Source organism: Ricinus communis, chromosome 8 (genome assembly GCF_019578655.1).
Source record: "Ricinus communis isolate WT05 ecotype wild-type chromosome 8, ASM1957865v1, whole genome shotgun sequence".
NCBI classification, from domain to species: domain Eukaryota; kingdom Viridiplantae; phylum Streptophyta; class Magnoliopsida; order Malpighiales; family Euphorbiaceae; genus Ricinus; species Ricinus communis.
The window spans coordinates 13,071,246-13,126,420 of record NC_063263.1 but is presented as its reverse complement, the minus strand read 5'-3'; the positions used below and the strand labels follow the sequence as shown (position 1 = coordinate 13,126,420).

The following is a 55,175-nucleotide window of genomic DNA, read 5'->3' as shown; positions in this document are numbered from 1 at the left end:
CAAAAACCAAATTCTTTTTCAGAAATGATATAATCATGGAATAATGGTCAATTTGGCCTTTAAACTTTTCAAGAAGGGAGCCTAAATTTATTCGTCTTTCTTTAAAAAAGAAACTTTTTTAGGCTAATAATTAAGTATTAAACTCTCTAATTTATATTGTATATTATATTATAATGCTGAATTTGTAAAACAGAAATCTATATTTTGTACTTATTATCAAATCTAGCATTTATGGTTCAAATTCTCAATTTTAAAATTAAATTTTAATATTGATTTCAATTTTAAATTACAGTGAAGTTATTAACAAAATTTGTTGACGTTGCGTGAACTGCAGTAACAACAATAAAAAGGAGGAATTAAGTCAGCATCATCACTATTAAAATATTATTATTTAAGCACATAAGATTAATGAAACTCCAAAATTAAAAAAATAAATAATTTATTTATTTAAATGATAGTATTTTAATTATAGAACGAATCAATAACTCTAATGTTGACTCAGTTCTTTTTATTGTTATCAGAATTTACGTCAAATTAGCAGATTTGACAGATAATTTTATTAAATGTTAAAATTGAAATTAAAATTTAAAAATCTAAAAATTAAGTGTTAGATTTAATAAGAAGTATAAAATTCAAAATTCTTTTAGCAATTAAATCAAAATTTTAAAGTCTTAATATATATATATATATATATATATATATATATATATATGGACTTATGCTTATTCAATATTTAGATGCTCCTTTCATCTCTTATTAGAGTCTTGGAAGCCTCTTTAGAGATATATAAACTTTATTCAATACCCCATATTTGGATCTCCTTGGGGAAGACCCTATTAATTTCAACCTAATAACTCAGATTATTCACATATAAAAAACAAACCATATACACGAGTCATGACCCAAATAAAAATTGGATTGTATAATTGGGTTGGGTGATATAACTGAGCAATAGCCAAACTTAATATGTGACTAAGATTTTGGATTTTTATCAATTTTAGGACAAGCCCAATTCTCAACTGGGCATACCCTCTCCAACTTCTAAGTACCCAACCAACACAAGAAATCCAATGTCACATACAAAATTATATATGAAAATAGAGAGAGAGAGAGAGGATAATAGTGTTTTGGTACTTTATGTTTATCTGGAAGGCATTGTTGAGCCCTAGAAGAAGTGAGAAATATGCAATGGCCTTAAGGGGAAAAGAGAAAAATTAGAGAGGGCAGGCCAAAGGGGAAGATATGAAATTTGTGGTTGAGAATAGGTTGCAAGTAGCTTTTAACTTGCACCATCTTTTAATCTTGTGGCTCTCCGTTAACCAAATTCAAACAACAAATGTTCTATGATTTGTGAGTTATGACCAAACATCTTCACTTTACTCTTCACTCTTGCTAATTCCTTTTCTTTTTTCTTCTTATTATTTGTGACAGTACTGACTAAATTTTATTAATTTTTTTTAATTGGCATCATTATTTTGATAATATTTAGTAATAGTTTGGACCCAATCACATCAAATATCTATTAAAAATTTAAATAACCTGAATGTTATCTTATATGATCTCATTCAATTGATTGATTGATTGAAAAGAAAGTGGCTTTAATTATAACTTGAAACAATGACAACATGAACTAAAAATTGTTTTAAATTATAAAGTAAATCCATTTTCTTATTTTCAAAAAAAAAAAATCATATGAATTTCTTATCTAATAATAATAATAAAAAATCATACTGGCTCCACACATTTCTCGAATCTATAGTGGGACCCTTTACAATATTTCCTACCGTACTATTTTCCAACAGTAATTATGTCTTGTGCAAATTGCACGTTCTGTTTCTTTTTAGTTTCGAGCCTTATCCTGTTTGCTTTTCCTTTTTTCTTTTTTTTTTTTTAATTAAGAAATCTATCTAACACTTATTAACACCTAAAAATTATAATATTTTATTATAATTGGCTGTTTTTTTCGAAGAAAACGATTCTGAAATGATTTGCCTTTTATCAAACAGAACTTAAAAGAGTGTATTAATTAGAATTAAAAAAACTAATGTCACTATATTATTAACATTAAAAAGTTTCATTAAATTTCAAGAATAATATAAAGTCTCAAATTTTACAAAAGTTATATGAATTAGTTTAATTGATAATATTAAAGGATAATCTATTCAATTTTAATTTTTTTTTCAATTAAAAAGTTAATTTCTCTTTTTCTTTTTTTCTTTTTCATTCAGCTGTTCCATGAAAAGTATTTTATTTAATCTATTATTATTTATAAAATTCAAATAAATATATATTTATAAATTTTGAATATATAATTACTATATTTAATTTAAATGAATAATTATATTATCAATTTCAAAAAATATTTATATCATTTTTCTATAATCTAATGAATACTTAATATTCTAATTCAGTAATAATATATAATATTATTTTTAAAAGTAAATGTAAGATTCAATTTTTTTTTTAAAAGCGATAATATATAGTATAAAAAGAATATTAAAGAGTAGAAATAGGATAAAAATATTTATCTAATAAAATATAGAAAGATCACATTAGTAAAATCTATAGACATACGATAGATGTGATGATGATTAAATAATAATAATGGTGCTATCGACTGTAACTTGTCCTCACTAAACAAAATCATCTTAAGCTCTCTTCTTTTCCAATTTTATTCATATTATTTTTTATTTTGCTATAAAGGTATATAGAAGCTGACCACTAATTGTTTTCACTTAATATTTTAATATACATTAACCTATGTTCATGTATAAATAATATTTATTTTATTCTCTAATAGTAATCATAGAATTTGAGAATATTAAAATTCTTTATTAGGTTAGAAATTTCTTTTATCAAATTATTTAAATTATTACTATTCTTTATAACACATCAGAAAATCTTAACATTTAAAAATCATATCAGATTAAAATTAATTTATTAATCAATTTACATTGTTATTATTTTCTAAAATAGATTTATAGCTATAATCATGTGTGTAGAAAACCCATCTAGATTATGAAGTGAAAGAAACTTAAAATTATAGTAAGAACTTAAATTTAAAAATTACTTACCATAAAAGTGAGAGTAACATGTATATACATATATGTATAATATAGGTCTAATTACTAATTAAATTCTAAATCTTATACATTTAATAATTTTATTTACTTATTCTAAAATTTTGAAATAAATATCTATCTTTTTAATTTATTTTTATAAATTTTTTTTGGTAACAATTTTTAAAATATTATAATGAGAAAAATAACATGGCAAGTCAACTTTGTTTACTACATAAAAATTCATGAGTTAATACATAAATAGTTATATTTATATGTAAAATATGTAAAAGAATAGATATATATGAGAATTTTAATAGTCATATTTTTATGTCCAGCATAAACTATTTTTGCTGATTCATAATTATTAAAAGAATGAATATTTGTTTTAAAATTTTGAAAGAGTTGGATAAAATTATTAAAAAATATAACATTTAAAATTTTAATTTGTAATTAAACTTATAATATATATATTAATTTTAGTAAAAATCAATAATTTAAATCATCATATTGAGGTGGTGTTAATATTTATTTAAACCTCCTTATTAGTGGATTTTTTTATTATTAAAAAAGTCCTTATTTGTGGAGTTTGCCACTGAATTATGGGCAACTTTTATCAATCATATACCTTTTTTTTATATCAGAGAGGAAAATATTCTAAAAAATGATGGTCAATAATTATATTTTTAAATCACTATAAGGTAAAGATTTGTATAATAAAAAATAAAATTTCTTATTTAAGAGAATAACCGTTTATTATATGAACACCTTTATCCCATTCTCTTTTATCTAACCCTCGTCTAAGAATGGTGGCTGTGTCTCCTCTCCAATGTTCATGTTAGTGATTTCTTCTTTCCAAATATTGAAGAAGACAGTAGCGACCAGGACGATATTGCTTTTTGTTGTTTAGATTTATTATTACAACATTAAATAAAAAACATTTGAGAAAAAATGGGGCAAAGCATATGCACCACCGGCACCAGGAATTGTTTATATTTGTCTGCTTCAAGTCCGTTCTAGGATCGAAGACTCCTCCAACGTTAGGTCACAGATTGACCCCACCTCCGAAGACAAAATTAGATTAAGAAGAAATAACAGAGCTCCTGACGCCCAATTCGACGTGTGGAAGCCACTCCCCGCGAGGTCGTGGCATCAACACCGAACGTGCTCGTCACAGATTTAGGGAGAGCGTGGGAGTCACTATTATTCTCCATTCAACCACTAGTAACAACGGAACAGATTACCCCAACATCAACAACTCATCTCTAACAAACTCCCCCGCTCTACCCTACACTCGTCAACATCATACTCGCCACTCACGAACTGTCTCCCAATTTCTTCTTCTTCTTATTTTTATTTAATTAATTAAATTTTATTTTTATTCAGTATTTAATCCAAATGAATACCTTATTCAAAACAAGTAACAGGAAAAAATATATTTTACTTTAGAATTTGATAAACATATGCAATTATTTGTCAAAAAAGCAGGGAAGCGAGTAGAAAAAGAAGAGATACAGCAGAGACTCTGGTTGTTTGGACGAAAACTATTCCTTTTTCCTTTCTCCGACCAAAACCACCTCACATTTTCTTTCCCTCTTCTTTCCTTTTACATTTTCGGCTTCTAATAATAGTAATTTAAAACCCCACTGCTTTTTCCTCTATTTCTCTTCTTTCCGACTGTATCTTTCTCTTCTACACTCTCAATCTAACTTTTTTATTTTTATTTATTTTTCCTTTTACACTCTGTAAAACAAGGAATCAAGTTTACCTCTAGTACATAATATATAAATTAAAAAAAAAAAATATGGCGTTGAAGAGAAGAAAATAGAGCATTTATTGAGTAATTAAAATTAATTAAACGAATTTTACTAAAATTCGTGAAATGAGAACGCTTTGCGACGTATGTGAAAGTGCAGCTGCGATCCTTTTCTGTGCTGCTGATGAAGCTGCTCTTTGTCGCTCTTGTGACGAGAAGGTATTATTTATTTTATCTTCTTTTTAAGTCTGAGCTTAATCTGAAAGATGTTTAATGATAATAATTAAAGTAAAACAATTAATTAGACCTTACTTTTTAGTTGATCGAATTGAAACTACTCGTTCAGTTACTGATTGCGTTTAATCATATCCGTTTATATTTTGCTTCTTGAACTGAAATCTTTTTTAAGTATAATCTGATAATCATCATTACGTTTTTGAACTTTGAATTTTTTAGATGATGTCGATGTTATCTTTGATTGAATATTCACTGTATTTTATATCAATTAAAGCAAATTGGACGTTTATTATCGTTGTTATTGTCTTCTTTCTTAGGCTATTTTGGTTCAGAATCTGACTCTAGTTTTTTTTGCTTGGAGAGATGAGTGAGTTATGGTAAATGGGGCGGAATAGCTACTTGCATGCTGTATAGCTTGTTCATGAAGCAAAAACTCGCCTATATAACAGTCTAAGTGTGTACTTGTCCAAGCCTTTTATTGTAGAGGAGACTCTATATTTACTTCACCAACTCTCTACAGATGTATGGCTCGTGTGGTTTTCTTGCCAACAGAATCTTGAGGATCCTAATTTGCCTGAACTTGATTACGTCTACCTTTGCGCTTCCATTATTAGACAGTGAATTCACTCGTCTTAATTATAGACACGTTCAAGACTGCGACCTTGATTAACAATTATCATGTATTGCCTTAGTGTGCATCTTCTTGAAACATGATAGAATCAGGCATTTGAGGGATTTATTTAATAGCTATAACTTGTGGATTTTATTTAATAGTTTGAGTTTCCCAACTTTAGTCAAGTTATTATTTTGCTCTATCATGTAATCTTTTTTATGTTGTGCTGGAGTTGCAGGTCCATTTGTGTAACAAGCTAGCTAGTCGGCATGTACGAGTTGGCCTTGCTGATCCTAGTGAAGTTCCCCGTTGCGATATATGCGAAAATGAACCTGGTATTTTTCAACATTTAGTAGTTTTGCTCTTTTTTCTTGTCTTTTCCTGTACTAGACTTTGAGGTTCTTTTTTGCTCCACGTGCTATAGCTTTCTTTTACTGCGAGATAGATGGTAGTTCCCTTTGTCTGCAATGTGACATGATCGTACATGTTGGCGGTAAAAGAACCCATGGGAGATATCTCCTATTACGGCAGAGAGTCGAGGTTTGTGTCTCTGGATTGTAGAACTTGCTTTTTATCCTTTTGGAAAAAGGTTACTAATATTGATCTGATTCCCTTTGGTTGTCTTATTTAGTTTCCAGGAGATAAACCTGGCCGTTTGGATGAACTAGGACAGCAAGCTCTTGACCAAAATGAAGTAAGAAGGGACCAAATTCAGCCACATAAACTTACAATGGGCGAAAATAAGCAAAATCACAGAACATCTCCTGTTCCAATGATGGAGAATAACTCTAATATTGATGGCAAGATTGACAATAAATTGATTGATCTAAATGCCAGACCTCAGCGGATACATGGGCAAAATTCAACTAACCAGGTATTTGCTTTTCCATTAACTCTTCTGATATTTTTATTTATATTTCTAAATCCATGGTTGCATACTCATGTGCATGCGAAGAACTTCAGTTTCAATGGTTTACTCTACAACATGACTAAATTAAATCCCTATTTTTGTTTTAAGGAACAGGGTATGGATGTTATGAGTGGCAGTAATCATGAATGTGCGAGCATTGTTCCTGTTGGATCCTTTAATAGAGAGCCTGAAAAGTAAGCAAGGTATAATATACTTTATTCACAGTCCATTTAACCTGTTTTAGATATTATTGCTTTCTCCAGTTGTTATTCAGTTGACATATAGGTTGGCACAATTGGAAAGTCTGCATTTATGATGGAAGAGAGAATAAAATATGAAACCTTTATATCTACTAGCATCATAAATAAGTGAAAAGCAATATTTCCTTTTGGCCAATTGATTTAAATAGATTTTGTTTTTACATTTTTGTTTCCCCTTACTAATTGGTTCAAATTGTTAGTAATGTCTAAGGTTAGTTTAAAATTATTGAAATGAAAAGGATTGGATAAAATTAAAAAAGCAGCAAAGGTTTGTATTCTTTGTTTGGCCTATTTATTGCGAATTTTCTATTTACTACATCTGAATTGCTGGACATCTTTTCGACTGCATTTTATCCTATAACGTCAGCAAATTGCAGTACATATGAACCGAGGGTGATTTTGTGTCATCTTACATAATGAATCAATTTAATTAGCAGGTTAAAGCAATGGAAGAAGGGTTTACTCCAGGAATTGGTCATGTTTCCTTGACTGGGTTCTTTGGCTGTGATGTGATTTTTCTATTTGGCAAGCATAGCATACAAAGTTTGAATCCTTAGTAAACAGCGAATCATATTTTATGAACAAGTTTTTCATGGTGCTGATCAGTGGAGTTGCCATGCTTAAGTTTGACTTTAGAAGGATGCTTGACCGAAAAAGAAAATTGTTAATGTTACACTTGCATGTCTATCATGTGTTAGTGGTCCAAATCGCGAAGTTAGAATTCCTTATATGTCGTGCTACATAATGACAGATTTGGTACCATCTTTTCTGGAAACCTATTTTGGATGTTCCACAGTTTTTGGATGCCAATAGAAAATATGCGTGTTTAAGTTCTAAATCATCGACCATGATCATGTTACTTGATTTTACATGACTTGAAGAGTTGTCTATGTGTATGGCTGATAACAAGTTGCTGCATAGGACTGTGGGTAGTTGTTTTGCCGATGGACGGGTTTAAAACAGAAATCTTCTATAATTGATAATTGTTTTCTGATAGGACAGGGGAGGACCATTTTCTGGCTTGCAACCTGAGACATAGTTAATATTTTTTTTCAGGTTTTCTTTTATCCGTTTTCATTCTCTTTTCATTCAGGATAGATTTGGAGTTGGTTCTATGTGAATATGCTCTTGTTTACAGGAGCATATACTGGAGATGGCCTCCAGTTTTCAACTTTTTTCAAGTGGTTCTAAGCAGAGCAGTATTCTATTTTATTCTATGAACATTTGCATAGATACCCTGCAATGGTATTGTGATGAAAGGTGCTCTGCCATTGCTTTGCTAGATCCTCTGCATAAAGTGGTCTCTTTTAGGTAAATTTTTTTCAATTGTGGTAGCATATGAAATTCAGGAAAGTGGGGATTGGCCAATAATTCTTTGAATCTCCTTCCAATTATTACATTCCATTGAATTAATCTGAAGTTGGAAATGAGATGTCCTCTTTACTTTCTCGTCTTGATTCTTGATTGTCTTCTTATTGTCCATGAAGTTAGGCAATAAAATGAGATTAGATGAGAGTTGAAAACAGTCACTTATTTTTTTATTTGTTGCATTATATCTCCCCCTTGAGCTGGTGTCAAATAGGACTAATTTCTGTTAAAATGCATCAACATAGTATTGCGATACTTGCTGCCTCATTGTTAAGACTTTATTGGTTACAGATGCAATCACTAGCTCTTTGTACGTTTGTTCACATTTTTAGGTCTTCATATGCATACATATATAATAGTTGATATTTGTTAGGTGCTTTGCAGGAGAGCCTTCAGCTATCTGAGAATATGAGGACCCTTTTTCTTCCGTTCAACTCTTGTGGCTGCAGATATTCTTGGAGGCCTGGGGACAAATTGAGTAGCACATCCTGCTTTAAGCCTTCTTCCATTTTTGTGGGTAATACTTTCCATTCTTGTGCAAAAGTTAATTAGCTGAGGAGAATGCCTGCTTGTATATTTAAAGCAATCTAGCTTGTGTTTGAGAAATAACAGAACTGTTAGCATTTGGTCCATATACTCGCTGAACACACCACTGCATGGTGCTCACATTTATAGTAAAGAAATAAAGTGGTTGTGGTTCATTTGGGTAGACAAAATTCTATTCTTTTATTTATTGAACAAGAAATAAAATATCTTTGCTATGGACCAAACATAGATAGATCGAAATTCAGAAGATTAAATCTTGCTTTTCAGCCACACTGAAAGGAAGCGATCTGTCTCCTTTAATAATGGGCTTATACTGAAATTTCCCGGGAGGGGAGTCCTCTGTGTTAGCCCCTTAAAGCTAAAGAAAACACTGGAGTATATTTCCGATACCATACATGTAAAGTACCAGTTTGCCATTCCTTGCTGCATAAGCCTCAGTAACTTGCAAGGAACTGCGTCTTTGCCTGAGAGTTGCTTTCCATCCAAGTGAGCCATTCTGATCTCTGTAAATGCAGGCCAGTTTCTTGGTTTCTTCCTTGAAATGGGCAGTCGCTGATTCATCATAATGAAGCCTTGATAATAAAGTGGATGGGGGAAGGATAATTCCTCTTGCCCCTCCACCTGATAAGTCTCTTTTCATTGTCAACAAAGGAGAAGAATGATGCCTTTCTCTGTTGTTAATGAATTGGTTTCTTGTATATAATAAATCAAAAGAGTTGAGACAAAAATAGAAAGGGTTAAGTAGATAATTTAAACACAGCCACGTATATAATAGATCAAGAGAAGTAAAAGAATTTATCTTTTAATATAAAGAGAGAAACCAAAATGTTATGATGCAAGTAGAGAAAACTAACAAAATGAAGAGATAAATGGAAAACGATTGTGTAACTCTAAGTTAGTCGTTTGAGCGGTCATTAATTGTGACTAGTCGCTTGCCTGTGCAATGCATGACTGATATTATTATTTTAATTATAAAATTAAGTTGATAGATATAATTTAATAATTTTTTTAATATTTAATATTAATTTATAATATTTTAAAAAATTAATAGCAAAGTATCTATTCTTAAATGTTTTTCTTAATTTTTTAAAATTTTAAAATCTTATTAGTGCAATAATATAAAATTATTTATTAATTAATTTTAATATTATATAAATTAATACTATCGGAATAATTGATATTATTTGTTTGAGTAAAAATTTGTTGTATAATTAAAAAATTAATTTATTAGTTAATATAATATTAAAATATAATAGATATGTTATTTTTAAGATAGGATTAATATTATTATCTGATTAAAAACTATTTATTAGTTAATATAATATTAAAATATAATTGATATGTTATTTTTTATAATTAGAGTCAGTATTTAATTAGGAATGTAACTTATTAGTCAATAAATTAATAAAAAACTATAAAATTGCACATAAGCTGAAATCCCATGTGTGAAAAATGAATAATCGTGTTAAAATAAATAAGTACACATGTCAAAACAAAAATCGTATGTGTCGAAAATTAGGCATACATAAAAAAATTAGCTTTCAGAAATTAATATATACTAGTCGTTTACTCATCTATTGCATGATCATTATTATTATTTTAATTATAAAATTAAATTGATAGATACAATTTAATAAAATATTTAATATTTAATATTAATTTATAATATTTTAAAAATAATAGCAAACAAACTATATTTACATATTCTTATTTTTTAAAGATTTTATTAGTGTGATAATATAAAAATTATTTTAAAAATATTAATTAATTAATTTTAGTATTATATAACTTAATAATATAATTGATATTACTACTTTTAGGATTAAAAATTTATTATATAGTTAGAAAATCAATTTATTATTAAAAATAATATTAAAAATATAATTTAAGATACTATTTTCTAGAATTAGAATTATTATCTAATTAAAAAACTAATTTATTAGTTAATATAATATTAAAATATAATTAATATCTATTTTTTAGGATATAATTAGTATTATTATTTGATTGGGAAACTATTTATTAGTTAACATAATATTTAAATATAATAAATATGTTATTTTTTAAGATTAGAGTCGGTGTTTAATTAAGAATATAACTTATTAATTAATAAATTAATAGAAAAAATTATAAAATTATACATAAGCTTGAATTTTATGTGTTAAAAATAGTATACATATCAAATAAAAATTAAACACACGCGTTAAAAAATTTAAAATCTCAAAAAAATACACACACATATATATATATATATATATATATATATATATATATATATATATATATATATATATATTACAAATGTTTTCGGCTTATAACCCATCATTTAAATTTTATTTAACTAATAAATTAAATGGTAACAAGTCTAAAATTAAGAAAAAATAATTAAAAAAAATTCAAAATCTTTTCTCATTTTTACTGTGTTAAAATATTAAAAATTTAATCTTTATAATTTTATTTTTTAAATTATGGTTTTGGTTTCTTTGCAAAATAATAATAAAAAAACTGAAAAAACAACCACACTGTATATTGTTTTATTAATTTTAGGATACTTGCGAAAAACTCTCTAAAATTAAAGACCAAGTGGTGGGTAATTAAAAATGAAGTAAAAAATGAGCTTTAAGAAAGATAACAGGGAAAACCGGAAACATGAAGACAGTTATCTCCTCAAGTTCCTATCATCTTGGCACTCTAGTGTCAGTTCTTCGGTTTTTATGGCTGCAGTGCGGGAAGGTAATTGTGGTATGCATGATATTATATATCAATGAGTCGGATTTGTTCTTTGTGTTGTTAAGGATGTGAAAGATGACAACTCTGTTTTGATGAAAATGGTTTTGTTATAGCTGACAGTGACACTCACTCGCAAGTATGGCACAGGTCCGTCAGTTTCTTCATAGCAGTACGTAGTAGGAAGTGCAATGCGGTTGCTCATGGACTTGCCAAGGTTGCTCTACATGCTGATGGTGTCCAAGTTTGGATTGAGGATGATGGCCCCTCGTGGCTACATTACCTTATTTTTGCTGAATTAGCTTTGATTGCCAGATTTGTTAGGTGCTTAGCAACACTTTGATGCACTCTTCTCCTCGGTCTACGATGTCTCTCAATGGTATATTAAATTCTAGCTGGAGACTTTATCAATTAGTTGAGGTGTCCCTTGGGTGTTTGTGTCGATAATTGGTCTTTAAAGCATCTGTAATGAAGTAATGGAGGCCAATGCTTTGATGAGATCAACAATGGCCTCTATTCATCCATATTGTTATTCATAATTGATAAAACTTTTTTTTCCCACTTGACCATGGCCTTATCCAAAACTTGTTATATGTCCATTGCTCTTTGCCATTGTTCTGTTGGTTTACTATGTCAGCAGTCGTTACACCTTTAGCAGAATGGGGTATCTGATAAGAGGGGCATTTAACTTAATATCTTCACATGTAACGACATGAATTCGTCTATCCTCGTAATCCTGAAATGGAGTGGTTTTGTTGAATTTGATGTGACATAGCTATATATTGCTAGTCTGTGAAGTTGTATCTATTGCCATTTAACTTGCGACATGAGTTTATCTAAGAAATTTTTTAACCGTCGTGCAACGCCACTATTGAAGTATGGTTTTATGATTAAAGAAGATAATACAGATTGAAGAAGCATTTAGTATAGAATGCATCAAATTAAGTACACACTAACTAATCTCATCAGCAACAGGTTTATTAAGTGGCTAAAAGTACATGTAACAAAGAACAAAAATAGTCTCCATGGCTATAAAGCATTTTTAACGCAGAAATTAATTCTTGCATTTTGATTGCTCTCTTTCATTCTATAGCATTTGCTTCAAACATAACTTAGTAGACGTAGCCCTTGACGAACATTCCTTGCTTGGCCTCTTCTGATTCTCCCTCGCCAGTGTACTTGCCGAGCTGAGCAAGTGAGTTAGCCTTGGCACGAATAAGCAATGCCTCCTGAGCCTCCTTAACATTCTCAAGTCTGCCACCCCACTTCTTTAAGCAAGTGTTCTGGAGGGCCCTGGCGTATGAGAAGGACACATGCCATGGGTTTGGAGACTGGTTCATGGCGTTCAGGTTAAGAGTTGCTTCAACTTCAGATTGCCCACCAGATAAAAACTGCCCGAAAACAAAATGATGCTATTAGCATATGTTTTTAAGATGATAATACAGACTCAAAATGTAAACATGAACAGCGATATTAAGGAACTTGCCATGATTCCGGGGACGGCTGGGGGGATTCTCCTCTTGAGGAGCTTGAGAGTGTAGTCAGCAACTTGCTGAGGAGTGGCCCTGTCCTTGCATTCAGCACCAGGAGTAACCATGCTGGGCTTGAGGAGGATACCCTCAAACATGACATTGTTCTCAGCCAAGTAAAAGAAAACCTCAGCCCAGACTTTCTGCGCGACTTCAAAAGTCCTGTCAATGCCATGCTCACCGTCAAGCAAGATTTCTGGCTCCACAATTGGGACCAATCCATTGTCCTACATGATTCAAGAAACAGAATTTTTTCAGAATTAGCCGATACATCTTTAGAATAGGCATCAGGGAAAAGAATCTAGCAGAATATCTTTCTAGTTTGGGACTAGTGCTTAGTTAATACCTGAGAAACAGCAGCATAGCGAGCAAGACCCCAAGCAGCTTCTTTCACTGCCAGAGCAGATGGGCCATTTGGAATGCTCACAACAGTACGCCTAATCAATGAAATTAACTGTTTTGTTAAAGAGTTACACGAGAAAGTAATTTCAATCTTGATTTAATATTTTTGTGACATATAAAGAGCTAAATTGTGTACCATTTGGCGAAACGAGCTCCCTGCTCGTAGTAAGCAGCTGTGCGGGAAGCAAGACCATCAAGACCTTGGCACCATGATTCATTGTTGGAGCCGGGAAGAGGCACCAAACCCTGTTTTCTCATTGTTCATGTTATAATGTCAGTAACTCAATTCGATCCTCTTTAATAGACAGTATGGTATGGTATAATATACTTTAGACTCTGCAATACGTAATGACATATTTTTATACGAATTAAGATAACCATAACGTAATTAATTTCAGGTATAATATACTAAATGCGCGAGAGGACACTTCATAAGAAGCTTACCTTGTCAACTTTGATACCAGGAACAATGTTTTGCTCAGTAAGAACATCAACCATCTTCTTGCCATCTACAGTGGATTGGTAGAGAGTCTCCTCAAAGAGGATAGCACCAGAAATGTATTGGCCAAGGTCAGGTGCTGAGACAAGAAGGGTACGGTATGCCTGGCGGTTAGCCTCGGTGTTCTCTAGTCCAATTGATGCAAGACGTTTTCCACAAGTAGCATTCGACTCGTCCATAGCCAAAATACCACGTCCAGGGGATGCAATGGTTTTCTATATCCAAAAAACAAAACAATAACTCAACAAATGAAATTGCTACTTTCTTCATACTTATTAGTTGGTCACAGCCCATATCTTATTTTTCAACTTACAATCATACGTTGCAAGTTACTACAGATTCAGCTAAAGTTACAGTTGCTGAATGAAAAGTGAAAAAAAAAACAAAAAAAGAATGTTTGAACATACCGCAGTCTTGACAAGCTCATCAGCATAGGAGCTAGCACGAACAGTAAGAGCAGAGGAGGCGGTGGTGTTGCACCGGACAATGGAGGCAGAAGTTTGGCGAAGGGATTGACCCTTCACAAACTCAGATTTGTCAAGGACTAGTGATGACTTGAGGAGTGATGCTGAGGCCATTTTCTTATTTTCTTTGTTTGTTTGTTTTTTTTTTTTTCTTCTTGTTTTTGGCTTGAGAGGATAACCGCTAATGAGAATGTAGAAAGCTTTACAAACAGTCTATAATCTTATCTCCTCTCTTAAGTTAGTGCCTCCTTACCACATATGCATATGTACTCGCTGTATTTATATTTAACTTGTGTGCCATCAGAAGATGTCACATTTGAGGCTGTTGTGCGCCGACCAATGGGAGTTTGCCATGTGGATGATAGCATGACAAACTTGGACATGGTGTATAAGTGGTTGATATAGATGGTTTTATTCTCGCCTCGTAAATAAATTGAAATTATAGTATCATAAAATGCTAAGATTTTTTGTCAAGAAGAACAGACAACTGCATCGTATTCACTATGTACTGAGTCCAAAACAAGTGTTTGTTTTGAGAGATTCCTCTGGAAAGTAAATATGAGGCTCTAATCTAGCTTCTTTGTTTTTTAGTTTCATTTGATTACTGGCCATGGTTCAGTTGCTACATTTTGATAGTCTTTGCATCCATGTCAACGGCAGACATCTTGCCAGATCAGCTATTCCACTTGGTTGGTTCAAGAATATCCAAGTGTATCATAGGTAGGGCCCATTTTAGGATCCCCCCAAACCGGAGATTCGCATGGCAGATGCCCAACTACAGTGATGCCTGGTTTAAGATCCCTCATTATGATCATTCTCGGTTTAATGTCCTGAGAATATGATTATGGTGAAAACATCTGGGGATTCTTCAGTTATGGAGAGGCCTTTCCTCAATCTTCTATGCAAAGAAACAGAATTACAAAATCTTGTTATAAATTTTCAAGTAACATCCATATGAGATGTGCCCTACACAAAATCTTGATGCACATACTGGCATTTTCAAGAACGTATAGCCAATTCTTAGGCAGATTTACAGTTGAGCGGCATTAAATTTTCCATTTCAGTTTTCACATTTATGGCATGCTATGAACACCTTCATTTTGCAGTAGAACATTTTACTGCCTCATTAGTAGTCAGTAAGAAGCAGAAAGTACTTAAATTTGAAGATCATAATCTGAAGAATGTTTTCTATTTTGAATGGAGATTCAAAGACAGGTATGCAATGCCAGCAATTAAATCATCAACTGAATCATCTTTCGATTCTTTCCATGCCCCTGAATCATCAGTCATTGGAGGCATCAATTCAACAGAACTTTCTGAAAGGGCTTTGTTCAACTGTTTAATAAACTCATATTCCTCAGATGGAATGCCCAAATCCCAGACCTTGAATATATCCTGAATTGATGGCTCTGTCTCATATGTTGAAGAACTGAAATTAAGTCCTGAATCAATAGATTCCTCCACATTTTGGTTGTTCTCCCTGTAATGTGGCAGAAAAGCATTTTTCAGAGAACTTTCTGAGGCATCACAATGCGACTGTTCTGATAATGAAATGCCAAACTCCTCCTTAACTGGGAAGTCATAATTGCTTTCGTCCATTTCTTTATCAGTTTGAATAGAATCATCGTCACTGGATCTTATAGGGGACTCGACAATTCCAGGTTCAGCAGATGAAAGCATCTGAATATCAATTCCTTTAGACAAGCCATCACTTTCAGGCGCCAAGGAGTTGTGAGATTCAGCTTGCAAACCAAGGATGTCCAACAAAGCATCTTTCATAGAACTCCAATCATCGTCAGAAGTATCTGGATCTTTAACAAGGCAAGAATCAACCCATGCTATTTCTTCAGGTGAAAGAGCATCATCGTTCTGGTTAGACTTCAAGGAAGCAATAAGAACAGAAGAGATAGAGCCTTCAGCCACATCATCACTGGAAGCCATAGCTATAGCTATGTACAAACAATGTCCGTAAAAAGAAAACAGCCGGCTTTATGTATAGCTGATCAAACCTGAAGAGGTGAAACGCCAATACTCAATTAACATGCAATTTATCAAAATACTTTACTGCCACAAATTTCCCAATAACGTTAAACTTTTAGACCGATGAAATGTCATTTAAAAAATCGAAACTTTCATTTAAGCATATAATTTTTTTCTTTTTTCATATCATACCAACCTTCGACCCAGAAAATAAAACAATCCCTTTTGCGAGAAAAAGAATAATTTAGTTCTCCAAACAATGATAAAGAAACACCCAGCTCTGGGAATCTAAGCTGAGAAAAACACAGCAAGAACTACATAGAAATACTACTACAAATTTAGAGCTCATATATATTGGGTTTGTACTTTATCAAACACCAAACACACCCTAATACTTTTTTTTAAATATATTTTTCGGGTACATTCTATCCCTAAGTTGCAGAGCATTGTAAAGATCAAAACTTTACAGTGTAATTACAGGCCAAAAAACAGGCAATTGCAGCAAACAACAAAAACCGGAAGGTAATTCAAAAATTTCTACTCAGTTACTTAATAAAAGATATACAGAAGACGAGAAAAGAAACGTACCGTAATCGGAACGCAGAACCCTAATTTTTGCATATGAAAATTGGGGCAGGACTAAGGAGACAAAAGAGAAGATATGGGGTATTAGGCGTGCGGCTTGCCGTTTTGAGATTTTCAAAATTCTATGGTGATATAAATAATTAATTCCTAATGTTAACTGTTTAATTAAGGTATGCTTGGCATGGAGATTGAAAAAGTTTCGATTTCAATTTTCATTTTTAAGATTTTTCAGATTTTGAAAACTGATTCTGCAAAAAATAAGTGAATTGATGTATTTTTTAAAAACAGTTTCTTAGATTTATTGCTATTATCCTGTTTCTTTAGCTTCTTAATTCTCATTAATGATTGAAGAAAAAAATAAAAAGAAAATAATTTATTAAAAATCTAGAAAATAATACATATTAAATTAAAAAATTTAAATATGTTTTTTAAACATCCAACAACAATAAATATAGTCAATTCATAAATCTTAAGTATGTAACCATAAAATCTCTCTATTAGCTTTAATGATATTCAATCTAGAATTTAATTGATAAAAAAAGCTTAATTTAATTTTTAAATTTCATATTACAACCTAGCTCAACAAAAAATGATTATTTAACCAAACTAGAGTAAATATTTTAAATTATTACACACCAATCTTATTTTTTTAAAAAGAAAAATAAATCATTAGAAAATTTTTATTGTTTTAATTTTTATAATTAGCACGATTTACTCATGTTATATAAAAATGTGAATAACATCTAATTTTATTTTAATTTAATTGTAAGGAATAGCACGATGACTTGGAATGGGATCCTAGCCAACTAAGCTAGAATCTCAGAATCTCTTATCCTATTACATCCAGAAGAACCATAGTTTTGCTCCCCTTATTAGCCAATTAGACCAATAATTCTACTATTTGGTCTAATGATACCATCACGACGTGCCAAGAACATTGGAAAAAAAGAAAAAAGAAAAAAGAGAAATTGCTTAAATCTTCATGTATAAAGTCCTTACTCCATTCCTCCCTTTCCATCAAAGCATAACTATTATCTCAACAAACAACCCAAGAATTGCAGGCTGTGTTTGTAGACAAAAATAAAATAAAAATAAAAATAAAAAATGGCATCGAGAAGTGAAGCCTCAATGGCGTTGCTTCTTTCCCTGAACCTCCTTTTCTTCAGTTTGGTTAGTTCCACTAGCTGCCCTGTTGGTGCTCCAAAGCTGAAGGTTTGTGCCGACCTGTTGGGGCTTGTTTCCATCCCACCAGATACACCTTGCTGCAATCTTCTTGGTAATCTTGCTGCTGCTGAAGCTGCTCTTTGCCTGTGCGCTGCCATAAGAGTTAATGCATTAGGCATTCACCTTAATGTTCCTCTTGATGTGAACTTGTTGCTCAACAACTGCGGGAAGGAAGTTCCTGAAGAATTCACATGTCCTTGATTAATCTATCAAGTTCTTTTCATGTTTATTTTGTAGTTATTATCTTCGTTTTATCCATTGTTTTCTTTTAATCTTCATGTTGTGTTTTTGCTTTGGGATTTATGTTTCTTGGCGTAGGCCTTGGACATTACTATCAGTAAGTACTTCTTTGTGTTACTCTTTGTTTTGAAGCATAGAGTTTAGCTTTCTTCCTCATCTTTTGTATTATTTTGGTATTATCATTACTTCATTTAATAAAATATTGGTGGTAAATGAATTAAATATAAATTGCTAATGATGAAATTTTCTTAATATTAAAATGTCATTAAAACAACTGTAATAACTTTTTTTAAGAAATTAAATTATAAAGTTAAATTTTATTTTTATTTTTCTATTGCTAAAAATAATTAAAATAATTAATGCTTATGGAAATAAAAATGAAATAAAAGTAATGAAGAGTCCTTTTTCCACTTGTAGCTACACTAGTGGCTATTTCCGCTATCTTCTTTTGTATTTGCTCATGTTTTTTTCTTTTTTGATTTTAATAAGTTGGATAGTGCCTTTAGATTGACATTTTGCTATTGTGTTTTTTTATCTTTTGTTGCAGGGATATTATCTTATGCTAGACCTGGAAGTACAGTTTGGTATGCCTTTTGAACCTATTAGAACTCTATGGAAAGTTCATTTCTTGACGAATGTGGGTGAGATAGAGAAAAAGTTGTTGGAGCTAAGATTGAAAGAAGATACAGACAATTTTATCAAGATCGGTTATAACTAATATATTTTTTTAAAGCCAAAAAACGGATGGTGATCAAGCCTTTAAAAGAGCATTAGGTTTTTTCCATCGTCACTATTCGCTTTGTACTATATTGTATTATCCTTGCTCTTTGGTTGATTTGGCTTGCAATCTGGAGGTTCTTGGTTGGTTGGGTGCTAAAGAAGGAGTTGGGTGTGGTTTATTAGTTCTCCATGTTAGTGAAGCTCTCGAGGAAGAAGAAGGATGTTGGTGGGTATATAGGTTTCTTTTAGGGACCAATTTGCTATTTCTTTCAATGACTGTAGGCGTTAGAGCCAATTTCTCTTTAGACTTTAAGCCCAGGTTATTGGGCTTTGTCCCTTTGTCTTTAAACCCTTCTATTGGATATACTTTGTGGGTCTTCGGCCTGTTTAGTTTACTTAAGGGTGACTTCTGCTTTTGTAATGACATTATCCATATACCTCTTTCAGGTCTTGGGGCCCTTTAATCCAATAATCTTTTCAATAGTTAAGAGAAAAAAAATAAAAAAATATTTTTGGAAATGTATAAATTGAGTTTATTAATTAATATTTGTTCTTACCTTAAAGAAGACCCTACACATTAAAAGAGTAGTACCAAAATATGTCGAAATAATTAAGCTATATTTTATCCATACACGTGTCATTACATTACAAAATAAATGTAAGCACCACCAGAAAGTGAAGCTAATAATGAAAATGGCAAGATTGCTGTCGCATAGGGTTGCCGGAGGGCATGAAAGCAGTAAATTAGGTTGGTACGTATATAGCTCCATTATTGAACTTTAAATTAACGGTTGGTATGATGATGATGATGATGATATCAATGTCTAACCAACTGTTGAAGCTTTCTTATGGAAACTCGTTCCCTCCAATATTATATATCCTCACGGATTAAGCTACTCTGCCTTAGCAGTGGGTCTCATCTCACTCCCACTGTTTCCTTTTTTTCTTTTTACCCCTTCAAGTGATGTTAGTTTGGGAGATATATCTATCAATTCATCGTAGCATATAATATTGTTATAAAATCAATTTTAATATTTTGAGATTTTTATGTTTATTTTTATTGTTTAGTAAAATAATTTAACAAGAATTAATACAAATTAGAGTGAAACATTCAGTGTTTTTCTTTCCAGTCTCTAAGTTGAATAATGACATAAACAAGAAAAAGAAAAGCAATCCCCTTTTAATGGCCATATATGTTCTGCTGAAGTTGGATGTCTCTATCAATTCTTTATGCACATCACATGCCTTCCAATTGTTTGAGAGAAGGTAATTCTGAAAAGAAAATGGAAATTTTCATATTTCCTTTAATCAAATTTGAAGATACACATGGGGATCTCATTTCCTTTTTTCAGAAATTAACAATGAGATTTTGTGATCCAATTCCTCAAATTCAGCACCTATAACAAGCCTCTACCCTCTTCACTTTTGCCAAGATGAGAGACATTCTTTTTCCTACTTTGAACTGCCATGTACAATAAAAGAAAAAAAAGACAAATGACCTATGCAATTAATGCCATGTTTTCAGCTGAAATTAGGGTTAGCAGCAAAATAAGCGAGCACACCCACAAATGGTGCATTAATGTACGTGGTTGGCTCGGACTTCTTATAATCAGCTCGATCATCCCCGTACGAGTCATCTTCACTGGGTCCACCCACAAGTGCCCCAACAAGCACATTAGGGTTAGGATTTGTAGAATTGAAGTAAATGGAGCCTTCTTTGCAGGCTATAAATTGAGGGTGATCCTTAATGGACGGCAGCGAAGAGCCCCGGTGATGAATACGTTGTGGGTAATTGTTACTATATCCAACCATGTAAGATAGTCCCAAAGGATTATCCCCTAATATGTAATCAACTTGCTTCTTAGCCCGTTGGCGAAGGGAATATGGACTGACATTTATGTTGCCGCAGTTGACCGATTGAGATGTTCGTTCTAAGTAATTTGCATAAACAAGTAGCAGAAACGAGATTGTTGTTGCGTGTTGCAAGTTGCTGCCTCCGGGCTTGTAAATGAGGCCACCAGGGGTGTACTCTATGTGGGAGGAGGATGATTCAGGGACAAGAGTGCACATGAAGCTATCTGCTGATGCCTTGTACGATTCCAGGGAGTACATATTTCCCTCTAGGACCTCCTGTGTATGGCAACACTCAGATTAACGTTAAAAACTACTTGCATCATCTAAAAGGGTAAGAAAATGTCAGGTTTTAACCACTAACCTTAGAGACGAGAACATTGAGGCCAGCATGCTTGTTGTCCCAGCCAAATTCGTTAATATTGTCATCAGCACCAAGGGTTTTGCCATTGTTTTGTATATAACTAAGGTAAGTATCATCATAAGATGCCCTCCTAAGCCAAGCTGCACCCCATAGCAATTCATCCTATGAGAAAAACCAACAAAAACAGAGTTAGACTAAACCAATCAGTACTACTTTCGATACCCTTATAAAATAAGATGATAATATATGGTAAAGAGAAGTGTGATTCATTACTTGATATCCGTCAAAATCACAATAAAATGGGCAGGCACCATCTCTGATGTTAGAGTTGTCACTATAAGCTCCTCTATAATTGTCAGCATATTGAAAGGCTTTAATGGCATTTCTTAACAAGGTGTCAGCATATCCTGGGTCCGATGATCGAAACGCCATGGATGAAGCTGCCAAAGCTGCTGCAGTCTCACCGGCAACATCGGATGCTGGATTAGGTGCATCCACTGCATAGACTGTCCTAGGAGTATCCATATCTTCTGGTCTCTCCCAACAATTGTGGTCTCCATTTGGATCCCCTACCTACATTCACAAGCAAAGACACCATGTACACCAGTCACACTGCAGTTACCAAAAAGATATGATTATTAATTAATTATTGATAGTCCTCGAAATGCATTAACATACTATTAAAGGGATCCACACCACCCTTAAGCATTTTTGCTACTGAATTAGATAGCATAGCGAGGGTGCACGTAGGATAGTGTATGCCATTTTAGACATCTCCTATACATTTAAAATGAAACATAACAAAGAAGGTGATGTTAACAAAAAACAAAGCAAGGTGATGGGGACAATTTTTTGTTCACGGACTTTTATGTAGAAAAAGGTGGTCCTCGGTTTTGTCATCTAATGGAAGAAAAAAGAAAAGAAAAAAGAGAAGGGGTCTTCTCCATTAACTATTAGGTATGCTTATTGAGGGAAGAATCCTCTTGCATCAAGTTCCAGCTTCATATAATTGTACGTTTAAATGTACCCTTCACTATAAGAAGAGTGGCTCACAATTCTGCTGGTCGGGTGGCAAAGTCATATTCATCATAAAGTTGATGTTAAAAGACACTAACACAACTAACTACTCAAGTCAGCTCCATGAGAAATACACAATTACATACCATAAAACCAAACTCAGTACTCTAGCAAGAGGTGCTATTGGAATTGAGCGTCTGATTTCATATTGAGCAAGACAAACATTCATATGGTAAAATAATAAGAATTATATAAGTTTACCGTATAAATAAGATAATTAGTCACCACTGCAAACCCAACACCCTTAAAAAAGGTATTGGACCAATGAGTAGTTCAGATTTCAGCTAATTAAATTAAGCTTGATGCACTGCAAATCCAAATAATGGACCTACTAGATCCAGTTAATCAACTAGAACCTTCAATAAATAAATATTTGTTGCTTGTATGATCAATACATGACCACTTATATCTACTATAATAAATTTTGCAGGACATAAGGGCATGAATAGAATCAGCTAATATTTTAATTCCTCTTTGCATCTATTAACTTTCTGAACAAGACCCATATTGAATTACTCATTTCTTGATTAGTTCGACCACCCAAATAAATAAAAGGAATTGCCAAAAATACCCTTTACGAATTAACAAATGACATAACAGTAATGAGTAGAGTAGCAGTGTTACCTGAACAAAAATCCGGTTAGGCTGAGAAACAGTCTTGAGCAAATAATCAGTGGACCAACGAATAGCAACCAAAGTGTTTCTCAATTCATTTGGGGGCATTAGCCCACCAAACTCAATGACACTCCAAGATAACATTGTAGTAGTAAATGCCATTGGGAACCCGAACTTGACATTATCACCAGCATCATAGTAGCCACCGGTTAAGTCAGTATTATAAGGCCAGCCGTCACTGAGGCCTGAATTAGCTCGCCAAGTAATGCGCTGGTCTTGTGGTAAGTAACCAGACCTTTGGCCTTCAAAGAACAGAATGGATTTAGATAATGCTTCTCGGTATTCATGGTAGCTTGATTGAATCAAGAATGGGAATTGAGAAAGCAGAGTGATTAAAAGAAGAGAAATGGGGTTCATCGTGGTGGTGGTGGTTTGTGAAGAGTGTTGGGGTAGTTTTTATATGATAAAATTGGAGGGAGGTGTCACGGGAGAGAGAGAGAGAAGCGCCGACAGATGAATGGGAAAGAGTGTCAGTTATTCACTATCTATTCACATGTGTAGTAAGCAAACGTATGTGACTGTCTAGTAACAGGCCGAAAAGAGAGGGAAGAAGAGGGGTTTTCTCTTTTTTCTTTTTATAATATAATATAATAAAACTATTGGATGAGGGGTCCATCATGTTTATGATGATGATGATGATGATAACGAAAACTGAAAAGGGTGGCTGTGAAAAACTGAAAAGTGGGGTAACTGCTCTTCTTCTTCTTCTTCTTCTTCTTCTTCTTCTACCATTTGTTTAGTTAATATCGGAAGATGCAAACAGAAGTGCTTTCATTGGTGTTGTTCCTGGAAATGCAGAGAGAAAGATATAATATTTGGATACTAAACCACTCAATCTATCCAACTAATTAACCCTTTGTTATCCTCTTTCATGTAAATGTACAGGGCAAACATATTATCTTCTGAGACAGCTTTGTTTATATATATAGTATTTAATGTCCTATATTAATTGAAAATGATCGAATTTGTAAGGAACGTATTATAATAATCAATTAAGCATTAGATTAATCACAATATTATGCCTATTATTAATCTATTATCATATGTCAATTACATGTGTCTTGCACTTTTTGTCTTCGATGACTCACTTGATTTGATCCAATGTGAACAATTAAAATTTTTTAGCTTATATAAGTAATTTCTTTTTTTTTTTTTTTTTGAATTCAATCAGACTAAGATGAGAATTAAAGTAGAACATTGGACATAGAATACATCCCTCTTTTTAGCCCTCAACTTAATTTTAGAAAAGTGATTAACATGTACAATTAATTTGAATTATGACTTGAAATTTAACATTTGGCAAAATAAGAATATTTCTTGTCAATTTTTGCAATGGATTCAATGGTGGTGTTAAAAGATATTTTATTTTTATCGAAACAAAATTTAAAAATGTTTTGTCTAGTCCTGGTATATGTTTCAACTTATACACTAAACTGATAAATGATTGACACATATTTATTAATTTTAATATATATATATATATTGTCAATATCTTATTTACTATATAGTATATACATTAGATCTAAATAAGAATTTTACCAAACTTTCTCATTGTTTAACTAATTGTAATAATGCTCATGAAGTTCTCCATTAGTTAAGAGAATTAGGCACAATTTTGGCAAGAGAATTAGGCACCCAAATAGCAATGGCCAATAGGGTTCGGTCTCCAACAGAACCACTAGCACTGTACAAAAGAAAATGCAGAGCAAAACACGGGTATGGTCCTCAACCTCAAAGCAAAGCAATTAAACATGGCATTGTGGAAATATATCGTTGGATGCACGTACGGACAAAGGAAATATAGTAAATTAAAGGGTCCATGTTCTTTGGTAGGCGAATGTATTGGATGCTAAAGAAGTAAGTGAAAACAAAAAATAAAATGAATGCAGAAGATGACAAAGGCCTTGTTTGGTATTTATCAGATTCTTATCCCATTGCTAGTGGAGATCATAGGCGGTGCTTTTGCTATCTCTTCTCCCTTTATTTCAATAATAAACTAAAATCCTCATTTGAGTATTTAATATTTCATGCATTCTTCATGAATTTATATTAATATTAATAGTATTAGGTGCTTCCAGTTAGTCGGTAAAATGATCCATATAATTTGAGATATCTTATTTAATTATCGATTCTTTCTGTCTTATTCTTACAGAGTTTAGATTAAAGAAAATTTCCAAAGTCTTTCATTATCAAAGTATCCCTTTTAAAGACAAGTTAGACTTCATATCTTTCAATCCTGTATTATCTTCAGTGTCCCCTCCAAACGCTAGCCTTAGCCAGTGTCTAATGGGTGCTTGTTGGTACTTCCTAGCTAGCCTCAAATTTAAACCATGGAAGTTGATACAAGTTGTGCCTGTGGTGGAGAAAGTCTTAGACTGTGTCTCTCTACCATATGTGGCCATTATGTAATCAAGTCTATGTTAAGGGTAAAAAGTTAATGGATCAAAAACATTCTTGATAGCAATTGGACCAACACATGGAAAAAAAGAAAAAGAAAACTATTGAAGGTGATTGATTGCTTTCATAAATATTAATTAGAAAAAGCAAGAGCTAATGAAACTTACTTATACTTAGTAACCATATGCCATTATACTCCTAATCAGGAAAAATATTCCATAATTAAATTGCACAATATTAATTTAGCTAATGTACAAAACAAAGGATGCTTTATTGATTGTGATTAACTCATTTATGTATATATCTCAATGTCCGCATTGCATGTGAGACCATGAAATAGTTAAACTACTCCAGCCTTCTGTCGAAAAAGAAGAACAAGTATATGCTTTGTCAGCAGAGCATATCAAGTTACAAGAAGTAAAAAAAAAAAAAAAGATAATCCTAAGCTAAAAAACCTTGTAATGAAATTAAAAAATGGGCTTTCATATTTAGCTTTAATTTTCAAGTTGCAACTGTCTGCCTCTGTCTTAGTGCTTTATATTGATGCAACTGTATCAGTTAACAGTTAGGTAGATACCTGCATGAGTAAGCAAGACTTTTGGTTGAAGACAGGAGATAAATTGATGGTTAAGTGGAATCTTTATGTGACTTTACCAAAGTGTCTTATGGGGCAGGTCACTTTGCCGTTGTTGCAAGAAAGAAATCCTTCTCTATATATGCAAGGGGGTGGTGGGGGCTGCAAGTTAAAAAGAGGGAGGAGCCAAAACAAATTTTGAAAGTTAAGAGGGACTAATGTAAAAGATATTTAATATATATATATATATATATATATATATATACTGGAACCTCCATGTATTTTATTATCAACTTGATGAATTAATTTCAAGATATAAGGCTTTCCTATTATAACAGGCTGCTCAAAGGGATCCCCCTGTTCTTCCATCAAATATTTTATTTTTTTCCGGATATTCGGGTTCAAATACCCACGGATTTGCTGTTTGCTTACTGGCTTCATATAATTCAGATCCGTAGGTCTTAAAGTAACTGGTTTGTCGGAAATATACGTACCTATATTTTTCCACCGCGGCGTGCATCTTGTATCATTGCCCGTCGTCCCGCTTCTATTTATCTAGATGTAATCCGAGCGGGTTCAAGTGCCTGAAGAGCATATTTGCCGAAACAAATACGATTACCTCGAAAAACTATTCCTTTCATTCTTCCTCTATGTTGTTTACGGAATCAAATTCTTTGAAATTTACATAGAATTTTTTTAAAAAAGATTAGGATTTGGAGAGACTAAAAAAATATATACAAGATCGAGTTAACTCTTAATATCTTTATTAGTAAATGAGTTTGCTGAAGATGATTCTTTTTCAAGTGAAATTATAAGGAAAGTAATTTATTAAAAAAAAAAGGAAAAATATAATATGATCTATTTTCTAATTAAAAATAAAAAAATAAAATTAGTAAAATATCACTAAGTTAGTAAAAAACTGACTTAATACTTTAATAATTATAATAATAACTCAACTCAATCTTACTTATAGAAAAATAAACTGAATGGTGTTTCAATTTATGAAAATTAAAAAAAAAAAAGCATATGCCAGTTAATATAAATACAAAATATTTTTTTATTATAACAAATAACTTATTTTTAACTTATATCCTGTCAAAGAAATGGTGATCTTTCTAGTTACTATCATTAATTTTAATCATTATAATATCAAACTATTCTTGTTAAAATTTATGGAAATGTCATGATTTTAAAGTATAAATTGTGAATATTAATTACTAAAAGATATATTTAACAACTAATATTAAACTAATAACTAAAAAGAATAAATATAATAATTTAAGACCGATCAAGAAAAGCTATCCTTTTAGAGACAGATAAAATAATATAATTTTTCAAAATAGTTAGCATTTTCCGGAAATAAATTGCAAAAGAAGAATAAATAAAATCAGGTAGTTGCAGGAACAGTTAGTTTCTTTTGAGGAGTTCGAGAATTAGTGACAGAATCCAATAAAATACCAAAGTGCCAATCACAAGTTCCAACCTGCAACTCAGTGATTGCCACATGCTTTACGTAACCTAATATGCTTTTATTCCATTCCCTTTTAAGGCTGTAGCTTAAAAGAAAAAAGAAATAAAAATATATTATTATTCGGTAATTAAATTCTTAAATATTACTAATAATTTTAACTATAATCTAAAATTTTAAAAATAAAAAAAATTACAGTTTTGGAGTTAATTCGATTTATTCTAAGAATAACTTTTTTAATATTTAAAACTAACTAAGCCTTATTATTATTACACAGTAAATAATTAGAGTTTAAAATATAATTATTTTATTTTTATTTAAATTTTATAATTAAACTATTTTAAAATTTTGTTATTATTTTCATTAAAAATTTAATTTTTGTGTACCTTCTACCTTAAAAAAATTCGAAAAGTTTGTCATAGATAGGGGCCTAACCTTGAAAGTAGGAATTATATGGGGAACTTACTCGAGCTAGGAGTAGTTTTTTTTCTTATATTGCTTTTTCATATATTAAAAATTAACTATAATAAATTTAATACATAACATAATGATGTAATAAATGGTGGAGTTGAGAAAATATATAGTATAAAATGAAATTAATTGTATTTAATAAAGAATATTAATATATTATTTAATATCTTTTTCAAAAATTAGGATTATTACTTAATTAAAAAAAATAACATATTAAATAATGTATTAACTATATTAAAATATTATCAATATAATAATTCAATAAACATAAACATGCTTATAATTTGTGTCAATTAACATATGTTAAGGATTTTTTATGTTTTAACTTCTCTATATAAATAAATATATTTATTCAACTAAGCAACATTTAGAAAGTTTTCCCATAGCATAACTTTGCCATAATGTCGCCTTTGCTGTACTTGCAAGGAAGAAATAATTTGAAACTGCTTTTAGAGAACACATTTACTAATAATAACTTTAAATCTTACTTTGAAGAAATAAAAAACCTTTGTCTTGGAATATGTCCATCTTCTGCTTAAAATACTACAATTTTCAATGGCATTAAGAGCTCAAGCCTACCTTTATTCCTTTTTTCTGATTTACAACCAAATAAGGGTTTAGTTTTGTCAGTACACTGAACTGAAAAGGGAATTAAATTTGGTTTATCAATAAAAATACTTAATTAACATAATACAAAAATTTGGCTAAATTTCAATACAATTCAGCAAAGGTGACCTCATTGAAAAAAAAATAAAAATAAAAATAAAATAAAACAAAATCTAAATAGTTAAAGTGAAAGAAAAGATGTACTTGTAGAATGGGCTACAATACAAGAAAACAAAATAACAAATCCCGCTCGATTGAGAAACACTACTACACTTCTCCAACCACAACCACACATGCATGTTAAGGTTTCAAAAAGATGCTCATCAATTTTGTTTTCACACTTTGTTGAATTGCCATCTCCAAAGTTTAATATCGTTAAAGCTCCACTGGAACTCAGCATGCACTTCATAACTTAACCCAGCTTCCAAACAACAAAGCAGAAGTTGTGCTATCACAAACAAAAAAGAAGGGCTTAAAAAGCAACTTTGCAGAGGCCTGACAGGGAAATGCCAATGCATCACATAGATCCGCCAACACCATTGGCATCCTGCTTCTCCAACTGTTTATTTCCGAATACAAATCCTATAGCATTAAATCTATAATATCATCAAGTCCTAGTAAAAAATAAATGCCCCACATCAGCATAAGCACATCCTCGCCTATCAAACAGGTTTCCCAAATAACTCCTCAGCTGCTATTAGGTTTCAACATCCAATCAATCTAAAAACTAGCTGAACAATCAGAGTTGATTTTAAAACACATACTGACACCATTCAATCTATCATCCATCAGTAGTATCTCCGAGGAGGGAAGCGATCCATCATCCTTCCAGATGGACACTCAACTGCTCGATGTCCTCGTCCTCCGCAGTTGTGACAAATCATTAATGGGCCCATGCAATCCCTGCTCATGTGTCCATACTGATGGCAGTTCCTGCACACGATGTCTTGGTAACCGCTGCTGCGACGATCTCCAAATATATTGGCTTTTGGGCAATGTCTAGCCACATGCCCAGCCACGTTGCACATGTTGCAAATAGGATCATTTTGACATTCACGTGCCAGGTGACCTGTCTTCCTACAGTTGTTACAGGCCTTGTCGTTCGTACAATCTGCTGCAATGTGACCCTGCTTATAGCAGTTGTTGCACAACCTCAAGTCCCCAGGCGGCAGTGGTTGAGCAGTGCACTCTTTGGCACGATGTCCAGCCTTGCCACAGGTGTGGCAGATGCCCTCATTTGGACAATGGCTGGCCATGTGCCCAGGCTCTCGACAGTTCCAACACAATGATTTCGTGGTGCACTCTGAAGCAATATGCCTGCCATATAACATTGGACTTGGTCAGTTTCAATGAAAACAGAAAAGGAGTATGCCAATACCTGGGATATGTTTATGCTGCATGATCAACCATAAATTAAAGCAGTAAATCAGCCCTTCAACAATTCAAAGGTGTATGAATCTTTAAAATTGCAAGAACAATAGATATTGTTGACATCCTTGATAGATATCAGGCACAGCTGATGCACAAGTAAACATACTTATTTAATCATCATACAAGTAGATATTTGTACCATTCCCTCTCTGAAATTCATTATAAAAAAACTAAATACCTTTAAATTCAACAATCTCTGGCATTAAACACTGATTTAATCAACATATTAGCTAGCATTATGGCCTACTTAAATAAGCGACACTACTTCAACACACTTGCTAAGGCTACTACATTCAAAAAATTCTTAATCAAAATGCTAATAAGCTCGGACCAAGTAACTGCAATATAACAGGTTTATTCGCTTGGGATTCAATTACGAAATGCCAAGACAGAATATAAAAACTAATATGCATTATTTATTTCTCATAATATCACAAAGCAAAACCATTTTAGGAATAAAAGAAATTGAACTTCCTACTCCTTACATATTGTCCTTAGCAGCTATTAAGCGAACTCCCTTAACATAAACCCATACTGCCTTCTAAGAGTGTATGTGTGTGTGTATATTCTCTCCTAGTACTAATAACGAACTTGTTGAGACACTTTATCCACCTACAATACAAACAATGTGCTCATAAGCTACCCACTCTTTATATGGCTACTTTAACTGGTTCTTCAATTAATTACTTCTAACTTTTTTTTACTTTGTTTAATTGATTTGCTATTTGGTTATAAGTAAGAAGTAAAATAATTTATTGCTCTAAGAGATAACATTGTCCAGTATTTTCATGTATATGTTTCTAAGATGCTGGCTCCATATCAACCAATATTGGTGGAAGCAGGGGCCTCTCTAAATCCGCTGATGATTAATTTGAGGTAGTTGGTGGAGGCATGTGTTATCAATTGTTCTAAGTTTGCCTTTCCTTTTTTAGCCTTGTGATTAACAGTCATATTGGCATTCAAAGAGTGCCAATTTTTTCCTCTCCATACATAAGCAGAGTTAAATTTCAAAAACCAACACACAGATCCACATTTGGTGAAATACAAAGGTCTATTCAGCGAATAGCAAAGCTGTGATTATTATGCAAGTGGGGGCGTAAGGTACATGCTACAAATTACATGAGAGCAGACTCAAGTTCCATACCCGGGAAGGCCACAATTATGACATATTGCAACATTTGGGCACTCTCTGGCAAAATGTCCAGGCCGTTTGCAGTTTTTGCACAGATTGTTTTGGCTGGTAAGAAGAAGGCAGACTCAGCATTAAGCATAAATCAATTACCAAAGCAAGCAGAGGCTGCAGGCCATATCCCATTCATAAATAAAACCAAATCTTTACCCACATTCCAAAAGTAGGACACACATGTTCCACAACTGTTTTCTAGAAAACAAATACTCAACAAAATTTTTATGACACTAAAATCCATTCCTGGAATTACTCTGTCTGTGCTGATTGTCATATTATGGGCCAATGTTAATAGTTCTACAAAATTGCCCAGCTTAGAAATAGCATGTTATTATCCAGATTCATACATCAAAAAGAAAGAAACATGGAGAGATCCCCGATTACAGATGTCAGGAAATCTTTACTCAATATGAAGATGACCATTATCAAACACAATGAAAATCACTTAATGATTATTTTCTTTACTCCGTTGGCCACTTGCAAAGCATAGAAGAAAAGAAAAATATACTAAGTGATCAAAAATCATAAAACCTGAAACCCCGACGTGACTCTCGTCTGTAAGGTGCACCACGGTAGGAAAAGCGATCAGAACGGATCTTACGGTCCATTGGGCTATGGCTCCTGCTCCTGCTTCTGCTCCTGCTCTGGCTCCTGCTGTCTGAACTCATAATCGAAATTACTCCTATTAACAACTACCTCCACTGAGCAGCAAAAACACTACACCACCACAACCAACACCCACAACAGCACTGCCTCCTGCCTGTGCACATTACAACCACACACTCATGATCATCCATTAGCTCAAAACCTAAACCCTTACCATCCTCCAAAACAAAAACACCAATCCCAATTGTAAACAATATTAAAATTTCTTAGTCCATCCAAGATCAGTTACATCATTGATATGAACTCAACACCAGGAACTTCAATACCCAGTTCCTCAACCACATCCTTAAAATGAAAATCAGGGATCTCTAAACAATCATTTTCTCCAATACAACATCAAGCTTGAAGAGTTATAAATTACTCTCAACACTAACTCCGTCTCCTCAACCAACCAGTCCAATCAGGGCTGCAATAATCAAAAGAGACAAAAGGAAGATAATAGGGTTCATTCAAAAGCAAGTCCAGGGATTATAACAGAACTCAAAATAGTAAGATTCAAAAGAGAGAGAGATTGTGGAAATCCACACAGGAGTCATCAATAATTTGGAAGGACTCAGAGATGCTCAGATGAGAGAGAGGGGGAGAGAGAGGAAGAAATGAAGATAAGGAAACACAATAGCAAGCCACTTATTGCATTACTATAAAAACAAGCCATGCATAGAAGTAGGTCCCGAAGTTCTCCAAAGCTCTTGACTACTGTATGAAAAGAATTACCTTCAGTAATTAGGAATCCATAGGGCGTTTCAAGAAGTTATGGGGATAAAAACCAGAACAAGAGGAATTAATTTTACTAGATTCCAGTTTTACTTCTGCTCGAATAACCAGGAAAGTGGAGATTCCATGCCGAGGAGGAGAGAGAGCAATTAGTGAAGAGGTTTGGAGTTCCTATGAAGACTGGAACTTTTAAATAAGACTGAACTATTATAACATGCATACTCAAAGTTAAGAGCAAATGTTATCCATCTCCAAAATGTACAACTATGATGGAATTGTGAGAATCTCCCTGCTGCCTCTCCTCTCATATGCATATTTCTCAACGAGAGTAAGCACCTCATTTAACCAATTTTTTCTTAACTCTCTGTTCCATGAAGCAAAAGTACAAATTTATTAATCTTTCCATGTTCCCTATGTATGTGTGTGTGTGTGCTTAAAAAAAAAGTAAAAAAAAAAAGTAAGACTATAGGAATTCAATAGGAAGGTGAGCTCACAGTGAAATAACAAGTTTTCAAAAACGGATCATGGCAAGTGAATTGTTACTAATGTAATTCATAAAAAAGAGAAAGAAGCAACACAACACGAGAAAAATCACCAGACATCCAAAAAAAGAGGCTCGTGGACCATGTAAACCGCGAAAATCAAGCAACAAAACTGCAGGTAATAAACTATCTCCAAAACCACAACAATAATGATTAGCTATTCTTATCTATCAATTCAGATATATAATCTTTGAATAAAAGCGACAAATATACCAATAACACAGTAACTGCAACATGAAATCGTTCAAATTCGACACCAGAACAACAATAAATGAACAAAAGGAAACCCTAATCACCCCAAACGCACATAAAGTAAAACCAAAAAGAAAAGGCGAAGGAACAAACCTAAGGCTACGCAATCGCTAACAATCCAAAAACTGAATCACAGAGAGCTAAAAGCACCAAATTATGATAAAGATGCCGATTGAGGAGGATAATGGCGGAGCAGCCTCCTGAGTCCTGCGCGTTTATTTTCTTTTTTCGAAAGCTCGAAACGGGTTGGTTCAGATTATAGGAAATGTAATCGCACAATTCTGTCTTCATTTTTACGGTCCATGACCCAAAATCTTTCAGCCAACGTTCATGGGCTAAAAGAGCCCGTAACGACACCAGGCTGAAATCCATGGCCGTCTCAAATTATTTATTTCTAATTATTTTTAAAAAATAATCAATTCTAATTAATTCTTATTAAAATCCCAACTTTTTCCCGGAAGAGATCATTATCCGATAAACATTTTTTTGGCTAAAATTCTAAAATGGCACCAAATATCGGTAAAATATTAAAATTCTCTGACTCAAATACTTAAATCTTTTTAGAATAAATGTCTTTTTCAACAAAAAAAGAAACCCGTCTTCTTCTCCAAAATGCAGACCCAGTCAATCTAAAACCACGTTTTTAAATTCAATCACAAATTAAAGCATATATTCTTATGAAGAAACTTCATACACACAAATCAAGCCGCTTTTCTTCGCCCTTCTCATCCCTAACTATTTTATTTATTTGAATTTTATTATCTTTTTAATTGTTGAAAAGATACTGTTATTTCATGCTTCCCAACAGCTGAGAAATAGTAATTTTATTTGAATCCAGTGATAATTTGGACTACAAAGTGAAAAAATGAGCGATTTAATCTTTAATATAAAGTTTAGGAGGTAAATTCCAAAAGAAAATTTACTTTTTATCCATGTAATTTTATTTTATAGAACGCCATATAAACTTTGACCATCCAGGAGACCGCGACGGACAGAGGCGTTGTGAGCAAGCAACCGTACACCTTTATAAACACCAGAACTCGAATCCTTCTTTCTACCTTTTAATAATTCATTTTTAAAACCCCAATTTTCCGCTCTTCTTGCTTCTATACTCTTTTCACATAAAGAACTCTTCTTTGTTAAAAGAAAGAGTAATGAACCAAGTCGCTACTTTCTTTTCTTTGTAGCAATCGCTTTCTTAATTCTTAATTCACTTGTAGAGTCAATTAACTGACTGGAGAGAAAATTAATGGCTCTAACTAAGCGCGCGATTCAGTTAGGGTCTAATTCGTCGTTTTACTTCACTGCGTTTCGATTGATCCATTCATCTTCGAGTTCGAGTTCGAGTTCGAGTTCGATTGCTAATAGATTCGATTATAGACAGATATCGCAGCTCGTTAATCCTAACGGCAAACGGGCATTTCTTGTGGATACATTGGCTTTGGTAATTTAACTTATTGTTTTATGACTTTTTATTCGTGTCTTTTTCTTTATAAAAAATAATTATTATTAATTTTTGGGTAAAGGTGAGGAGCTTAGAAGCGCAAGGGGTGCCCTCGAAGCAAGCGGAGGCGATTACATCTGCGATTACTGAAGTGTTAAATGATAGCTTGGAGAATGTGGCACAGTCTTTTGTTTCCAAGACTGAGATGCAGAAGGTATTGATTTTTTAATCTCTTTTTTTTTTTTCAGGTATAGATTTTATTTTTTACTTGTTTCTCATGGTACTGTTTGGTGTTATTAATATGTTTTTTTTTTTTTGTTTGCAGAGCGAAATGGTTCAAGAATCCAATCTTTCAAAGTTTAAGTCTGAAGTACAGAGTTCTCAGGTATTTCTTTAATTCTTTTATTAGGTTATGTCTGTCTATGATCATTACATATCTAATGTTTGATTATAGTGATATTCTACTTTAGTGTAGACTTAAATCATCTTTCAATATTCTGAAGATGGGTGGTTATGTCTTGGTAACTTTGTTTGAACAGTTGATCTCTTGAAATGTATTGATAGTCTGGGGACTAATTTAGCCTTTTTCTAAGTCAAAGAGTCATCTCTATAGAAAATCTAGAATATAGAATGACTATGACTACTGTTGTAAGTTCTTTCAGAAGCATAAATCTTGGCTGTGAAAAAGTTAGTACATGGAGGATTAGATATAGGAGATGCAGGCGATTTATGTGACATATAGGAAGGAATTTTGGCATTTAAATTTCAGTAAGTTGTACCTTAGAAGTAACTCGTCCGTAGCATTTAAGGTGGACACATTGAAGAGGGAGAGAATATTGGTCCCTACTGCTTGACCTTAGCTGGCTTTGTTTTGATTTCATATATCTGGCATAAGAGTCTTGTCTGGTACTCTTGCATCAGCCTCATCCACCACTGGATTGATTTGGCTTTGGCCTATCGTTGTATTAGTGGTAGACTGGAAAGTTGAAGCCACTTTGCCATGCTTTCTAGATTGGATTGTTAGTATAGTTTGACAACACTTGGAGCTGGGTTGGGGATTGACAATTTTTGAGTGGCGAGCCACATCTTAGGCTAGGAGCTTTTTATCTTTTTGTTGCCCGTTGCTTGTGAGTTTAAATATAAAACAAGGCCTAAATTTTTGTAAGTGAAGGAGTTGCTCGAAGATGTCCAAAGTCCACTTATGTGGAGCTGTACTGAGTTGGTTGATCACCTTCTAATGTTAAATGGTGGTTTTGACTGAACTTATCTGGGTAACTTTCAAATTGAAAGGAGGACTCAGAGTTCAGCCTAAATTGATAGGAAACAATCTATGAGGCATTGAATCCCTTCTATTACTTTAGGGCCACTCCGAGCATTCATGATCATTAGCTACTGTTTTTCCATGTGGACTGGGAACGGTTATAATCATTAAATTAATATTTCCTCTGAAAAAATTTTCACTCTACTTCTGGTCTACAGGATCTTTTGTTTAATTTTCTGGAATTTGTTATTAAGATTTTACATGCATGGTATTCATTAATTCATTATCTGAAACTAACATGCATTTTATCAGAGAATTGATTTATTGATTTGAGGTCTTAATATATTGAAAAAATTGTGGCTCTCTCATGATTCTGTCATTTACTTTTTAACACCTTAAGCCCATTGTCCAAAAGTACTATCTGGAGTTGCTTGTATAGAAGTTGGATATAACAAATATATTAAGCATCTCTTTGTTGCAGTCTTCTATTTAAGATCATAATCTCAAAAGAAGAGGCTTACTTAGAAGAGAAATGTTTATCACTTGTTATTAATTTAATAAAATCGAATGAGAACCATACGATACCATCTTTAGTTGGCTCTGATGCCATTTCTAGTGTCATGGGTCCATTGCCTCACACCTAGTAGACATTCCATGGAATACCTCGCTGCATCTGAGATGTGAGATGTGGATTTTGACAACTACATGAAACTGGTCCTATAGGCTGTTTTGGGTCAGGGATTCACCAAGCTTGCTTGGTTTGTTCTCATAAATTTGTAGGAGTCATGGGATCTTATCTACCATTCAATCTACTTAATTTAGATGATACTGGTAGAATACCCTTTCACATATATGATCGTGACTAATTAACCAGACAGAATTTGCTACTTTCGCTGTGAAGCTTAGCTGAAGGAAACATAATATCAAAGTAGAAAACTCATGTGCTGAATCAAGAACAGGATTGAGTACGACACCTTTCTAGAAGCACCCATCTTTGAGTTTCTGGTTTCTTCCTTGGTCTGTAACTTTCCCAAAAGTGATCCCATTCCTTGAAATGTTAGAGTTGATCTCTGTCTTTCCCTCACTGGCAAACAGCACCTCCCTCTCCCTTTCTCTCTCTCAAGTCACTGCACACATGTGAGACTGTAGGGTAATTCTTATGCAAGATTTGCTAAAAAGTTTGAGGTTAGCTTGTTGCTAGAAATTAAATCAATATTGTATCAATTGTTGAGTAGAAACTTATTTGGTTACAATGTTAAAGAGGTTCCTATAGCAGCATATATTTGGGCAATTTTTTTGAAATTTTTCTGATTATGCCTTTCTTGATTATGTGGTCCTTAATTATTTGAATTATGAGACAGATTCTAGAATAAATAACATCCTGAAGTTGTAGTAACGTTACATTCTGGATTTTATGCTGTTGCATTTGAGGCTGAGGTAGTCCAGTGTGCGCATAATTCTGTTCATTTTCATTTATATTTTCTCATGCATATCCATTTTAGAAAAAAGAGTGTACAACTTCATCACTGTTTTAAATTGTTTCTGCTCCCAGAGTAAGTAATTTTAAAAGCTTCAAATTTGTATCTTATGTATGTGTTCTTAAAATTCTTGATAGTGGATAAGTAGTTGATTTTATAGGGGTATTTACTCGTGTAAATCTTCCTGAAAAATCCTTCATAATGCACAGGAGCATCATTTTTCCATGTTGCAACGGGAGACTGAAAAACTGCGGAGTGACATAGAGAAAATGCGCAGTGAGCTGAGGTCCGTGTTAGCAAGTGGTTTCTAACATCTGCTTGAATGCTTGATGTCCTAATGTTTGTAGCTAAAGACTTTGCTTTTTGAAACAGGTATGAAATTGACAAGGTCACAGCTGGGCAGCGTTTGGATTTAAATCTTGAAAGAGGGTAAGGAAAATCAGATGTATTGGTTAAGTTGCATAATCTGCATAATAAGGTGGTGCTCTGTGGTTCATTGTGTTGATCATCAGCACTAGCATCTTAGTGATAAAATTCAGGACTTAGTGAACTGAAAACTCCTCTATGTTATGCTTCCTGTATAACTCTATTGATATGGTTGTTACGTGCAAGAATTTAAAGACATACATATTTAGAGGTTTGATTATATCTTGTGGATAAATTGGTTGCTTGTTTGCCTAGAAATGCTCTAGTTCTGGATTGCCAACCACATGGGGGTCAGATAAGGTTGGCGGGCAGATAAGGATTGTTTTCTGTCCTATAACTTTATAGTGAGATCTAATACTTTGAGTAGCTTATGCCGTGACTTGTGCGGTAAGTCAGTTATATTGAAATAAACATGATTGCATAGTCGATAGAAGATTGATGTCTTCCTTTTTCCTTTGTTTCTGTCAAATGAAAATTGTAAGTAAATTAAAATAAAATAAAATAAACATTTGTTTCTACTTATGCCACTTTTTAGGCGCTGTTCTGTAAGAAACATTGATTAATTACAGCTTAAGTGTGACTTATGCTATATTGGGTGCAGACGCATACGGGATGAGCTAGCTAATCAGAATGCAGAAACCACCAACCTCACGAACAAGCTTGACCGGGTGAGCTTTGCTATTTCAATTGCCAGATGCTGACTTTTAAGTTTTCTGGAGTAATAGCATGAAAACTTTACCTTCTTTCTTCCACAGGAAATTCATGCTTTAAGAGCCCAGTTGGAAGCGGCAAAATATGATGTCATTAAATACTGCATAGGTACCCTTGTCTCTATATCTGCAGTTGGGCTTGCTGTTCTCCGCATCTTGTTGTAGTTTTTCATTTACTTTAGGTGATTATTGGCACAGTATAAGCCGGAATGCCAATTTCATTCTTTTGTGGCAACTGTTGCCTGATTAAATAAAAAAAAAGCTGTGACATTGTTTGATTGTAAAAAGAGGCAATATTCCCACATGGTTAGATTAGTTAGTTTAACCAGAGAATTAACAAAGTCTGTTTCATGCAACTCTATTCGCATGATTAGGCTTTATGCCGCTGTGGAGAAGCAAAAGTAAATGGTGATGATGATGAGTAAATGTGCTTTAGGGGTATATCTGTGCTTTTCAAAATATAGATGGCATGATGATGATGGGGGATAATGGGATTTTGCCATGTGAATTGACATTTATGGGAGAAGACTGGGATAATTTTTCATAAACCAGAAGATTGATTCGACTTCTTTTTGTAATTGTAACTAGTAATGGAAATGCCAAGTTGTCATTCTTTGATTGCTGCGTAATTGTTCCTCCAGGATTTTCCTATGCGCATTTTTGGCAGATTGTGCAATGTGTTTGGTGTGGCCAATTTTGGCTTGTATTGATGATTCTACGACTCTTTGTTAAGAATGTATCTCTGATTGTTGTTTCCATTTCTTTTCTTTTACTTTGGTGGACTTAACACTTCCACGTATCATCAGTTCTTGACAATTAATATCTCTTCTTCTTTTTCTCTTTTCCCAATTGTTTGGCATATTGAAATGTAAAATAAGTTGGACTGATGGGTAGCTCTCAAAACTGTCTAGTGATGATATCATGCCTAGCTAAGCATTAGCTTATTAATTTAATTACTTGGTTTGACAAGTGTAGGAGGGTATTTGGCTGATAACTATGTGTATGGTGGACCTAACACTTTCATGCAATCAACTAGTAGTTCTCTTTTTGTGGAAAGCAATAACAAATTAAAGAGGAAGAAAGTATGTCATAGTGGCCTTTTATTTATTTATTTAACGATGTGTGATTTGTTTCTTATTATTTTGAGATCCGTGGATTCATTTTTTACTTTTTTTACTTTGCTACTCTTCTGATCGATATCATTAAAATTTTATAGTTTTCTGTTAATGTAATATGAAATCTTTTATAATAAAATTATTTATTAATTAGTTTATTTTTATAATTAATTGTAATGAACTCATGATTAATAATATTAATATTTACTTTTCTAAATTTTGTAAACAATAAGTTTAGATTATTGTTAAAAAATATATATTATTAGGGGTAGCTTATTAGTCAGTTTAATAGTAGATTAAAAATTAATATTTATTAGTTAAATTATATTAAAATAATAATATTAACTAAGAGGGTATTAAAAGGTGAAAAATATGAACTCACAGTCTAAAATGATTATAAAAAAAATTACGTACCTTTAAGTAAAAAAAAAATATGACAACCCCCGGACTTTATGTTGCAATTTTCCTTCTTTTGTTTTTTTTCTCCAATTTCTTTGGCATATTGAAATGCAAAATGAGTTGGATCCATGGTGGGTGGCTCTCAAAACTCTCTTTAACATAAGGAGATCATGCCAAGCTAAGGCTTACTTCGACAGTTACTTCTATTCCATCACTATCACCAACTGTAATTGTATCCTTTAACCTTCTTGATGGTCTCTATTTCTTCAACCTCTGCATTTTGATTATTGTTTTATGTTCTTATCTTTGAACATCAATTTGCATTATCATCTTATCTTTCTCCAACCAAAGAGTTAATTCCAGCAAAGCATGCTTCTCCTTACCAAAAGGGTACTCTCCAAATCTCCAATGCTGCTGTGTAAGGCTTACTTATGTGCTTACACCAAAGATAATTTTGTGAACTTTCTTTTCTATTGTCATTGTCAACAACCTTCAAGCTAGTGTGAAAAAAATAAAGGGGTATTCCACTTGTGAATATGACAGCCAGGGTTTGTGGATTAGTTGATACAGATAAAAACCATTGAAAGAGTTGGATAATCGTCTCCAGTTATTTTATGACAAAATTTATCTTTACACGTACTCATATGAAAATGGCACCAAACAAAATCATGCATCCTTCGGTCATGTAATCAATAACTACTCATGGCAAGTTCTCTATTTGGAGTGGCTATACTTAAATGGCTACAGGATCTAATGACGAGGAAAAAGAAAGAAAAGGATTATCTCGATTAATTTATTGGGTAGATGACGAATCCCTCGAGGATTTTGGTTGCAACTCTAGCACACCAATTTCTTATAAAAAGAAGATTTATTTAGTCCAAATGTATATATGAAATTGTTAAACGATTGGTACATATTTATTAATTTTAAAAAATTTGTGTTTCAATTCAAGAGCGCATAGATTAGATGGTAAGAGTCTCTTTTAATTTAATTAATATCTAAATATCTAGAATTTGAACATTAGATATACAGTTGCATATCGATAAAATAGTGAATATTTTATCACCCGATAATTTCTAGATTAATTTTAGAGTGTAAAAGCTTTTAAATTGAAAACATGACAGCATATTATTTTTTTTATTTGTTGGATCAAAAAGGAAACAAACCACAGAATACAATCTCCAATCCATTGATAGTATTCCGGCTTCAACATTACCTTTTTTTTCTGTATATTCCTCCTAACAGATCATAATAATAAATCCATCCCTATTTACATTCATTCTTTTCACTTCAAAAAGAGCAATTCAATCTATAAGTAGGTACAGCAACAAGTCTAACAGCTCTTGGTGCAGTAAGTCCAAACACATCATTCATATCAAGCTCACTGGCCTTCACTCCTTCATCCAATTCCCACTTAAAACAATGAAGCAAATGAGCTACCGTCAACTCCAATCCATACAACCCTAATTGCATACCCGGACACGACCTCCGACCCGACCCAAATGGTATAAACTCAAAATTACTTCCCTTGAAATCCGGTGCACCATCTTCCAGGAACCTGCTCGGTTTAAACTTATTCGGATCAGCCCATGCACTCGGGTCGCGCCCGATGGCCCATGCATTGATCATGATACGTGATTTTGCTGGGATTTTGTAACCTGCAACAGTGCTGTCCTCAGCAGATTCATGGAGAAGGAGAGGAATGGGAGGGTGGAGGCGTAGAGTTTCTTTCAGGGCGCAATTTAGGTAGGTCAGGTTTTCAAGGTCTGATTCTTGAACTTTTCGGTTAAGGCCAACCACTTCTATTAGCTGTTGCTGCACTTTGTTAAGCTCTTCTGGACTGTTCATTAACTCTGCCATTGCCCATTCTATTGCTGATGCTACAGTTTCAGTTCCACCAAACATCACATCCTGTAAAGATAACATATGTATATTATATTATAATGCTAAGAAATCAAGCTCCTTTTCTTCTTTCCTTTTTTTCCTCAATATGTGTGTATTTAAGAAGCTATGTGACTTGCACGTGTAATCAGATTTTACAGAAAAGGAAAAAAAATTATAAATTGATCTTGACCCTATATATACCTACAGAAGACAAGAGTATTATACCATAATGATAGCTTTGATGTTATCTCTGGTGAGCTTAATGGTAGATTGTGAGTCGTAGATACCATTTTTGGCAACATCTTCTTCGCTGTAAAATGCCATCAGTTCATCTACCATGTCTGTTTCTTCTTCATTTTCATCTTTGGTAATCTTACTGCTGTTCTTCTTCCCCATATGTTCATCAATGACCTTATCAATGAACCCGTCTAGCGATTGTCGTGCCCTGGTTAGCCTCTTATTAAAATCTTGTGCATGCATCCAGCCCATCCTAGGAAAAAAATCTGCAACATTGAAAGCTCCAAAAAGCTTTGAAAATTCTTGCAAGATTTTCATGAATTCATCTTGCCCTTCATCTGAAACTGATCCAAAAGCAGCCCTGTAGGTTATATTCCTAGTTAATGCAAAAACTAGTTCACCAATATTCACCTGCGAACCAGTTTTCTCCATCACTATCCAGACCATGGAATCCACTTCCTCTCGTACGGACGCCCAAGACTCAGCCCTTCTCCGACTAAATAACTTCATCACACAGATTTTACGCATTTGACGCCAAAACGGACCATAGTTTGCAAAGGCCATATCGGCTCGATCATAGGTCAAGTAGGTTATCGCAACGTTTGCTGGCCGGTTGGAGAAGATGCCATCTTGGACTTGAAGGACTTCTCGAGCCATCTCCGGTGTGGACACAGCAACGACATGAAGCCCGCCCATCTGGAGGTGGAACAGCCCACCGTATTGCTTAGCCAAACGAGCTAAGCCGCGGTGAGTCAGTTGGTCCACGATGTTCATATTGCCAAAAATAGGATACCCTTTGGGGCCTGGAGGGTAGGAGAGTTTCCTGCGAGAGCGAAGCAAGAAAATAATGGAAACCAATAAAGAGAGAAGAATGAGTAGCATAGATGAAAATTGAAGAGACTGAAGGTGCAGAAGAGAATCCATGGATGTGTAGAACATGGCGGTGGCTTTGTGGTGAAGTTAATAGGTCATAATTTGTGGTTAGCAAGGTCAATATATATATATATATATATATATAAAAATAAAACAGGTGATGATTGCTAGGCTTAGAAAACAGAAACAGATGAGATTTTTTTCTATAAACAATAGTTCAGATTTGGGATGATTTTGGTCAATTTTAAGCAGGTAACAGAGAAGTGTGAATGGATGACAGTCGCATAACCATTTTTAGTAACTCCAAATTACCAAGAATTAATGCTCTTATTTACTTTCTATTCATATTCCTATGTTTCTATAACACAGGGAATATTTTAGATTTCTAACTATTTTAAGGAAAAAGAAAAAAGAAAATAAACTTATCCATATCAGGTCCAAGGAATTTTTTAATTTTTCTTCTTAAAAGAAATTCTCATTCTATTTATAGGAGTATTTCTTACCACATCAGATTATTTTAGAGACACACTTTCCATACTGATTTAGTATAACTATGCTAAATGCTGATTGAATTTTAGTGGGTAAAAAATTAAATTAAATTACCTTCCTTATCAATTGGATTAATGAAATTTAACAGATTATTAGTATTTTAGAATTTTACAGTTTATATTGAAATAAAATAAATGAGACTAATTCTATGGTCCATTAAAGAAAATTGGCACATGTTAATATGAATAGGTCAAATACAAAACGAAACACTTTTAGATTAGGGTAACATTTTGAAAGCCTGTTCAAGTTATATTAGGGTGATATATAGAAAATAATGAAATGCATATACATTCAAAATAATAATCATAGAATATAGAATAATTGACGAAAACCATATTGGCAACTTTTTCATTTACAGTATGTTTTTGTACTCAGTTTAAGGGCAACTCTTCGTCTTTTTTCCATAACTTATAGCATTTGGTTAGTGTTTTTCTTTTTCTTTCGGCTGTCTTGTTCTTGGTGGAAGTGCATGGCCCTTTATGGGGCTGATAGTAAATATGCTTTCAAATTTAGGTATGGATCACATCTATTAGCCTCGTTTTTTACTTGAACCCGAAGAATTCACTTCGATTGATTAAGGCCCTTAAGGGCGCACATTATAAGATGGAGCCCGATTCATATAGTTTTATAAATCCGAACAGTGTCATTTTATTTATAAAAAAAATTATTTTAGTGTCTGACATGCGCGTCAACGATGAATAGTTGTAGTATAACTTCAGTTTGATATTATTTTTTTTGTTTATCAACTGTGTAAGGATAATTTATATTATGTCTATATCATATAAATTTATTTGAATTAATTTGTATATATGATTTTCATCAATAATGAATATCTATCGACAAACTAATAAACATTATGCCAATAAATAATAAATATTTATATCAATCATAAAAAAATTTCAATATGCATCACAAAAATAATAAAAGCTTTCATAAATAATCAATATTTTTATTTGAAAATATTGAATGAACATTATATATATAGACAATGAATATTGCAGTGCTAGATAATGAACATTAATATTAATATTGATAAATAATATATTAAACAAAATTAACATAAATATTAACCATAATGAATATTAAATTCATAGTTAATGAATATTTAAATACAAAAATAATTAATTATTATAGAATATTACATATAAATGGATATTATATATATATAGAGAGAGAGAAAATGAACATTTAGTACATGTAAATGAATAAAAAAATATTAATATGTATCTAGTCTAATAAAAAATTTTGACACGTGTTATTATATTCTAACACATGATTTTTAATGTTGGTACGTGTACTTATTATTGACACGTAAAATTTAAGTTTATGTATAATTCTGTAATTTTTATATTAATTTATTTATAATTTTTATATTAATAAAATCTTAAAATATAAAAAAAACTAACAATGACATTAAAAATATTTATTTCATTATTATTTTTATATTTTTTAATTAATTATAAAATTTAAAAAATCTATTTAGTTTAATATATAAATTTAATTTATATTATTATTTATAATCAAAATAATTACGACGGTCATATAACAAGCGGGTAAGAGACACAATTTATTCAAAAATATTATTTTTAATATAATGTTAATTTTAAATTCAATTTATTATAATCTTAAAAAATAAAAATCTAATTGTAAAAATGAACACATGTTAAAATAAAATTTTTTAAGATATTGACAATAAAATAATTACAATAGTCATATAATACGTAAATAAACGACTCATTTTTAAATATATAAAAAATTAATTCAATATATAATTTTTAATATAATATAAATTTTTATAAATATAAATTTTATTATAATTTAAAAAATTAAAAGGGATGAGAATACGAGAAGAAAAGTTTTAGCATTTTATAATTTAAAAGAAGTGTAACTGCCTCCCCTATACGTATATAAAGACTCTAGTTCATATAAATTTATGGACCGTATATTTATATGGGCTTTAGAAGGCTAGGGTCGTTCGTTCCCATGAGAACTGATGAATAAGCTGTTGCATTGCATTCTACCTCTACAAATAATACGAAACCCTTTTGACTGATCAAAAGATGCATCAAAACATAAGAGCCAGAGACATCTATGGAAAGATGGACCCAGAAATTAGATATATATATATATATATATATATATATATATATATATATATATATAATCTTCTCTAACGAGTGGCAAAAGAACTATTGAAAAAGTCAGATCAGATACATTCTCATTGTGCCATCTGTGCTTTCCTGCTGAGAGTATATATTGCCAGGATGAGAAGGAATATGGTTAAAAGCCATATCATTTCTGGCCTTCCAGATTGCCCACATCTTACATACTTTTCACTTCTATTTAAGGTCCAACAATATATGTGCTCCTGACATTAGTATCAGAGCTTTCAATTGATTCTTGCCCTCTTTATGCTTCAGTGCCTAAAGTTACTGATAACTAATTTTGAAGTGCTACAGAAGGTTAGCTTAAGGTTGCTATATAACTTAAACCAGCATTCATTTATTATGAAATTACTAATTTAAAGTACCCTAATCTTGAAATTTCCTTTTATGATAAGACCAAAACGGTGCAAATTAAGAAGAGTGGGCAGCCTCATAAAGAAAAAAAAAAGGGGACCAGGCCAGCCTCCATTAATATGTAGTTCAATCAATGCAACATAGCAATCACTAGGAAACCTTTAGTATAAAGTTTTTGAGAAACTATATATTATATATGGAAGTGGTCTCGACCCTTGACTTTTAGTGCTTCTTTAGTCATTACAATAGGATTAGAGAGCAGCAGCAGCAGCCACTATGCAACTTGTGATTCACCCACTTGGCTTCCCACACCATTTGTTTTTTTTCCATTTTTACATAAAATCTTTGGTGCTCTCAAATCAAACCCACTCATATTCTTTTTTTATATTACCCAAATTCAATGCCATATTCATGCACATAATTAGAATGTCAAATCCACTATATATAATAGCCAGTTTGGTATTGGTTACTTTCATTCCATTTCATTTCTTTTTTTTTTAATAAAAAATTATCATTTTGTTAACTGTTTCTTGAAATTCAATTTTGAAAAAAAATAGAATAAAAAACTAAAATTTCAAAAATATAGAATAAAAATTAAAATTAATATTTTAAAAACAGATGCCACAACAATATCAAAATGGCTCTATAAAACCTATTGACCTTTTCAAAATAAAATATCCTTTCTTGATATTTTCATCTGGCTACTAACACTGCTCAATGAGATAATGACTCTTATTTGTAACTATATATTTGGGCTTGAAAAAGATTTATTTTTATATTTCCAAAAATTAAAAAATCAACTAATTTTGGTTTTTTAAGTGAAAAAATAAGGATATTTTATTTAACAGAATACTTAAATAAAACTATCAATAAAAAGAAAATTCAGGAAAAACAGCAACATAACATTGCAATTTTAAGTCAATTCTCTAAAGATTTGTCATAGTATTTATAAGAATTTTGCTATGAAAAGTTCAAACCTAATCAAAATTAAATATATACAAATAGAAACTTCCATTGGTCATAACCAAAAATGACTTTCATTTAGACCATAATAATTTTAAACTTATGAAAATTCCAATTAATTTACCAAATAAGCATTTTGTCAAAAAAAAAAAAGATTTGCCAAATAATAAATAACAAAATAATTAGAATTTAAACCAATTAGCTTCTATATGTAAATTTTTTTCCCTCTTCACTAATTAGACCTACAAATTAAAATGTAAAACCAAAAAATAAACCTAAATAACATTAAGTTAAATTAGAAAAAAAAAAAAAGAGTTAAAATAAAAGACTAGAAATAGAACCTCCCTATAATAAGAACACTACTTCCCTGCCTGCCTATAATCCGTTACAAAAGCCTGCGTACTGCAAACCCGACTGTAGACCAAATAAACCGGAGGTTTGATTTACCGGTTCGCATAAACCTACTCGTGAACCTAAAGATCTTCAAAAACTAGGAACCATCTGGCTCAACCCAGATGCCGGTCCAGATAACTCCTTCTTCTTCCTAATCTCTAACACTTTCCTATGACTATTCGAGTGAATATCGCCTGAAAAGGTTGGGCTACAAGCCGGTCTATACTCTGGAAAAAGCCGGCCGGACTTATAACGAACCCCACAAGCGTTACAAAGAGTTTTAGCTCCGAGAGGACCGGTTCTCCACTGTGGAGTTTTTTGAACCTGGCAATGACTGCACCTCCTCTGGAACTGGGTCAAACCTGTGGCTCCGCCAGTTTGAGCCGCTGGTTTTCTCTTTGCTTTTTTCGCTGGCGGTTCGCAAAAACTGGGTAACGAGTCAATTGTTTGAACCGTAACAAAGCAAGGCGTTGAAGCGGACGATGATATTGGAGAAGAAGAACAATAAGAAGATGAGGATGATGATGAGTCTGTAAGCAGGGACTCAACGGACCATGTCCGGCCGGTGGGCCTGGTTCGTTTTGATCTAGGCTTGGCTGGAATTTTGACCGGAAAAAGACATGAAGGTTTGGTTAAAGCAACCGGTTTGGGGTGTTCTGGTTGAAACCGGTTCCTCGTATGGTGATCTTCTGAATTCAAAGGGTACAAAAGAGAGAACTCTGGTGAAGAATCATCAACAAATTGAGAAACCCATTCAAGTTCAGCCAAATCCTCAATCTACAAAAACAAAAACATGGGTCTTCACTACAGTTAACTCAAAACAAAGAAAAAACCATTTAGAGCTGAAGATTTTTCAAGAACTTACAGGCACTGCAAGTTCGCTGGTGAGAAAAGATTCATCAAAAGTACTAGAATTAGAGTTATTATCATCATCTACACCACTACGGTCTTGAGAGGAAACAGAAAGAGAATCTTTCTCTTCTTCTTCTTCTTCATCATCATCGTCATCTTCCTCCTCTTCTACTGCATCTATCATGTGCTGTTGCTGCTGCTGCTGCTCTTGAACATTATTATTAAAAGCAGCAGTGCTGCCGCTGTCTTTGAATTCTCCACCATTAGAGAAGTCAAAGAAACAATCAACGGAGAAGTCTTCAACAACAGTGTTATTCGAATTACTGAACATATCATCAAAGAAAAATTGTTGGGTGGTCGTCGTGGTTGATGATTTCATCATATCACTTCGTAAACTCGACTTCAGGGCTCTTGCTGCCATGCAGTACTCCATGGTTTTCTATATTTCAAGAACAAGAAACCAAACAGGTTTAACATAACAGTTATACATACACAATAGAATCAGAATTGTTTCGTTTAATTTTAATTAGAGTTCCTTTTTCCGAAATGTTTTAAAAGGATGTTAAAAGGGCTGATTAAAAAATTACCTGATAAAAATGGAAATTGAAGAAGAAGAAGAGAGATAGGTGTAAAGTTAGTTGAGGCACTGAAATGAAGGCTGGTTCGTGGGCGAAACTGGTGCGGAGTTGATGGCTTATCTTGATCTTTCTCTATATTTATTTCTTCTTTTTTTAATGTATATAAATAGTAGTAATATGGAAAGAGAGAAAGAGAAAAAGAAGCATTCGGTCAAGGTAGGAGCTGACTATTCTAATGGTACTCAAGATTTGGCCTGTTATGGACCGAATCCACAGTTTCCACATACAAATTTCAGTAAATTCCTTCATCATCATGCCATGGCCATTTTGGGATCCAACTACCCAAATTTAATAATTTTTAGTTCTTACTATTTATTTACTACAACTATCTTTTTTCTTTTATTATTTATTTAATTACGGGTGCATGCCATCCATCTATTTACCCTCTTTTAATGTTATTATATCTAACTCATCTCTCAACTCCTAATAAATATATATATATATATATATATATATATATATATGATAAATAGTTAATTTTTACGTTATGCCTTAGACATGGTTTTCAATTAAAGATAAAAAAAAAAAATTCTTATTTTTTAATTTAGTAAAAAGTTGAATCTTAACTCTCATCTCATCATTAAATTAAAATATGTTTGAATATTACAACTTTTTAAAAAACATGGGCTGGAAATTGCCATCCTTGTAAATGGCGCCACCATTATTCAAAAATAAAAAACCAACTTACCTCCAAATCCAATCCCTCCACCACTTTGTGCTTTTCTTTGCCTTTTTTCTTTTTATAATCTGCCCCTCTAAATTCCATCTATTTACCATTATAGATTACTTTGCCGCGTTAATCGCGCCTCCTTTTCTGGCTACTTATCTACGTGTCTACAGTATCTCACTTCCCGATGTTATTCGCGTATGCGATTAAGCAATCTCAACCGACAATACCATTTCCAGGTTTAGATCTAACGGTATATATTATTGTCCATGACTGACATCACGGGCCACGTGCCCGAGTGGAACTCGAATTTTTGTGTGTTTTTGGTTACGAGTTGGCAAATCTCAGCCACGTTATCAAACTCCCAGGGTCTAAGCGCGTGGGATGGGCATTTGTGGACCATGACCAAAATTATATATACTCTTCCTTTTTTTTTGTTTTGTTTGGGGAATTTAAATTGTCGTTTTGTGGTTCTGTTTCTTAAAAACAGGGAGGGAACTTTCAAAAAACGACAATTACTTATGCACAATCATTAATGATGTAGTGATACTATTCCTGTAATTGCTTCGATTAAGCCATCAATCATTCTGCCTTTTATCTTTTGTTTCTTGTTCCCTTGATTTGTTTCTTTTTTATTTTTCAAATTTTTTTTAATATTTTTAAATATTAATAAAAAAATATTACTTCTACTATGTAAATTTCTTTTAAAAAAATTATTATTTTCTTAATTTTTTTAATTTTTAACGCAACTATTTTTTTATTATTTTTTATTTTTTTATTATTTTATCTAAAAAGAATCAAAATAGAATAAAAAATTAATTAAGACCATAAATTTAGAGAAAAATTTAAAAATTATAAATATAAAGCTATAAAGTTTTTTTAATAAAAAATATAAATATTCCATTAATTTTAATAAGTACATCTTGATATAAAATATAAAAATAAATATCAAACGTCAAAAAATATAACTAAAAAAATCTACTCATAACAATCATTAATTGTATTGACGGAGCAGTAAATTATAATTTTACTGAAAGAACGTTCCACTCGATGTTATTAAGCCACATATCGACTTTATAGATATTATTTTGACGAGTCCGATTGTTTGAATGTCGAATTTGATTTCTTTTTTCTCTTTACTATTCTGATAGAAGCAGAACTCAACACTTGTATAATATATGATCATAAAACTTTTATAAAAAGAGAACTCAATTTCTATAATAGAAGACTATAAATTTTTTTAAAATATACTAATATTTATTTAATTAAACTAATTAATAATAAAAGAGAGACAATTACCGATCTAAATATGACCTGTGGGCTAAATAAGATTTTGATAAAAAAAAAAGAAGAAGTTATTAACACGCAATTAAGAAATTCAGGATTAAAAGAAATTGACAAAAAAAATATGGATATTTATAATTTAAAAGAATTTATTATATTATTCAATAATAGAGTTAATTTTTTATATGGATATAAAAATAGTAACTTTATTATTTTACTTGTAAAGATAAATGAGTATCTTCACTTTTAAAGGAAAATGGTGGGGAAAAAACCCGAGTACCAGAAGTTTAAGAAATATATTTTGCAATGCTCAATTAGAAACTTGGTAATAGCAATAAGTCTTTTTATTTAATTTATTATTAGTAGTTACCATCCAATTTGAAAAGCATGAAACTTCTTGTTTAAGATTAATAATGTGCCTTTAGTTATCGGTCCATATTTTAGTAATAAGTATAATCTTAAAATGATAATAGTAACTATTTTATTAATCATTTTGTAAATGTTAAGATTTAGAGTAGATTATTAGGTTTTAACTGTTAAATCAATGGGGTTAGACAATTCCAAGAGTTGCCATAAAGTATAAATTTCTTAAACTTTTATAACATACTAAATTTTGGATTGGAGTTCTATAGAATTAAATTTATTAAATAAGGTCAAATTTAAAATCCTCATGGGTCAAATTACAAATATATTTTACTATAAAAAATAAAAATATCTTAAAATTATTCACAAAATTAATTAAGTGGGGTCATTTTAACGTGGTTTCACCACTAAACACAACATAAACATAATTATACATTTTAAACATATGGGCAGCCAAAGTATATATAATATATATAAATGCTCAACTGTCTCTAGTGTATTTTGACAAAAATTCAGCACTTAACATCAATTAGAGGAATATTAAGCATGCACATCATCTTACCAATATTAGTCTACGCCATATGAGAGAAACTTGGTTGACCATTTCAAACATCCTGTGCTAGCAACTTTGTTTTCTTTTTTATATCCAAAAAAAAAATTATTATTATGAATATTTTAACCATATAAAAAATAAAAATCATATAAATAAATATATAGTTTCTTTTTTTTCAATTTATGAAATAAATGGAGAAAAAGAAAATAATCTTATTAAGCTAAAGCTTTAAGAAATATATCATAATTTTTTAAATTAATTATGAATCCTTTCAAAATAACAATTTCTTTACCGTAAATTCATAGCTTTAAAATTTTAAATTAATTTAGATGTATCATTTAGAAATAAGTATGAAGTTGTACGAGCATAATTCTTTATAGCCATTTACCTTTGAGCTTTTTGGTCATTAGCCATTATTTTAATCTCTTCTTTAAATAATTGTTCATACTTTTCTTTAAATTTTCCTTCTTTTGACTGTACAAACTTACTCTTTACTTTTTAATTTTTTTTTTTGACATTTTTAATAGCTGAACTTAAGTTGTATAGATTTTAAGTTGATGAATCACCTGAATATTTTTTTTAGCTACGCATACAAAATTAAAGTAAAAATTTCAGTTTTAAAAAAAACTTAAAAATAAAATTTAAAGACAAAACAAAAACACATAAATATGCAACACGCAAAAAAACACAAAAAGCAAAATTAATTAATATAATATTGACATAATCCCCGGACAACGACACTAAAAACTTGAAAGCAAAATTAATTAATATAATATTGACATAATCCCCAGACAACGACACTAAAAACTTGATGTTTCAAACTTAGTACTCGCAAGTGTACAAACTGAATGTTAGTACAGATAAATTCACCACGAGATCAATCTCACAAGGAACTGTAAAGGATATACTATAAAAACCAATTATTGCACAAATGTTTTTAAAAAAATCTAAACACTCTAAGCCAATATTTGAGAATAGTTTTAAAGTTATAAAAGAGATTAAATAAACCATAAAATAAATATGCAAATGAATTATTAATGTAAACTATATGATAAAATAGCATTTAGTCTGGCTTATACTGAGCAATCCCCTTATTTTCCCTTAAGTCCAAATCTAATGACTGAGATAGTGTTGTGCCTTTTTTCTAAGTCACTCAAGCTAATGATCAAACTTAGGTTTCTTATACCAACACATATTAAAGTAAAAAAGGGATTTCTAATACTTTTAACCTAAAGATCTTCATAACAAATATTACTATTAAATTGATATGATGGTCAATCAACAATAATAATGGAGCTAATACAGCTATAAAGGTAAAAAAATCATTCATTAAACTCATAATATATAAGATTCATATATAAGTGTCAATTTAACCTGACATACTTAATCCAATGGCCATTGTAATTAGATAGAAAGACATAAGAAATATAAAACAGAAAATTAAAGCCCCTCAAAATTCAGAAGTTTTTCAAGGAATGAAAAAGATTGATCCTCACTCTACACGTCCTGAAAAGCTTCTTTGATCTTGGAAAGAATAATACAAGACTAACTAAATGTTGTAGAAGATGAATTGTAGCGAATTCGCCGAAAGAAGAATTGCAGTTCCCCTTTGTTTAATTTATCTCTACTTCTTGTAGAGATTCTTTTTTCAATGTTCATTTTAAGCACAACGTTACTATAGTTATTTCTTACCTGTTCTAAACAAAATAAATAACTTAAAACATAATTATCCCTAATTACATCGTAACTAATTAATTTATCCTTTGTGGGTTTTGATAAATTCAGTTAGGTCTACAATATTGGTAGTCCACGTGTCTTTATTCCGAGTCATTTACAGCCGCAGCCCATTTAAGGCTTATTTATACATTTTTAGCTTATATTCTCTTTCATTTGCCAATATTATCTGAAATTAGATAATAAAATTAAAGTGAGATAATAAGTATATATTTTCACATATTATATACATAAAAAATACTGATAAATTACTAAAATATCTTAATTATATATACATAATATTACCCTATCACAGCCCAACAATACCAACCTCTGGAGGAAAACCATATCCACATAAACTACAGATAAGTTGACAATTAATAAGATCAGAAGCTGAATAAAAAGAAATACTGAAAAATCTATACAATAATCTCTTCATAAGTTGACCCAAAAACAAAATAATATAATAAATATAAACGTTCCATTGACCAGGCATGCAGGCCACAAGAAGAGCCAAGAGGGATTCTGACAGTAAACACTAAGACAAGTCTGCTTTACATACATATACATGCAGCCGCCATAGGCTTAATTACGAGCCACATCCGCATTGATTTTTGTCACCACTCATTTTTTCATTTTTGTTTGTTTTTTGGTGTCCGTAGCATTGTTTACCTCCTCCTCATGGTCTATCATCCTTTGTTAAATGCAGATGTTTGTGGAATACCGGTCAACGAACTAGCTATCAATTAGAAGACTTGATTCTAATTGATCATACATGGAGCTGGAAAAAAATAATAATAATCTAAGAACCTGATTTGGATTACCATTGGGTCATTATCAGTTCATGTAAATCTAAAGGATGCCAGCCATCCAAATGAATCAATCACATGGTGTGTAGGGTCGAAGAAACATTGCACTCAAACCCTAAAAAATATAAAAATAATAAGATTGTAAATTTGACTTGCAGGCCTCACTTTTAAATGTGCTTTCCTTTCCAATTCTTTGGGTACTAATTTGTATGTAAATTCTTGTATTTTGATAAAAAGATCAACCCTTTTTTAGCTTAATTCTGAGAAAGTATTATTAAAACAAGATTTTGATATTATAGTTTTTTAAAATTATGAACATATCTAACCCATTTCAAGCTGTGACATTACATTAAAATTAGGTAAAATTAGTCTTACTATAATTGAAGTATAAGAATTTTTAGAATATAATTGTTTAGTTATGTGCAATTATGTGGGTGTTCACCTAAATTAAAGCCATAATCTATGTCCAGTTTTAGTCAAATTCTGCATAGTTTGGCGGACTTCAGAAAGCAGTCTTGGTCTTGAACAATAATATGGACAGAGAATTTGTTTGTGAGAATTAATACAATTCTTTCTTAATCAACCTTGCAAGTTGGCTTTTCTCAAAAAAGAAAAGAAAAAACCCCTGGCAAGTTGGCTACGAGAATCAAAA

General features: G+C 32.0%; 10 protein-coding genes across 18 annotated transcripts; 4 read left to right on the top strand and 6 right to left on the bottom strand.

Moving 5' to 3' along the window:
* The first annotated feature begins 4,516 nt into the window (after positions 1 to 4,516).
* Positions 4,517 to 8,989, top strand: LOC8284373 (B-box zinc finger protein 19). 8 transcript variants are annotated; one of them, XM_015715193.3, is made up of 6 exons: positions 4,517 to 5,034; positions 5,904 to 6,000; positions 6,090 to 6,205; positions 6,297 to 6,539; positions 6,690 to 6,769; positions 8,577 to 8,989. In XM_015715193.3, the coding sequence occupies exons 1-6, from the start codon at positions 4,942 to 4,944 to the stop codon at positions 8,605 to 8,607; spliced, it is 660 nt and encodes a 219-aa protein (XP_015570679.1). In that variant the 5' UTR covers positions 4,517 to 4,941; the 3' UTR covers positions 8,608 to 8,989. The 8 variants fall into 8 exon arrangements, with proteins under 8 accessions (XP_015570679.1, XP_002512996.2, XP_015570680.1 ...); XM_002512950.4 differs by having other exon boundaries at positions 6,684 to 6,769; XM_015715194.3 differs by having other exon boundaries at positions 4,518 to 5,034; positions 8,588 to 8,989.
* Positions 8,990 to 11,196: 2,207 nt separating this feature from the next.
* Positions 11,197 to 12,042, top strand: LOC125370861. Its single transcript, XM_048377942.1, has 2 exons — positions 11,197 to 11,482; positions 11,593 to 12,042. The coding sequence occupies exons 1-2, from the start codon at positions 11,362 to 11,364 to the stop codon at positions 11,817 to 11,819; spliced, it is 348 nt and encodes a 115-aa protein (XP_048233899.1). The 5' UTR covers positions 11,197 to 11,361; the 3' UTR covers positions 11,820 to 12,042.
* Positions 12,043 to 12,433: 391 nt separating this feature from the next.
* Positions 12,434 to 14,637, bottom strand: LOC8284370 (fructose-bisphosphate aldolase 1, chloroplastic). Its single transcript, XM_002512947.4, has 6 exons — positions 14,314 to 14,637; positions 13,852 to 14,121; positions 13,544 to 13,653; positions 13,352 to 13,442; positions 12,963 to 13,232; positions 12,434 to 12,867 (listed from the first exon to the last, which is right to left on the bottom strand). The coding sequence occupies exons 1-6, from the start codon at positions 14,482 to 14,484 to the stop codon at positions 12,589 to 12,591; spliced, it is 1,191 nt and encodes a 396-aa protein (XP_002512993.1). The 5' UTR covers positions 14,485 to 14,637; the 3' UTR covers positions 12,434 to 12,588.
* On the bottom strand, positions 14,497 to 17,081 carry LOC8284369. Its single transcript, XM_002512946.4, has 2 exons — positions 16,939 to 17,081; positions 14,497 to 16,379 (listed from the first exon to the last, which is right to left on the bottom strand). The coding sequence occupies exon 2, from the start codon at positions 16,309 to 16,311 to the stop codon at positions 15,559 to 15,561; it is 753 nt and encodes a 250-aa protein (XP_002512992.1). The 5' UTR covers positions 16,312 to 16,379; positions 16,939 to 17,081; the 3' UTR covers positions 14,497 to 15,558.
* A 198-nt stretch (positions 17,082 to 17,279) lies between these two features.
* On the top strand, positions 17,280 to 20,223 carry LOC8284368 (14 kDa proline-rich protein DC2.15). The gene is made up of 2 exons (XM_002512945.4): positions 17,280 to 18,496; positions 18,947 to 20,223. The coding sequence occupies exon 1, from the start codon at positions 18,040 to 18,042 to the stop codon at positions 18,358 to 18,360; it is 321 nt and encodes a 106-aa protein (XP_002512991.4). The 5' UTR covers positions 17,280 to 18,039; the 3' UTR covers positions 18,361 to 18,496; positions 18,947 to 20,223.
* A 166-nt stretch (positions 20,224 to 20,389) lies between these two features.
* Positions 20,390 to 23,638, bottom strand: LOC8284367 (endoglucanase 24). The gene is made up of 4 exons (XM_048377940.1): positions 23,036 to 23,638; positions 21,608 to 21,907; positions 21,335 to 21,496; positions 20,390 to 21,249 (listed from the first exon to the last, which is right to left on the bottom strand). Exons 1-4 carry the CDS (start codon positions 23,441 to 23,443, stop codon positions 20,641 to 20,643), a joined length of 1,479 nt encoding a protein of 492 aa, XP_048233897.1. The 5' UTR covers positions 23,444 to 23,638; the 3' UTR covers positions 20,390 to 20,640.
* A 5,126-nt stretch (positions 23,639 to 28,764) lies between these two features.
* Positions 28,765 to 33,727, bottom strand: LOC8284366 (zinc finger protein GIS2). 2 transcript variants are annotated; one of them, XM_002512943.4, is made up of 4 exons: positions 33,487 to 33,727; positions 31,751 to 32,291; positions 31,178 to 31,270; positions 28,765 to 29,919 (listed from the first exon to the last, which is right to left on the bottom strand). In XM_002512943.4, the coding sequence occupies exons 2-4, from the start codon at positions 31,885 to 31,887 to the stop codon at positions 29,391 to 29,393; spliced, it is 759 nt and encodes a 252-aa protein (XP_002512989.1). In that variant the 5' UTR covers positions 31,888 to 32,291; positions 33,487 to 33,727; the 3' UTR covers positions 28,765 to 29,390. The 2 variants fall into 2 exon arrangements, with proteins under 2 accessions (XP_002512989.1, XP_015570859.1); XM_015715373.3 differs by having other exon boundaries at positions 31,751 to 31,979; positions 33,487 to 33,726.
* Positions 33,728 to 34,365: 638 nt separating this feature from the next.
* LOC8284365 (protein FMP32, mitochondrial) lies at positions 34,366 to 39,341 on the top strand. Its single transcript, XM_002512942.4, has 7 exons — positions 34,366 to 34,837; positions 34,920 to 35,051; positions 35,163 to 35,222; positions 37,786 to 37,862; positions 37,949 to 38,005; positions 38,604 to 38,670; positions 38,758 to 39,341. Exons 1-7 carry the CDS (start codon positions 34,643 to 34,645, stop codon positions 38,875 to 38,877), a joined length of 708 nt encoding a protein of 235 aa, XP_002512988.2. The 5' UTR covers positions 34,366 to 34,642; the 3' UTR covers positions 38,878 to 39,341.
* A 2,042-nt stretch (positions 39,342 to 41,383) lies between these two features.
* LOC8284363 (cytochrome P450 84A1) lies at positions 41,384 to 43,324 on the bottom strand. Its single transcript, XM_002512940.4, has 2 exons — positions 42,336 to 43,324; positions 41,384 to 42,137 (listed from the first exon to the last, which is right to left on the bottom strand). Exons 1-2 carry the CDS (start codon positions 43,284 to 43,286, stop codon positions 41,517 to 41,519), a joined length of 1,572 nt encoding a protein of 523 aa, XP_002512986.4. The 5' UTR covers positions 43,287 to 43,324; the 3' UTR covers positions 41,384 to 41,516.
* Positions 43,325 to 47,508: 4,184 nt separating this feature from the next.
* On the bottom strand, positions 47,509 to 49,309 carry LOC8284362 (GATA transcription factor 5). The gene is made up of 3 exons (XM_002512939.4): positions 49,084 to 49,309; positions 48,510 to 48,935; positions 47,509 to 48,421 (listed from the first exon to the last, which is right to left on the bottom strand). The coding sequence occupies exons 2-3, from the start codon at positions 48,927 to 48,929 to the stop codon at positions 47,735 to 47,737; spliced, it is 1,107 nt and encodes a 368-aa protein (XP_002512985.1). The 5' UTR covers positions 48,930 to 48,935; positions 49,084 to 49,309; the 3' UTR covers positions 47,509 to 47,734.
* Positions 49,310 to 55,175: the final 5,866 nt, after the last annotated feature.

What these genes read in the sequence shown, in the direction of transcription:
- LOC8284370 (XM_002512947.4), bottom strand. Translation starts at nt 14,484, where the DNA reads ATGGCCTCAGCATCACTCCTCAAGTCATCACTAGTCCTTGACAAATCT. An exon ending in GCTATGCTGCTGTTTCTCAG is followed by an intron (nt 13,233 to 13,351) that starts GTATTAACTAAG and finishes TGAATCATGTAG; the next exon opens with GACAATGGATTGGTCCCAAT. An exon ending in CAGCCGTCCCCGGAATCATG is followed by an intron (nt 12,868 to 12,962) that starts GCAAGTTCCTTA and finishes GTTTTCGGGCAG; the next exon opens with TTTTTATCTGGTGGGCAATC.
- LOC8284369 (XM_002512946.4), bottom strand. Translation starts at nt 16,311, where the DNA reads ATGGCTTCCAGTGATGATGTGGCTGAAGGCTCTATCTCTTCTGTTCTT.
- LOC8284363 (XM_002512940.4), bottom strand. Translation starts at nt 43,286, where the DNA reads ATGTTCTACACATCCATGGATTCTCTTCTGCACCTTCAGTCTCTTCAA. An exon ending in ACATCAAAGCTATCATTATG is followed by an intron (nt 42,138 to 42,335) that starts GTATAATACTCT and finishes TTATCTTTACAG; the next exon opens with GATGTGATGTTTGGTGGAAC.
- LOC8284373 (XM_002512950.4), top strand. Translation starts at nt 4,942, where the DNA reads ATGAGAACGCTTTGCGACGTATGTGAAAGTGCAGCTGCGATCCTTTTC. An exon ending in GTCGCTCTTGTGACGAGAAG is followed by an intron (nt 5,035 to 5,903) that starts GTATTATTTATT and finishes CTGGAGTTGCAG; the next exon opens with GTCCATTTGTGTAACAAGCT. An exon ending in TTTAATAGAGAGCCTGAAAA is followed by an intron (nt 6,770 to 8,576) that starts GTAAGCAAGGTA and finishes GATATTTGTTAG; the next exon opens with GTGCTTTGCAGGAGAGCCTT.
- LOC8284365 (XM_002512942.4), top strand. Translation starts at nt 34,643, where the DNA reads ATGGCTCTAACTAAGCGCGCGATTCAGTTAGGGTCTAATTCGTCGTTT. An exon ending in CCAAGACTGAGATGCAGAAG is followed by an intron (nt 35,052 to 35,162) that starts GTATTGATTTTT and finishes TTTTGTTTGCAG; the next exon opens with AGCGAAATGGTTCAAGAATC. An exon ending in GATTTAAATCTTGAAAGAGG is followed by an intron (nt 38,006 to 38,603) that starts GTAAGGAAAATC and finishes TATTGGGTGCAG; the next exon opens with ACGCATACGGGATGAGCTAG.
- LOC8284362 (XM_002512939.4), bottom strand. Translation starts at nt 48,929, where the DNA reads ATGGAGTACTGCATGGCAGCAAGAGCCCTGAAGTCGAGTTTACGAAGT. An exon ending in CCAGCGAACTTGCAGTGCCT is followed by an intron (nt 48,422 to 48,509) that starts GTAAGTTCTTGA and finishes TTGTTTTTGTAG; the next exon opens with ATTGAGGATTTGGCTGAACT.
- LOC8284368 (XM_002512945.4), top strand. Translation starts at nt 18,040, where the DNA reads ATGGCATCGAGAAGTGAAGCCTCAATGGCGTTGCTTCTTTCCCTGAAC.
- LOC8284367 (XM_048377940.1), bottom strand. Translation starts at nt 23,443, where the DNA reads ATGAACCCCATTTCTCTTCTTTTAATCACTCTGCTTTCTCAATTCCCA. An exon ending in CTAACCGGATTTTTGTTCAG is followed by an intron (nt 21,908 to 23,035) that starts GTAACACTGCTA and finishes TTGTGAATGTAG; the next exon opens with GTAGGGGATCCAAATGGAGA. An exon ending in TCAATGTTCTCGTCTCTAAG is followed by an intron (nt 21,250 to 21,334) that starts GTTAGTGGTTAA and finishes TGCCATACACAG; the next exon opens with GAGGTCCTAGAGGGAAATAT.
- LOC125370861 (XM_048377942.1), top strand. Translation starts at nt 11,362, where the DNA reads ATGAGCTTTAAGAAAGATAACAGGGAAAACCGGAAACATGAAGACAGT. An exon ending in TATGGCTGCAGTGCGGGAAG is followed by an intron (nt 11,483 to 11,592) that starts GTAATTGTGGTA and finishes GTTTTGTTATAG; the next exon opens with CTGACAGTGACACTCACTCG.
- LOC8284366 (XM_002512943.4), bottom strand. Translation starts at nt 31,887, where the DNA reads ATGAGTTCAGACAGCAGGAGCCAGAGCAGGAGCAGAAGCAGGAGCAGG. An exon ending in GAGTCACGTCGGGGTTTCAG is followed by an intron (nt 31,271 to 31,750) that starts GTTTTATGATTT and finishes TCTTCTTACCAG; the next exon opens with CCAAAACAATCTGTGCAAAA. An exon ending in CATAATTGTGGCCTTCCCGG is followed by an intron (nt 29,920 to 31,177) that starts GTATGGAACTTG and finishes GTTATATGGCAG; the next exon opens with GCATATTGCTTCAGAGTGCA.